The sequence below is a fragment of the Ascidiella aspersa genome, chromosome 6 (assembly GCF_963924565.1).
Source record: "Ascidiella aspersa chromosome 6, kaAscAspe10.2, whole genome shotgun sequence".
Lineage (NCBI taxonomy): Eukaryota > Metazoa > Chordata > Ascidiacea > Phlebobranchia > Ascidiidae > Ascidiella > Ascidiella aspersa.
In genome coordinates this window covers 26,837,484-26,909,572 of record NC_139452.1, presented here as the reverse complement: position 1 = coordinate 26,909,572, position 72,089 = coordinate 26,837,484, and the positions used below count along the sequence as shown (strand labels likewise).

Genomic DNA, 72,089 nt, shown 5'->3' with positions numbered 1-72,089 from the left:
ACTATGTTAATCGCCTGCATTAGTTTAAAACGTTTCATGAAAACAAACTATAAAAAAGGATTGAACAAATTTGGTTTAGGCAAAGCGTTTAAATGCTGTAGTGAATAGTTTGGCGTGTATCACATTGCTTCATTTTTATTTATTTAGTCAACTATTTATTACAGTGGCTATGGCGTATACTTTTGATAATTGTTGTCGCGGTAACTTAAAGCCTGCTAACAGGCGACCGTCATATGATTGGCGCGACGAGTATTGTAGTTACTTGTTTTACCCGCCATCCTTGTTGATTTACAAGCAGCCCGTTTCCGAAAGTACGCTCTGGTAAAGCTAGAAAAACTTTCGAGAATATGGCTGAGTGACTAATTGCCACCGAGACACATAGGCGTAGCCAGGGGGGGCTGACTGAGGGGCCATGCTCCACCCCCCCCCCCCCAAATTTATTCCTAATAATTTGTTTTTTTTTAGCATTTATGAGCAGTACCATAACATTCGATCACAGACATACAACACCTTTAATTGCCATGCATTGCAACGTCGCAAACGTTATAGTTAATATTACGTTTGCTATACATTAATGTAGTTTTACTACTTTTAGACAGTTTTTGCTCTTTTAATAGTTTTGGGTATTGCGTTTAACACTCATTCAGTTGCTGCTCGAAAAGGTTTGCTAGCATTGTTTTTGTGTTCGTTACAGGAGTTACTACAATGACAAAAGCTAAACATATAAGTCCAAACTTTTTGCCCCCCCCCCCCCCAATTTTCGGCTGGCTACGCCACTGCCGAGACACCAGGAAACCAGTCATGGCCCAAGAGCCGCATTTTTTACTTAACTAACCGCAATGAACAACACGTTGCAAAAATGTGTTATTTCCTCACTCACACACATAACTTTGCTCATCTAAAAAAGTTCGATAACTGCTCGTTGCTTAGGAGTGTTTTAGGATAGTTTAAATATATTCGACAAACCACTGAAGGCAAAACGTCAAATACGCAGTGAACAGAAATTTATGTGTTTTGCTTAAGTGTTGGTATTATCCAATCTACTTGCTTTCAGAAGATTATTTGAGTTAAGTGCTGTTTAGTTGTTTTTTTTTAAACCAGCTTGTCATGTCGCTTGAAGTCACAGAGCAGCCGTTGGACTGGAGTCGTGACTTGTATTGCTGTAAGCAACGTATGGTCGCCGACATATGCCAGTGCAACCAACTATAGGGATTTCCGGTAGCATCACGTTTCAGCTGATGACCTATACTAGTGGTTCACAACCTTTTTTTTTTTGAAGGGCGGTTTATTGCACATAACAAAAAGCCACATTTCAATCATGTGCCACTTGGTAAAATTTTAATATTTCTATACTGAATGTTTAAAAATTGGCAAGAACCACACTTGCTCCAAAAGCATATACAAGTTACTAAAGTCACGGTTTAAAGTTTGTTTGCGTCATTAAAATTTTTCATTCTAAAAGCAGAAAAAGCAATGTCCACTTATGACGGAAAAACTTCCCGTATATTTCGATAAATATCACAAACAATAAGAAATGATACCGTACAGATTTTTTGGAGGTCGTACAGTTGTTCCACATGACCCTGATAGTCTTCGAACCGTCTCTATTCGGGTGTAAGATAAGACAATGCAAACGCAATCAAGAGCTTCGTGAATTTTCAACTTGTTTTGGCCGACGCGTTACTTGCATCTTTAAATTCAAAACCTTATTTGGGAATATTTTATATCCAACACTCAAAACAGCGATTAAGCTTATCAAATTCCGTATTTATTTGATAGTGGAATGAAATTGTTGTACCTAGAGTATAATCATTACAGCATTTACGCAATAGTTGAAACAAAGGTCACGCTATTCGCAAAAGAAAATCCCGAAAATTGCTTATAATGCTACCATTGTTTGGTTTGTTTGCCAAAGGTAATCGACATTTCTTGGCGTTTTGCTAAGTCTGTATATCAGTGGTCCTTAACCAGTAGTACACTTATATCTGCTCGGCAAAGGCTCTAGGTTATTCTAGAGAACAGCTTTCCGGAATTGTCAGCAGCTAAAGAATGAAATGACTTATTATAGCGTCTACCATCGGTTATATTCGCTCTTTGTCACTTTACAATGTTACCCACCCATAGCCACAATGCTTAATCATGTAGTACGTTTAGCTTGTGCTCATGTGTCAGAGTAGCCTAGAGGTAAGCAAAGCTTTCAAATCGTACGCATGTAGCTTTCAGCTTTATGAAGCAGAGTCTAAACTAAAACAAACGCAAGTGCCATATTTTTTTCTGTCGTAAATTATGTTCTCACGTTCCAGCACTAAATCAAATACAATTTAAAACCTGCGACCAGCACTTGGGGCGACGTTTTACAATTCATTATATAGCCCTGTATCCAAAAATTTAAGCATTTCATTGAAAGCATATGTTTTGCTGTGACAGCTTGCTGCAGAATGTACTGAGCGGCGATGACCTCTAGAACTGCTTGAGTGGCGTTTTCAGCAGGCGTATTTTTCTTTCGCCTTGGGGAAATGCTTCAGCGCGTCACTGCGTCTCATTGCCTCACCGTGATCTGCCAAGTTCTGTACTACCAGCAGTTCATTGTGACGCGCGTTCGCCATGACTTAGGCTCGGTTCGTTTACTGACGTGAGCTGCTAATGAAGTAAAAAGGTGTCTTATTGTTTTTGAACGAAATGCATTTGCCACACGCGAGGTACACCCTTTTTTTGTACATTAGCTTAACTGCCATCTTCTCGTTCGGAAGGACGCTGTAATAACTTACGTCACCGACTTGATTTATGTACACTTTAATCACTGTTTTTGGACGACTACTTGACTCAACCCTTTAAGACAAATGACTTGACTTGGCTTAAGTCATTATGACAAATTACTTGACATAAGTTTATTAGATATATGACTTGAGTTGAAATAAAGTGTTTTCGTTAAGTATTTGTTATAAGATTGAGTCATTTATCCTAATTTTTGCACATAAAACAATTTGCTTTGTATATGTTGCGATGTTCTTATTTTTTTTTAAGTTCAGTTCTACGAACTATGTTTAAACCACATTTCGTGTGCGCCTTTTTCCTCTCTGGAATTCGTGGCAAACGGCTGGAGAAGAAATCAAGCAGACAGGGTTATCGAGGAATGTTTGCTTTCCACAAAAGGTGCCAGAAAGTCGATAAACACGAATCCAGACAGGATAGCTTAGAACTTTGCCTTTTTCCCTTGCCCTTCCAGCCTGTTTGTTTGGTCACGGTGTGCGGGCGGCAAAAATGTGGCTCTAATTTGCGTTTTCTCTCTTTTGCCAGCAGCGCCCTGAACCTTTTAAGTAGGTCAAAAAGAAAAAGGCACCCAGTACAAAACGCACGAGTTCCTTATGTAGTGCTGATTCGACAGGCTAGCGTTTAGTCAGCGTGCTTTACCAGGTTTTTGTTTTGTGGTTGCAGTCTTATCGTTTAAACATTGCAGTGACTGACAAAGTTCTGGTATTACAATCAGTAAACTTGACAAGAAAGTAGTACTATTGGCAATGTGTTTTTGAGTTTGTTTACGGTGACAATATAGTTCAGGTGTGTATTTTGGCGAGTAAGTCTCTGTGGTTGTCTTTCACTCTGCAAGTTTTGTAATTTGTAGGCATGATAGATGGCTATAGAAGGCACATCAAAGGCTAGGGTCGTGAGTTAAAGAACAGTAACAAATAAAACTATCACTAGAAGTTTTTAATCCAGCAAGTGTAAACCTAAATGTTCCCTCTTGTCGGCCGACATTAAAACGGTTTTACATCAGTAAACGTTGCTTGTGGCGGGCTGTACAGCTTTAGGTCGAAAACTTGCGATAACTATCATGAGCCCCGGGCGACTGTATCAGCATAATTAGATGTCGGCCTTGTCAGTAAAGCCATAATTATTGCGGACTCTTGCCTATTCGATGTAAAACTCAATTAAAGTTAGGTTCGTTCCAAGCGCTAACTGTCACCACTACTTAACCAAGTGGTTCTCAGTCGGGGTGCCGCGGCGCCCTGGTGTGCCATTTTTAACGCACTAGGGTGCTAAAAGTTATTTGGGAGTCTGATTTTTGTTCAATTTCATAAGCTTTTTGAAATATTTGTGTACGATTAGAGACCATTATATCAAATGCCATTTCCTTGTACATGTTGTAAGTTGATTTTGTGATGTTCCTGTTTCATTTATAGTGACATTTCAGTGAAATACTTGAAATTCCAGTCGGGTCCTGAAAATCTCTTTATTAGTTTCGAGTGGTGTCGTTAGCCATAAAGGTAGATAATCACTGACTTAACCCCTCCCCTGATTTCCTGATTGGAGTATTCTAACAATCAAGTACAGTAAGGTAATCTATAGTGCTGGTTAGTCCATGGCAGACGCTTGATCGTGTGATGCTGTTAGGTGAACAATTAAATCTTAATAAGTTAAATAAATATTAAAAAACAATTTTCTAAAATGTACAAGCCCAGTTTCAATAATTATTACCTGCCAAGGCACCGGTAAGTCGTCTCTTTAAAAGGAAATACACGTTTTTTTTGTTATGTGGGAATTGTGCTAAAGTAGCACAGCCGAACAGTATTAATTGATGAACAATGTCCGGACAATTGAAATCACTTCCCACACGTCGCATCAATTAACAACAACTTCCTGTAAAACGAAAATAGTGCTCTGTGTTCTTCTGTCAGTTTGGTTGTGTTGTACACTAGTCAGTATTTTGTGTCGCAGTCAAGTCATTGGTTAAATAACCCAAGTCGAGTATTTTGTTGGAACAAATAACAAGTCAAGTCATCAGTTGTCCCAGTCATGAGTCAAGTCATTATTTTAAGCAAGTCATGTTCAAGTCAAATCACTAATATCAAAATATAGCAATAAATTGATAAAATTGTTAAATTCGTCCGTTTATTATGAGCAATAAATCAACTAACAACAAAACAAAAACACCAAAAAATAGCAATCTCATTTTTGCAAAACCTAAAATAAAGCTCAAATTTATAAAAAAATTGTTAAATAAATATATTTTTTAACCCAAGTGTTTTTACTCAATATACCTAAGTACGCTTAAGTCTAGTTGTTTAGGTTATTACAACACTGACGTTTGGGCCCAGGAAACTAGTTGTTTATGCCTTGCGCGTGCATTAGAAGTGAGTCACGATAACGGCGGAAGTGTTTTGTTTACGGGCGTGCACGCTTACGAATCGCCTGTAATCTTTACAGCATGGCTTATTTGACGAATATTTTGTTTGTGATTCAGACGCTTAGTACAACGATAATTTATTCGGAAAAGTTTAAAGTTAAGAAAAGTTGTTTGAAAGCAATTCTGAATGGAGGTGTATTTGCATAATATTTATTTCGTTTGCTTGTATTTCTTATTGTAACTCGATTCAGCGATTCAGTTTAATAGCTTCACCGCACCGAGTCGAAAATCAATTAGCAAGGTCAAAGACGTTTAAAGGATATACATTTCGCCATATAAATGAACGGCATCATCAATTTATGTATGCAAAAAAATAGTAAAACATATTTAAATAAGTCATTTCCCCTATTTTCTATTAACCGCAAGCTCATTTTCGAGTGACATTAGAGACTATATTTTATTTAGTTGGCAATGCTAGTTCATTACAGCTACTACTTTTTTACTGTATTTGTTGATCAAATATTTATCTGTCGTTGGCTGGATATTTTGGATTATGTAGAGTATGACATGCCATTGCCTATCGTTGTCATTACGTGACCCTGGTTGTTATCTTAAATGTCCCTTAATTCAACATAAGGCAGGCTACCCACCAATGCAACTGTTTTTGTTACAGGTCATAATTAAGCAAACATAACCCACTGTTACTCGACCAGTTACCTCATAAAAAGTGGTCGTAATGGACGTACACGCCGTACACCAGTTACAGCAGTCAGCGAACAACAGCAACAACAAAGTCGGCGTTCAGGCACATCACGGCGCACAAAGCAAACAGACCATCGTCTTTTCTCAGAACGTGGGTTTCTCAAGGAGCTCTGTTCGCTCGAATCAACATGCCGAAGCCCAATCACAAAACTCCAGCAAAAACCACAACGCCGGAGTTCGAATTTCTAAGAGCGCGCTCCAACATTACAAGCTGCAGGCTAATGCTGGTGCTTATCACTGTCAGATACAGAACAACCAAGGCCAGACCTTCGCCGAGCAAACCCAACTTAATCAGCAGGCAGGCTGCAACGTTAACCAGCAGGTAATCCAGTACAACATCAACGTGGGCAACTTGCCCGATACGCAAACCCACGTGAACCAGTTGGTAGCCTTACATCAGCAACAGCAACAACAAGTTGGACATCACACTACTACCCCGCTGCAGCTGCAGCAGTCTGGAGCCTGCAACCCAAAGATGTCGACCCAAAACGCACAACAGTACGTCGGTGGTGTGCGGCGAACGTTAGCCGATGTACAGCAGGGATCCCTCAGCACCCAGCAGTACTTTCGCAGCAACAGCGCGGACCAAAGCTTTCCAAAATCAAAACAGCAACAAATGAAACCCAACAGCAGCGCCAAAACCCAAGCCGACAAATACAGCAACTATCCTTCTAAAACACCTGCACCCTTTGTAAATGTCATCAAAGGAAAAGCTCCAGCTAAACAGAAAGTGCAGCGTCAACGCTCGTCGCCACCAAATCAACAGCCCTACACTTTCTACCATCCATCAGCTGTTGCAACACAATACCAACAAACTCCGCACCAACACGCAGCAATACCAACGCAGAATCGACCACTGCCACCTGCTTACTCAACGATAGCAACGTCGTTCGAACAGCAACCCCAAATGTACTCAACGATACCAGCTTCAGGCCAGCAACTTCCCTGCCATGTTCCATTGCAGTCTCCAGGGCAGCAGATGTTCATAGAACTGCAACATCAACAAACCAAACCGCGTTCATCTATACCGCAGCAATCACAACAAACTGAAAGAGTTTCTCCCCAACAAAACCAACAATGTTCCCCTCCAATTCAACAGGAATCCCCTCACATCCAGCAAGTAACTCCCCACGTTCCCAATCAACGTCCACAATCATTCCCTCAACTTCAACAGCCATCACTTGGAGAGCAGAGAACACGTGCAGTTTCATCTGGTAAGTTTTAGTAAACAGCAGTACGCTATGCTATGAAATCCGAACGATAACGTTTTATGTTTAGTATTTAGGTAAATTAATTTTTGTTTGTACATCTGAATAGAAAAAATGCAGATTTATTTGACCTAACATCTACAGTTGTGGAATTTCTCCACTTGATGTATTAATAGCCTCTCTTGATAAAGGCAACGCAAAATTACATTTAAACCATTTAACTTGGTTACAGTAATTGAAAAAAACGATTCTTTTTCAAAAGGTATACTCCTAAATTTAGATTAGACTTATATTAACCCCCCAAAATTAGTAAACGTACCGAGGGGTCCACGGACCTGGTTTAGAGCTCGCGGCTCGGAACTGTTTTCTAACTTTTCTGGGTTCGTTTTTCAGACAGCAAAGTTCGCAGCGCAACAACAGGTCGTGACTTTCCTTGCGACTTGACACTGGACAACCTAATAAAGGAAGTGGAGAGCCTAAACAAGGCCAGGATGAACCTGGAGGAAAGGTCTCAGCATCAGAAGACAACCTCCAAACGATTGTCACCTTTCAACCAAAGAAAGTCGCCGAACAACGAGATCTGCGACGACATCCAGATCGTCAACTGCTTCTCGCTGCAAGGCAAGGTCGATTCGAACAGGGGCACCAGATTAACGTCGCACGAAGCCATTACAATGAAGGCGAGGAACATCGAGCAGGGCCAGTTACAAGCGCCGGCTTTGGAGACAGGAGATTCCGCCGACGCGAAATTCCTGCGTACATGCTCGACAACTAGTGACGACCGCTTGTTGCCGCGAATCGTCGCCCGGTTCCTAGGCAAGGACGTCAGTGACGTGAGGTCACGCGATTTCGTCATGTACGCGCTGTCAGACGACCCGCGCGTCGCCGAGGCCGCCATAGCTGCGCATCTCCAAGAACGCACCAAGATGTTCGTGTGCGTCGAATTCCCGCCCATGAGTCCTTGGAGCGGAATGAGAGAGGCCAAGAAGAGCTACTTCCTTGTAAAGAGCGCTCGCGATGTCTTGTGCATCGTCAACTTCTACCCATGCACCAGCGTACGTATGGTGCTGGTCGTTTGTAGGATGAGTCAACATGCCGAACGAAGAGTACAACAGACTAGATCATTCCCTGAAGTGAATTTGACTACAAATGCAAGCAATGACCGCCATTCTCCAATTCTATCAGGGCTTCTACAGCACAGCCCAATCTCAAATCCACCAGCTGAGCAAGTTGAAAACGTATCAGCCGTTTCAGGGGCGAATACGCCCCCTACACGCCCCTTCTCCACCAACCAGCAAACCAAGAGTCCAGCCCGGGAAAACACAGCAGAACAAGCAAGCCAAGGTTCAAAGCTCATGGATCTTGGCGCAAAAACGCCCCCTACACGCCCAGGTCCTGTCAATCAACAGCAAAGCAGTCCAACTCCTCACGAAATAAAAGGACAAGGTTCAAATGTGAATGTTTCAAGCGCAGAACATCCCCCTACACGCCTCTCGCCAACAAAACAGCAGCTAACTAGCTCTGTGCAAGAAAGAACAACCGAGGAAAGAGAAGACCAAGCTCCCTTTTCCTCACCTGTCAAGCAAACTCGGTCGCAATCTTGTTCTATCGAGAGCGAAGAAGAGAAGATGACGCGGATCCGCAAAGAGGTCGAGGCGCTGCTCAACGCCGGCAAACCGGATTTGCGGAAAGCGGCGGCGAAGCGATCGCGTGGCGACCCTGAGCTGCCCACCCTGGACCGCATCCGGCGGAAGCGGAAGTCGCGCGGAATCGACGTCGACTCGAGAAGCACCGTAAGTGACATCACAATGCGGGACGAAACTAAGTCAACCGCAAAACTACAAGAATGTGTTAAGAAACGTGTCCTTTCCGCTTCCGCAAATCCAAAAGGCCAGTCGAGTTCCCCAAAAATAAATGATGACGTCACATCCAAACGAGATGACGTCACAATTAAAAATGTCGTAATCAAGGTGGAACCCGATAATCTCGACTACAACCTTCAACGCGACACCAATGTCAATCAAGTTGACGTCAAATCTGGTCGTGGTGACGTCAAAAGCGATCACGATGACGTCGAAGCCGATCACGATGACGTCAGACACGATCACGATGATCTTACGGCACGACGCGATGATGAAACTGTCGCTTCAACGAAGCGGTTGAATCCCGAAAAGACCTCGCTCAATTGCGAAAAAGCGGCGAAACGGAGCGAAGATGCGGAAAACGGGAACTTGCGGAAACGGAAAAGGGCGTCAATGAGGGCCGGTTCTTGCCGCGCGCCACGCCTCGACCTCGTCTACAGGAGCTACCTTGACTCGTTGCAGCCGTCGCCCATTGTTCCTCGACAATGCGTGCCTCGTGACGTAACAATCACTCCATGCTCAATTCGCATTTTCGATGTTTTTTCGTTGAACAATGTCGCTTAATTCTGTGAATCGCTAACAATTTTTAGGCGCCCTGATTTTTTGCCAAATGTTGTTCCTTCGACTTCTTTTCATTTCTTAATAAAAACGTTTTCTCACAAAATTTCTTTTTGGCTGACTGTTGTTCAGTCCCTGGATGGACTAAATGGAGTTGCGTGAAAACCCACCAGTGCACTACTTAAAACCGATCTAATTCACTTCTAATTTATAATTCCATAGAAACGCAGAGTCGAAAAGACTTTAGTGTAAAACCTTTCATTTGGATTTACAGTATTTGGTTGAGATACGTAGGGTGAGGAGTGCAATGTAATTGTACCCACCATACGAGCGAGACCATTGAAAAGTAGGGTAAGGCATGAGATTTATTCCCAAGGCGAAATAAGATTGACAAAAAGATGTCAAAAAGTAAATTCCCTGTTAGAGGTATTCGAACTACAAGTTATCAAGTCAGTAAAAAGTCTATTCCATTTTTAAACCGAAAATTTCAATTGTTGTCGAATAATTACGAACCGATCGGTAATGCCATAACCACAAATATGACTAATTGAGCTGCAGTCCGATTAACAGTCGCCTAACTTAGATATAGCGCCAAATGGAAGATAAGACATAGCCACGACGCCACAGAGCTAATAAATTTCCATTAATATTAGCTAAGACATAGGCTAGAAGATCGTGCGAGGCGCAAAAATTGTTTACATTTTTGTAGTAAAAACAGGGGCAAATAAAGTTTAGATAAACAATTTGAACCAAATAAGTTTTTAAGGCTTTTGGCCGATTTGAATTAGAAGTTGTTTTTAATATAACACGTCACACACTGACGACAATAATTGACCCTTTTCAAGCTTCTTTCGAAGTTTTGATTTACTCGAGAGCGCGTTTTAAAATATTGGTGTCGCGTTAATGGATTAATTTGGTTGTACCCAACCATTTACAGTATCTAACAAAATAAATCCATCGCCGCACCCTTAAATATCATCTTAATATCCTGTTCTAGCACAACAAAGAAGTATAAACAGCAACACGCAGACAACAAAATGCATGGTTTAATTTTTTTGCTTGTATGTTAGTCGAAGTCTGGACACAACAATTGTAATACTTGGTGCCAAGCCACACCGACCTCATGTAACAATGGTTAGTCACTGTGGCGTAACAAAGAAATGATTTTGCCGCAACAATAACGAATTTCAAGTAATCAATAACAGCACACATTCAAGCAATAACAGCAACAATAACAGCACACATTTTTAATTAATTGTTGCTGCCAGGCATTGATTCAGAACAATTTTACAATTGGCACACATTATTTAGTACTATACTGGCTGTTTTTCGAAAAGTCTCACCGCAATCAGTGGGCCTGATCAGGATTTGCCCAGAGAAAAAACATAATGATGATGAGCAAAATAACGAAATAGCTGTCAGATTTTAAATCTAATAAAAACGAAATTCCTAGGATTCCAACTACTGAATCTATGTTTGACCATTTTAAATGGCACCCCGAGGTTGTGTGTTTTGTCAGCTACGTCGCGAGTTTCAATGGATTAACTTCGGGAGCATTCACAATCTAACGCTTTTGTGACTTTGTGTCAAACGTATTATGTGGCCACAGCGGGTCAGTTTTATTTTTATTTTTCTGTTTAACCAAGATTAAACGATTCTAAAAGTTCTAAAATATTATGTCGAGAAAACGAAGCATCACGATTGGCCTTCAAGTAGTATAACTAATTGATAAGTACAAATGTCGCAAAAAGACAAAAAATGTAAAGTGAAAAGGCATTACGATTTAGAAAAGAAAAACTCGCTTGTTGCTACAACGCACGGAGTAAGCTCAAAAGTCATGCCTTCTGCCAGACAGTTGTCAGAAATCGTTTTTAACCGTCTGCTTTAAGCCGCAACGTCAAGTGCCAAGTATACAGCTCGTTTTGTCTGGTTCTTACCCGGAGTCATTATGTGCTTTGACAATTCGTTAAATTTAATAAACATTTTGAGAGACGAATCTGCTTGCTAAATGTAAGAGTTTACACCATTGGTGGAAGTAAGCTGTAAATTTCCAGAACTGGGTCCTGGTAAAAATAATTTTGCAGTTATATCGTTTCGGTAAAATAAATGCTCCGTTTTACCAGGCCGTCTCCTGTAATGTAATTTCCTTCAATTTTGTTATCAGAAATAAAAATGTGATGAAAATATTTCGCTAGGTTTTGTGTTTTTTATATTTTAACGGTCGCAGATCCGCATTTGTTGCCTTTAAAAAATCTAAATTCTTCATCACGTGTTGCTTAGGTCTAATGATAAATCAAGTTTAGGAACCGTCGATAAATATAGGTAAGACGAAGCAAACTGTGGTAAAAATACCTTGATTGAAAAAGTATTGGTAAGCTTAAGCCTAGGTTGGGCAACTTTTTTCAAGTTGTGTCCCGAAGTAATCCTTTCTAACATTTATAGGTTAGGCAAGGTTGAGACATAATATTTAATAAACTTTGGCATAGATAGGCTACACCTAAACCAGTTTGAATATCAGCGCAAAGTCCATGTTTACAGAGAAACCCCGTTTTAACACAACCAATGTTTGTTGTGTGCTTTTTATACCTTGTAGCAAATATTTGCACATCAAATAGAGACGCTTTGCTCCCAACATTCTGCATCGAATCTACTTGCGCGTGACGCTGCCGTGGTTAATAAATAGTTGTGCAGAAATTATAGGCTTGAATTGACATACATAATTTTCCCAAGCTCTTTAGATACCCGATAGCTCAGTAGGTACAATAGTGGTCACGTTATCCCCGGGTCGTGCGTTCGATTTCCTACATAGCTAACAAAACATATATATGGTGTTTCGAGCCCTGAAAGGAATTATATTAGTTGGGAATTTTTTTTTTAAAAAGTGGAAAATATATTTGAGGATCAATTAAGTTATTATCCGCTTCAATATCGGTGATAATTTTCTAAGTACAACCGACTATGCGTTTAGTTGGGAAAAAAAGTGTTAGAAGGCTTGAAGCTGTGCGTCATTCTCACATTTCATGTAGTAAACCTTTCTCGCGTGAGCATACGAAGGCTGCGCGATACAACCGATCTTTTTAAAACGATTGTTGTAGTAATTCTAAGCTAACTAAGAGGTCCAGCACAAAATATTCCGGCCGACTTGAGTAGAGATTTATCAGTTGCCTGGTTTACCACACGTTGTAGTCGACGATCTTTAGCAAATAAAGTGACAAGATAAGCACGCCTGGCGCCCAAAGGGGGAAACATTATGCATCTCGCCTCGCGGGGCCTTAACGAGGGGCCTACTTTTTATCTGTATGTCACGCCTGTTGCTTTACTCCTTAGAGGTAATCTTTGTTAGGACGTTAAATCAAACCGATATTCTGTCATTAAGTCGTTTTGTCAAAGACTTTTGTAACTAATTCAGTCACTACTACAAACTGGTGTAAATATAAAAAGTATTTTCGCAGACTTCCCAAGACTGTTGTATGGACCCAGTTTGTCAACAGACCCCAGTTTGAAAGGTTACTGCTAATAAACTATTTGACGTTTTGTTTTTTTATTGTGGATATTTCCGATCAAACCTATGTAGGTACGGATCTGCATGTAGCCTAATAGGCTAATGAAGGCCAAAAGCCAAGTAAATCGACATCACATTTGGTCAAGAGCTTTTGTAACTAATACAGAGACAAATAATGTGGGATTCACACACACGTGTATTTTTGTGATATACTTACCAACGATAATAATAGCACCTGTTGTTGTATTACCATAGTTATAATGCTATACGTGGCATCGCGGCGAATCACATTTTCACCTGTTTTGTATAGGAAAGGGAACCGAAAAAGTCAATGTGTATGAATTAAATTTCCTTGGCTTGAACGGGAGTTATGCAACGAGCGTTAGTGGTCAAGCAAGCCTAAACCTTGACTTAAAAGTGTAAGTTTCTTCATTTGTCATCGTCGATGCTTGTCATGAAATTGTATGTATAAACATTTTTTCAGACAAAAAAGGAGCGGGCGGTCGTAAAGCATAGGACCACAAAGCGCTCGGCAAAGATTAAATAGCATACGTATGTGCATCCGTCTTTTAAATTCCTACCATGCACCATCACAAACAGACTATGGCGTCGCATTAGCGCCGAGCTTGAACCGAATTTGTTACAAGCGGCGCAATCGAATATTTTGAGCCCAGAATAAATTTTACGTGCATAAAACACGTGTTGGATATATTACATAAAAATAATCTCAAGTAAAAGATTACACGGTTGTGCTAATTCACTCCGTTTAGACTTGTACGCCATTTTTTATACGGTCTTGGCAACTAGTTAAGGACTTATTTCTTTCGCAGACAACTTATTAGTTTGAAATCATGGTCGAGCTATATTTCAGATTTTTTTAAGCCGAAAGAGATTGTTACAATTGATAAAACATAATTGTTTTGAATATATTTTATCCACATGGCGGCTTGTCACCGGAAAAATGCGCTGGATGAGATTGTAAATCTTGTTTTGACTCCATCACGCCAGATAATGGCAAAACAATTAAAACGCGATTTAAGGTTCCAATAAGTGTTCAATTTTTACACTCGCATTAACCGATTAATTACGAAGTTATACGGAGTCGCCGTATAGTGTACACCGCCAACTGCTGTACACAGTGCACATTATGCAGGAAGCCATTTGTCAGTGTGTGATTGAATTGTATTTAGAAGAGTAATTTGTAACGGCAAAACGAGGCCGCAGTTCTTAAATTCCACCCCACTTATATCCTGTAAGTGTCGCGTTTAGCTGCACACTAAATTACTCAACTCGACTTCTTTTTACCCTGTGCGTTGTTCGGTTGTAAACTAAACTACGGACAATTATCAATAAAAGTTGGTCTATGTTGGTAACAAGCGCTTGATATATCCATGGGTCTTTGAAGCAAAAAATATATTTTTGCCGCTCAAAGGCGACATCCACACTATGGCATTTTGCGCCGTGTGAACTCATGAGCTGTACAAAGTGTAAATTCTGCCAAATTAATTATATAATTGCTTTCATTTGAAAAAACATGTAAATCCTCATGTGTCCAATGATCACGTCTCATTTAAAACCAAAAGTATACGCAATTTAAAAAATATTTGCGGATAAGCTCGTTCGAAAACATTGGGTGTTTTTAGAATTAGATGTTTATGATGTACGTTATGACGTCATTTATGAAAAAAGGTTATTCGCAAACGTAAATGCTTTACCCGCCCTGTACACAGTTACCTTTAAAAAATACGTTTCTCATGCCAAAATACAGCTGGCCTAAATAAAGTAAACGCCTTGCAAGAACACTTTGTATTTAATAAGCAAGTCATAACTGCTAAATTGTCTGACATTTAACCTAAAACAAAAGGATTAAAGAATTAAAGCCCAAAAAACCTAAACCGGCATAGTGTCGTACTAGTATTACTCATACCAACGCGATTTATATGCACACGGCCTATATGCCAAATAAGAGGTTGGGTATAAGACAGGAAATGCGTGTGTGTTTGTTTTGCTTTATTTTTAACATTTAGTATGATATTTAATAGCTGATAAAAACCGTACAACGAAAAACGACACACTTTGTCAGTGTTTCTCAACCTTTTGTGAAGTATAATAACGTAGCTTTGGCGACCCATTTTTTTGAAATTAACTTTTTGTAAGTCAACGTTGAAACACCATTATCATAAATAAAATCGAATTTAATTGATATGGGGCATCTCTTTTACCCAGTTGTCGCAATTTTGGATATATTTTGCCCAGTATAAATTACAAAAAATCTAATTCGTGCAGTGGGTGACCCAACCAAATCAAACGTTTACCCAAATTTGGGTCGCACCTCATGAGCACTGCTTAAGTCAGTGCTTCTCAACCTATGGGTCGCGACCCAAAATTGGGTCGCTGTTTGATTTGGTTGGGTCGCCGACCGCAGTAGCTCACATGTTTATACTAATTGAGATTGGTTCTGAGCAAAATTTATCAATTAAGAAAACTAAGGAAGCAATACAATAATGTCTTATAATAATTAATAAAATACGAAATTCTTTATGCTAATGCCTATTTTTTGTTCGCCTATAAGAAGCTAGCTTTTGTAGTTCGCTTACAAGAAAAAACAATTGGGTCGCCAAATCTCAGTCGTCTTACTTACCCTTAATATTTGGGTCGCCGCGAAAAAAGGTTGAGAAGCACTGGCTTAAGATGTTAAAAATGAATAAAGAGTTATTTGAAACGTTCAAAATAAAAGTATATTTATATATATTGTGATATCACAGTTAACCACTTGGCAAAAATGCTAGTAACGCTGCCGTTAGCCATACAACATTAGGAACCATTGTGCTATACAAATGCATACAGTAAGTAACTCAAGGCCTGCTAACAGTCTACGGCCATATTGCGTGATTTCCGTAGAAATCCTCAATTCATCTGATTGGCGAATAGTTGTGTAGCTGATTGTTTTGTCCGCCGTCCACTCCGAATTACAGACAGCCTGTTTCCGCAGAAACGATCTTTTCGAAGCGAGAAGAAATTGGCGCGTATGGCCTACTAGTGAATAATCTCCGCCGAAAAGTTTGTCCGCATTTTCTGTAGGCCAGGAATGTCAGCAGAAACCAAGAGCCACATTTATTTTATTATGTTACCGAAAAGTGATATCATTTACACCTATAGGCCTAGGCATAAGGGTATATAACGGGCCCTTTCTTTATCGTTTACACCAGTGGCTCTCAACCGGGGTGCCGCTTCCAATGTTAAAAGGTGCCGCGAGATAGTTGAGAAGTTTTAAGAGTCTGATTTTTTTTTCAATTGGTAAGCTTCATGATACAACTATTTGTATACGATTAGAGAGTATTACATCAAATTACATTTTCCTACATGTTTAAAGTTGATTGTGATGTTTCAGTTCCATTTATTGTGACATTTCAGTAAAATACTCAAATACTCCGAAAATCTATTTTTCGTGCCAGTGACTGTTATGTACACATTTCAAGTCAGTGTTTTAACGCGTTACAAAAATGGAATTTTGAACATTATTTTGATATCTTCTTTTTCAAATATTCGGTTTGCATTTGAACATTATCTATGAGATGTTGAAATGCTTACGCCAGAGTATGAACATGGAATTTACACAAAAATACCTTAAAACTCTTTAAGAGTGCTCAGTGACAAAGCGCACCCTGGACACGGTATCATAATTTTTCTATTAGGAAAAACTGTGCACGCTGTCATGACCAGTAAACGATTCATTTGTGTGGGATGCGGTTTACCAAGGTATGGTAGGCTAAATCATGTGATTAATCAGTAGTGGAATCTTGAATAATTGTGTACCGCCAGTCTTGTCTTTGTGGCTATTGAAACCATGTTGCGTAAAAATCCCTGTTTTTGACGTGATACTTCATTACGTCTTTTTCTATCTTGAGTTGTGTTGAAAATTATCTATAGTGGCCAAATCCTGTTGAAATTTTTGTTGACATACTGTAACAACTCAAGTCCAATAATAAAGTCAATAAAGTTCAAAGGCTTTGACATAGTGATAGCATAGATTTAAAAAAATCCCACAGTGAAAACAAAAAACAATTAAAGGAGTTTACTCGGAAAGTTATTGAGATACATTTACAATAAATATAGTTGAGCAAATGTATTGGTGTAAGTTGTGGCGCTTTCTGATTAACCAAGTTAAGAAACCAGCTCTTGGTCTCTCACATTTTCAACCAGTTATATTACCAGCGGCCTGTAGCAGCACCTGTAATACGTCTAAGCCTGTAATGTTCCTCATTTTTAATATAACGGGATACTGGCTGCAGAGGCGTAGCTAGGGGGGTGCGGTGGGGTACATATGTTCCCGGGCGCCAAGGTACAGGGGCGCCAAAATGAGGCTGCTTCTTCTTTAAATACAATGTTCTATTAAGATTTGAATCGTTTTTTCGCATAAAGTAAGGTTTATTATGCAAATGTAATAGAAAGTGTGATTAAACATGGAGGAGGGGGCGCTAATTTTATAGTTTGCCCCAGGGCGCAAAATACCCTGGCTACGCCTCTTCATGGCTGTAATTATTGCGCGAAATTAAATTCTGCCGAACGCATATTTAAAGATTAACCCGGTGACAATTCAAATCTACGCTAACCACTTGCGGCACGACTACGAGGTTTGGACTTTTCAGACGATTAACCAGCCAAGTCAATACCGAAGTTGACCTTTGACCGCGGTAGACAACAATAGAAAAATCTAAACCGCGAACTAAAACCAGCTAACCATGCAGTCATGAGCAAGCCTTAAATGCCGTTTTTTGGCATTCCATTGAATGAAATCTCGAATCACATAAATTAACTGTCTTTGGCGGAAACCAATATCACTTGACTACGCCGAGCATGAAGATAAAGGTAAAAATTGGGGCCGTTTTTGTTATTGTTGTGATTATCTACTATTTATGTCCGGAATTTTGCTGGTCAATGTTCCAGATAGGCGCAATAATTATTAAGCGAATAGGGCAACACTGCAGTTTTCTACCACGTGACTGTTTTCATTAAAATGAAATTAGAATTATGGCGATGTAGGTTCCCGCGTGATATTGCGCAGGGCGTTAAAGAACCCTGCCTTCTCTGGTTCCATTTAAAGCTTGAAAACACATTTAATATCCTTTGCGGTATTAACAACACAGTAAATATGAACAGTGCTATACGATAGAATGTGGCATATTGCAAACAGAAAATAAGTCAGCACTGTTCATATTTACTGTGTAAGACAAGGCAAACAAATTTGAAAGAAGGTTTGTCACATTTTCAGCCACATTTTGGGAGAAAGTAGACAAAGCAGTTCTTTAAGGCGTGGGTATTTGGCGCTGGTCTAGAATCCTTACAAATTTTAGTCCTGGGGTTTATTGCCCGGCGCAGATGTTGCGCTAATCGAATAACACCCGTGAAAACGTTCTTCGTTTAGTATAGCAGGTGGAGAGAAACGTACTTGCAATTTAGCGTAGCCTACTCCCGTACATGGATCTCAATCACACATATTTCACGGTCTTGGTTTAGTTCCTCCCCTAAAGTTAACGATTGCACACCAAGCGGTTTTGCAGCTGGCGCCTGGCAGGATTGTTGACGACGCACGTGTTTGCTTTGGGTCTAAAGTTTCGCTTTTGCTGGACGTTAATAGACGGTTTCTGATTATTTTTTTTTTATTTATTTATGTCGTCATGACAATCACTATTTTATGACGTAATACCCGTCACTATTTTATGACGTCAATAACGTCAGGCGGAAAAACGGGGAATTCCTTAAATTAAAAATTCGTGACTCCCCCTTTTTGGATTTCTGGATACCCTCCCGGGGTCAAGTATTAGATTTATTTGCCCATATTTATTTCTTCCTTGCAATTTTAATTGTGACAACTCGTTTCGTTACTGCGAAAAAAAAAAAGTTTAATCGCTAAGGTAAGATTCTAGACCAGCGCCGGAAATTTATATGGGATCAGGTTTGACAAACATGCCTTATTTGTTTTTAACCAACAAGAAGTCGATTATACGCGTTTATCTTACAAGTTGTACAGCAAACCATTGGAAATAATATCATCAGATTTTCGCGATCGCAGTTAAAGCAAACAAGCCGCAATTCGCCCAATACCTAATCGAAACTGTCGATCACCTAAGCTTAAATTGTTTGTCAAAGGTCGTTAACTTTTTCGGTCTTGTGTAGCCTACTGCTATGTTTAAGTCTGTAGAGCCAGTGGTTCTCAACCAGTAGTACACGTATTACTGCCCGACCAAGGCTGTTAGACTATACTAGAGATGTCATATCATTGTCACTAGTTATATTCTGTCTCTGCCACAATAAAACATTCTGTAATTAAGGGTGGTTGGCGCTATTGGGGAGAGTTTTTTCAATACTTTTTTAGCCTTGTTTAACATAACGAATTATATGCAACATAGTTTAAACCTGCTATTGTCACACAACTACAGTAGAAGACCACTGGTTAAAAGTTTCCTGGATAGGTTAAGAACTACTGCTGTAAAAGGGATTAGCTGCGGAGACCGTCTGACCGGCCCGTGAGGGTTTGTAGGCAGGCCTGTTTTTTTCTTTCGTCTTCGGAAAATGCCTTGGCGCGTCACTGTATTGTTTATTGCTTCGCGGTCGTAGAAACCCAGCCATTATTTGTGTCGTTTGTTGCCAGCAGTTCATTTTTTAAGTTCGCAGTGCTGTATTAAAGTCTTTTTTAAATGATGTAAGTCCAAGTCAAGTCATTTTTAAATGATATAAGTCCAAGTCAAGTCATTTTTAAATGATTTAAGTCCAAGTCAAGTCATTTGTAAAATAACTTAAGTCAAAGTCAAGTATTTTTGAATAAATAACAAGTTAAGTCCCAGCCAAGTCAAGTCAAGTCATAATTTGGTGTTCTCGTCATAAAAACAAAAACAAAAAGCTCAATTTTACAAAAAAAAATCTTTAAGTAAAACCAGTTATTTCAATCCAAGTCATTTTCCAAAAGACTCAAGTCAAGGCAAGTCATTCCTACCCAAAATACTTAGGCCAAAAAAAAAAACAGTGACTTAAGTCAAGTCACACTCATTGACTTGAGTGATAACAACACTAGACGTTCGCGCCATGACTTAGTCTGGTTTATTTTCTGGCGTGCGCTGCTAATAAAGACGTGCTACCGTTCGATATGATCTTTGTCACATGCGTTGTACACATGTTAAGCATTTACACGGAGCCTACATCTTGTGTACAGTAGTTTAAACGATATCTTAGCAACTGCAGAGCGCTCAGCAAAGTGTAGCTTCACGATTAATCGTTTCCGACCCCTAACGCCTGGCAAATTTCCGTTGTGATATTTTTTCCTCTTTAGAATTCGTGGCGCACGGCTGGACAAGTAATCAATATGATAATATTTACTGGGGATAGTTTGCTACCCATTACAGCGCTAGAAAGGTCTAGCTTTTAAGTAGGTCAAACAGAAAAAGGCGCCCAGTACAAAGGCAACCGTGACTTTTAGGTCGGTCTGATTCGATAGTTAAGTTTATGCAACCTGCTTCAGTCCAGCAGTGCAGTCAGGTTCAGCGAAAAAGGCTTTAGCAAAAGCTGTTGCTGTTAAGTTGTACTCCTCTGCAAACTTTGCAGTTCTGCTAATGCGATTCGTAGAAAGTTTCTTGTTTCTTCGTCACTATTCAGCAACAAAGCTATATTGTTAAATCTTGGCCAGTAAATATAAACGAGTAAGTGTTAGTATTTAGCAAAAACTTTAGTTAGTATTTTGCAAAACTTTAAAGAAATATAGTTATTTATTTGGAATGATAATCCTATCTTGAATGACTAGTTTAGATGCGATTGCATAAAACGTAGCAGTAAACTTCTAATGCCACCGATTTTGTTCCATTAATTACTGGTGTTTTGCTGTATTAGACTGAAGGTTAGATATGACACACGACAAACTAAGTGTAATGTCTTATTGTTATCAATGGATAAGGCGTATTCAAGTCTGAAATGTCTGCGTGTGTGCCTATTTTATTCAAATAACTTATTTAATCCTAAATTACACTAAGTTTCACAGCACACTTAACAAAATCTCTCGAAGCACTTTAGTGTACCGCGGCATACAGTTTGTGTTTCACTACTTTGGACAGAAGAACATGTTTATTCCGCGGGACTGTGTAGCGATATAGAAGGGGATTTGTAAGGCAGGGTACTGCAGCAAAAAGTCGTGCGATGCAAGGTATTTCCGGACTACACGAAACACTAGAAACAGTTTCCTGTATAGCATACTGCACAACATCACTGGTCTATTATATTTCGCTGCTATACGCTCTGTTATGAGAAACAACTTGTTTATGTTTTGCCCTGGTACTACATATGCGAGATATAGATGAAATTTAAGCTTATATGGTCGTTTCAATTATTTGTTTTTCTTTGTTACTGGATTTTTTTTACTGGTACTAGCTACCTGTGTTTTATATTTTGATTTTTTAACAATTTTTGCTGTGAATTGTTTTCAGATAATATCAGGGAAGGAAATATTTAGTTGACATTAGCTTAGACAGTGTTTTTGGTATTGGTTTTATTGTGTTTTATCGCGAATGGCTATTTTTGTGAGTCTTCAGTTTTGTTTACTTAAAGAAGCCTCATATGTAATCAACTTGTTTTATTAGTAAAATTACCTGTTTAGTTACGTTAACTATAAATAATTCTTTGTTTATTCAACATTCCCAATTTTGTTATTGTAACTGAAGGTCATCGTAAGGCAAACAAAATACACTGTAAATCAACTAGCAATTTTTGCTCATAAAGATTCGTCCAAATGGACGTAAACGCGACTAATCATTGGCAACATTTGGCCAACAACAGCCACAGCAACGGTAAAGGTCAGGTGAATCACGGCGTACAAAGCAACCAGACCATCGTCTTTTCTCAGAACGTGGCCTTTCCAAGGAGCTCTGTTCGCTCGTATCAACATCCTGAACACAACAGCTCTTCTTACAACACAAAAAGAGAAGATTACAAGAAGCAGCCGGCGACCGCTGGGGCTTATCAATGTCAGATGCAGAACAACCAAGGTCAGACTTTCGCCGAGCAAACCCAACTTAATCAGCAGGCAGGCTGCAACGTTAACCAGCAGGTGATCCAGTACAACATCAACGTGGGCAACTTGCCCGAACCGCAAACCCACGTGAACCAGTTGGTAGCCTTACAAAAACAGCCATCCCATGAACATCCCAATTTAACTCCTATGCAGTTGCAACAGAGTGGAATGCTGAAAGGACAGCATCCGTCTAGCGCCTACAACCCAAAGCTGATGCCTCAAAACACTCAGCAGTACGTCGTGAGGCGAACATTGGTCGATGTTCAGCTAGGATCCCTCAGTACCAAGCAGTACTTTCGCAGCAACAGCGCTGAATTGTCGCTTGAAAACCACCTGAACCAGAACCAGCATATGAATCCCGTCGCTTACAAAAGCAATGCTCAGGTCCATGCCGAGACCGATAAATACCTCAACTTGCCATCCACGACGCCTGAGCCGTTTGTGAATGTCGCCAAAGGACAAACTACAGCCAATCATAAAGAGCAGCGTCAACGCTCGTCGCCACCAAATCAACAATACGGCCATTTTTCATCAGCTATTTCAACACAATACCAACAAACTCCCAACCAACATGCCGCAATACCAACGCAGAGTCAACAAATTCCCTTCGAGGTTCAACTGCAGTCTTTAAATCAGCGGCGGACTAGAGAGCTTGCAAACCTAGAAAACCAGATGCAATGCACTCAGCAGTCACAACAAACTGAAAGAGTCTCCCCCCAACAAACCCAACAATTGTCTCCCCAAAATCAACGAAAATCCCCTCAGATTCAGCAATTATCTCATCAAGCTCCCAATCCACCTCAATCTTCCCCTCAACTACAACAACCATCACTTGGAGAGAAGCTGATACGTGTTGTGACTTCAGGTAAGTTAACTTGGTTGTTTAAAACCCTTCATTGGCCGATATTTGACATTTATTCTAATTTACATTTTTTATAAAATTTGAATTTTCCTATAAGAATTACGAACTTGTAAAGTAACAACACTCTACAAATGCTTATTTCATATATACACTTTAATGACTTGACGAAATACTTATTACTTTAGTTAACTAAATCCAACAGGAAAAAGTTATTTTTAAAAAGCATGCATTAAAAATTACTTAATTTTAAAAGCATGCATTTTAAAATTCCATTAAAATTAATTGGCATTGGAATAAAAAATAACGATTTTTGTGTCGCAAGATTTAAGTTAAATTTAACTACTAGATTGATTGACTACTTCTTAACAGGGACGCGATTTTTTAAATATAACCTCCAACTTGATAAAATTTTAGCGCATCTAAGTGACGCCCAAGTTCTAGAAATTTCAGGATGAACTCGTGTTGTGAAAGTCTATAGGTACCGTATCCTAACTTTGTTGGGTCGTTTTTCAGAGGGTGATGTGCCCAGCACAGCACCAAGCAACGAGTTGACTCTTGACGACCTCCTTTTGGAAGTGAAGAGTCTTAGCAAAACCAGAAGAAAGATGGAAGACAAGTCTCAGCATCAGCAGACAACCACCAACCGGTTGTCCCCTTTCAACCAAAAGAAGACGCCGAACAACGAGAACTGCGACGACATTCAAATCGTCAACTGCTTCTCACTGCAGGGCAAGGTCGATTCGATCAGAGGCAACCATTCAACGCCACAGGAATCAATTACAATGAAGGCAAGGAACATTAAGCGGGGCCAGTTACAAGCACCGGTTTCGAAGACCGGAGATTCCGTCGCAAAGACGGTAAGGAACAATAAGCAGTGGCCGCCGCATTCGCGGGTCGTAGAGCCTCAAGACGCTGACGACGCGACTTTTCTGCTCTCGTGTTCGAAAACTGCGCAAAGAAAGCCGATACACCACGACTGGGTTCTGCCGCAAATTGTCGGTCGGTTCCTAGGCAAGGACGTCAGTGACGTGAGGTCACGCGATTACGTCATGTACGCACTGTCAGACGACCCGCGCGTCGCCGAGGCCGCCATAGCTGCGCATCTCCACGAAAGCACCAAGATGTTCGTGTGCGTCGAATTCCCGCCCAGGAGTCCTTGGAGCGGCGGCGCTCGTGAAGCCAAGAAGAGCTACTTCCTTGTAAAGAACGCGGGTGACGTTTCACGCATTGTGGCCTATTTCCCATGCACCAGTGTACGGATGGTGCTGGTTATATCCAGGCTAAGCCAACACGTCGAAAGAAGAGTACAACAGACTAGACAAGTCCCTATAGTTGATTTAGCTACATCCGCTACGAAGGAACGCAAATCGCCAATTCTGGCACAGCTTCTACAAAACAGCTCTGTCTCACAACCAGCAAAACAAACTATTAACTCCTCAGTCGTTTCAAGCACGGAAATGCACTTAACACGCCGATCCAATTTCAATCAAAAGCAAAAGAGTCCAACGCTTGAAGAAGTAGGAGATCAAGGCTTAAAGGTGAAGGTTTCCATCAGTGAAACACCTCCTGTACGCCCATCACATGTCGAACACCAGCTGAACAACTCTATACAAGAGAAAACATCAGATCAGCCTTCCCAGCCCTCACCTGTTAATCAAACGACACAAGAGAAAGCAGCGGAGCAAAGTGAAGACCAAGCTCACTTGTCCTCACCTGTCAATCAATCTGCGCCGCCATCTTGTTCTATCGAGAGCGAAGAAGAGAAGATGACGCGGATCCGCAAAGAGGTCGAGGCGCTGCTCAACGCCGGCAAACCGGATTTGCGGAAAGTGATGACGAAGCGATCGCGTGGCGACTCCGAGCTGCCCACCCTGAACCGCTTCTGGCGAAAGCGGAAGTCGCGCGGAATCGACGTCGACTCGAGAAGCGCCTTAAGTGACGTCATAATTATTGACGAATCGTCGTTAAACGCGAAACTTCAAGATTGTGTTGATAAACATTTCCCTCTCTTCTCCGAAACTGGCAAAAGCAAGACGAGTTCCGCAACCAATAATGATGACGTCATATCTGAACGCGATGACGCCACAACCGACAACGTTTTCGTCAAACTAGAACGCGTTGACCTCGATTACGACCAGCACCTCGTTACTAAAACCAACTGGCCTGATGTCATACCCGATCAGGATGACGTCAGAGCTGATCTAGTTGACGTCAGATTTGAACACGATGACGTCATATCCGAGAACGATGACGTCATATCTGAGCACGATGACGTCAAGGCCGTGCTTGACGACGAAACTGTCACTTCGGCGATACCTACTTGTCCCGACCTAGTTGGACTTAATTACGGAAAAGCGGCGAAACGGAACGATGATTCGGAATTACGGAAACGGAAAAGGGCGTCGATGAGGGCCGGTTCTTGCCGCGCGCCACGCCTCGACCTCGTCTACAGGAGCTACCTCGACTCGTTGCAGCCGTCGCCCATTGTTCCTCGACAATGCGCCCCTCGTGACGTAACAATCAATTCATGCTCCGTTCGCATTTCCGACATATTCTCGTTGAACAATGTCGCTTGATTTTCTGAATGGCGAGTCATTTTTAGGCTCCTTTATTTCTTGCCAATCGAGTTCCTTCGTTTTCTGTTTTTCTTCAAATTGTGTTAAATAAAAGTGTTCGCTTTGGCTTTCAGACTAAAAAAAATGATAATTGTATCAAATAGAGAATGCATGAATGCAGTAATTGGAACAACAATAATATTTGCTAAAACAGAGAGACCAAATACCCTTTCTTTCAATATGAGTTAGGGAGGCCTCTTAACAGACTTTCATCCGATGCACTGCCTAGCGGCATAATAAATTAAAGTTAGTTGAGATAACTCAAGTATCAAGAGCTATTTCAGTGCGGTGTAGTTCTACCCATGAATATTTAACCAGATATAGATTATATCAATTTAAAGGCGGTACTGGTCAATAGCGTAAGACGTAAAACGAAAAACAATCCGCAGGGCCGGATGCTGGATTTTTAATTTGGCGTTGTCACGAAAATTTCCTACAATCACGCCACCAAGTATAACGATAACATTCTGTCTGGAGTGTGCAACCGAAAGAGTAGGCCCATAATAACTTCACTATGATCAAAGGATTAGGCAGCAAGGTAAGGTATTTTGAAGTGTTAGTTGTTTACTATTAAGCTAAAGTCTATATTTATCCAGTAGGTACAAACGCATGTTAATAAATAGATTGTATTTCTGCTAAGAATCAAGAAGAAGAATGTTAGGCTTGATGACTGTGATTGATATTGTTTTTTGACCTCTATATGGAAGGTCTGTGATGCCCAGATATCTGTAGCGGCCTAGTTAGTTGCTTTTATTTTGCTTAATATAATATTTAAAACTGTAGTGCAAATGGGTCATATCAACTCAATAAAGTTTTATTAACCAAACAAATCTTGATTTGGCCAAGTAAACCTCCAAAATATATTTCCCTTCAAGCCTTTTAGTAAAAAAAAAACAATATAATATGAGGTTATCGTTTGTCAAGCAAGAAAACACACCCCTTTATAAAAAATTGCATTTTGGCGGGAGTCAAAATTTATACCAAATGGATGAGTCAAGCGTAACTTGTGTAGTTTTTTTTAATTTAGGTTGTTCAGTTCTGTCTTATGTATTTGGAAAGCTTCGTTTTGTACCCCCAAAAAATGTAATAAGGTTTAAGCTAAGCTAATATTACTGTGATTTCTAATCGGAAATTCTCGCCTGTGCTATATAGTTTTTGCATTTTATTAATTCTTACCTAAAGTGCTCAATGCGCATGTTTAATGTTTTCAGTTAATTCTTTATCGTAGCTTCTCGAAATTTACCCAAAACACAAGTAGTACAATTCGACTCAAGTCATTAACGGTTACAAGCGAAAAAGAGCAATCAGTCAAAAACCCATCGTGCACTTCTTGAGGCTATTTACTCGGAGGATAACATAATTAATTAAACATGATTTTTGATAATGCAAGTTATGCAAAACTCGGTAACTTAAATATAATACTACCACCATCCCAGTCTGGAAAGTATGGCAGATCTTGTCGAGAGCACGGCCGAAAAAGTCCAAGTTATCAAGTGCAAAAAAGGTTCAGATTTTTTTCGGGGTGTACGTTTCAAAGGTTGAAAACAACTCGCGGGTGCACTTGCTATACTTTCCACATTGGCCACCACCTAAAGCAAACTGAGATACTTGAATCACGGTACCACCCAAACCTTACCCGCACCATACCCCAAATAATGTGCACTGAAAGCCACTGATATAATTTTTTTTAACGCTGTGCTGGGGATAAGGTCAAACTCTTGTGGGCATAAAATAATCTTTTGTCCGGAGAGTTTGTGAGAATGGCTAACATTATTTGGGTTATCCCAACTGGTGGGCCAAGTATTATTATTATATCTATTTCTCGGTGCTGTTCTACTTATGTACGTGAAAATCAATAAAAAAAAAGCTTTCTTCAAATGCCGCGTACCACAACGCATATTGTTTGGGTTAGGGTGCGGGTTAGCGTTTGGTTGAGGGTAAGTCAAGTTATTATTAATAATAAACATAATATTACTTGACCCACCCTCACCCAAATGCTAACCCGCACCCTAACCCAAACAATATGCGTTGTGGTATGCGGTATTATTTTGTTTTGTTTTTTGCATAACTTTTCACGTACATAAGTAAAAGAGCACCTATTTCTCTCTCATTCGACTAGCTTAATATTTTGAACTGTGGTAAAGCTACTTCAATCATCCAGCTGTAATAACATTACATGTATGCAGTGGATAAATTTTGTTATTTTATAGTAGCGTGGTGCACTTTTGACCCCAGTTTCATCCAGTCACCCCATTTTTTTCCGCCGTGCACCCGCAAGATCTTTGTCAATTAATAAGGCCCCAAACTTTAAATTGTAAAAGTGGAATAGCAAATTACCATGTTATGTGGAATTATATAACACCCCTATAAGCGGATTGATGAATATCAATTTATGCTGGGTTCTGTCTCTGGTTATTTTTAACTGAGTGTGCAGTGTTAAACAACATGCACTTTTGAATGTTGGTGCACCCTTTCACCCAGATTTTTTCTGTTGTGCATATGCAAACTCTTGACGAGATCTTCCATACATTCCAGACGGGCTAACATCAGCCCTATAATTGATCTTATTGCTATAGCTATACCAGGCAAAGTTTACTCTAATAAACCTGTATCCACTTGTTGCAGTTGTAATATACATTTAAACAATAAAAGTTTTAATTTATACCCTACTATTATTTGGTTAGTGTTTATTCAACGAATTCAAAGTCCATTAGGAAGAGATGGCAATAGATTTGCCAAATGTTGATACGACTTACCCAGCTTCGCCTTGTGCAAATGTAACAGATGCTGCTGCCATTGTTAAAAAGAACTTACAGGCGGACCGCGATTCAATTGATTTGTCCAATCAGCTCAATGTTACATCGATGTGTAAGTTATGAGCAATTTAATATAAAATTACGTTGATATTTATTTGCTTAACATATTAGCTTGCTTTATACTGGTATATCAGAATGCTAGTGGCGACTTTGCCAGAAATCCATAGAAATTAAGGCATATGACAAACCTTTGTTACCTGAATTTTTGCACTGCTTAATACGTATGACACTAATCAGTTTCTTTGACTTTACTGTTAATGTTCAGTCCTGAATGTATTACAAACTTTATGGATTAGTATAAAATTTTTAATATAAACAAAGTAGATTTCTAATACACATATAGCTATTTGTTGCAATGTGTATATATATTCAATATGTTTACAATTTGTGTACCTATATTGCACAATTTTCTAGTTTTCCAAAGTTTATGTATTTTGAATCTATTTTTACACCATAATCAATGGTGTGTTTTTGTGCTTGCATCTTGGTAGGAAATGGATCCATTAACTACAATATGGCTTATACAGTATTAGTTTTAACCTTGGCCAATTATTGAATTTAGACTCAAGTGCGTGCAGCGGAATAAGCAAGGATGATTACCCAAGCAATGTTTCCGGAAGTATTCCATCTATCACCAACATTCGGAGAACGCCTTTGCCACACGAGCTAGTTGAACAGTTCAGTCGTATCCTTTTCACTATTTTTATTGTGTGAAAAATATAGGCGCAAAACTTGGGTGTGCAGAGCGGTTTTGGACGCCCTGAATTTCAGATAGGGCATTGAAACGCCCTGGAATTTGACCAAGTTATCAATAAAAGAGCATAATTAATTCCTGCAATACAGTTTTAGTTCACCAGAAGTGTTTAAAAGTTTTCTGAAAAAGTAAATTTTTGTTTTCAATTTAATGTTACGTTTTGCCAATTTTTTAGAAAACCTTTTTAGCCTAATGGCGCTGTAAGAAACTTTTAAAATAGGAAATAGCTGTTTCAGTGATAACATGCGACAGCGCAAAGGCTGTTATCTAGCAGTTTAGCACTGATTAGAAAATAACACCCTGGAATTTTGAAAGTTCGGCGCCAATGATGAAAAATATTATATAAAATGTAAAAAAAGGCAAGTTCAAAAATATTTATCAATGGTATGTGGTTCTGTACATTTTCTATAAAAAAATCTGTAAAGTTTTTTAGATACAAAACATTCTGTAATTTTTGTTTCGACTGACCTTCAGATTTTTTCCTTAACCTTTGTTTTTCAAAAAGACATGCAATGCAATTGCGTGATAGGGGTTTTCCCTCAAATAGGAAGGGCCTGGCTAACAGTGGATTCTGACATCTTCGTGTGGAGATACGCAGACGGAGAGGATTTGGCTTACTTTGATGGGCTTGCCGAAACCATTTTGAGTGTATCTCTTGTTCAGCCTAAACCAGGTAGGACTGTTAACATATTTTTGTTTAATATGTTTACTTGGAAAATGTTGCGAATGTGTGCAGTGGATACATGGTACACTAACTGCTGTTATGGTTTTATTTATAGATATATATATATATATACTAATTTTATGTACCACTTTTCTAATTTTGTTGTATTAGCTGTAAAACTTATATATCGATAAGGATAAAAGATAAAAAACAGGTTTACAATATATACGTAGGTATTTCGATTCTCGACAAGCTTTTGCACAACCGTGTTTTATCAAGTCAAAGTAGAAATAAAAACAATTAAAATGCACAAAGTAGAAGCACAAGCGCATGTAAAAGGCGACGAGAATATCAAATTACAGGCACATAATCGCAAACACATGTATGACTGACGTAACAGACAAATACGGCCATTTACAAATGTGAATTTTTTATTATTATTATGTTTAATGTCCGGTATAGCACTTACAATTTTTGTTACCTTTACCGTACTTTCAAAATTATAAAAGCTTTGTGTATGTCCTAATTCTTAGTTTTTCTATTGTTGTGTGTTTAACACTGTTATAAACATGATTTTTTAAGGAATATTTCGCGAGCACATCAAGTATCTGCTGGTGTTGACAACCGCCCTGGATATTGTTTTGCTTGGTGTTAGCTTCACCGATGACGGTAAGGACATGTGTTTTGTAACACAAGTAAGTTTTTTATGAAATGGTACGATTGTGGAAAAATCTAATTTTTAAGTTTGTTGAAAGAGCAAAAAAAAATTAAATCTGCATTTTTTATTTGTTTAGCTGTTTTATAACAAATTCTATTATTAAAATTGTTTGCTATATTAACAGTTCAAATCTTTTTAGTACTCTCAAATGAATATTTTGTGTAACATTATACTAATTTAGTTATTTTTAAATTTGTCTCAACCTTAAATCCATTTTAATCAAGTACTAAGTTTTGAGTTGAAAAACAAATTGTTTCAGATGTTAACAATGAGATGCATTTGTTGCCCGATCCACTGTTCACGTTATCTTCGGATGGATCTTACCTGCTACACTCGGTCGGTACTAGCACTGGAAGGATTTTCTGCGGCGGAAAGGATGGCTGTCTCTATGAAATTGTGTATTATGTAAGCTGGCTTAAATTTCCTAATTTGTTATTGTGCAAGGTGGAAAGTTTTAATTTAAACCAGTGGTTTCCAACCAGGGGCCCTCTGCCCACCCCAGATCGGAAACTTTGGATTTTGCGTGGGGGAGACGATTTTGCAGCTTGAAATTGCGCGGCTCTAATAACATTTCCGCCCGAATTTGCACAGCTGAAAATGCAGTACTATACTAAAAACTGTTAGTGCGTCGTAAGTTTTGTACGTTTGAATGGATTTTTCAAGGCTGTCTGCATTTTACGTTACTTTTACATGAAATGAGCGGCTATGATGGGGCCCGAGCAGGCCTTACTTTCCAACCTGGTGCCCACCAGGGAATCTGTAAAAAGTTATGTTGGCTCTGGGTTTAACTAAAAACGCATTTAATAACACTATTTTAAATGTTAGGCAACAGCTCCTACGAATTAGTCACATTTTGCATTAATTCATTGAATTAGAAAACTTGAATTATTTGATTTTCCAGTCGGGGTCCATTTGAACATATTGGGATGCCTCCTTTGGGACCGTATGGGTTTAATTCCCTTTACACATAAAACGTCTGTCCTAACCAGGCTTGTTTGAATTTGTTTGAAAGCGATAATTCACTTATCAAAAGGCTTTCTGGTATATAATATAAATTGAGTCAGCTACATTTGCTTATGTTTTGAAAGCGATTCAATAGAAAATAGGTGCCTAATTTTAAAGGTAAATCTTTACCACCTAATATTTGGATTTAAACCGACTTACATTTAATGCAAAATTTTTGTTCATTAATTTACAGGCAAGCAGTGGTTGGTTTAGTCGCAAATGTTCCAAAATCAACCATTCAAGGAGCAAACTGTCGTTTCTTCTTCCATCAGTTGTGAATGTGTGGCTTTCTGAAGAAGGTAGGCAGCACAGGCATATTTAGTTATTGTCAAAACTAACTGTATTGTACTTTTAAAGTGTAATGGCTGCAGGTTGTAGTTAGACGTAGAATAAATATTACTGAGGTAGAAAGCATTTTGCAAACATTATATTTTTGATGTTGAAAATAAATAGATAAACATTTATCTAAAATATTCACAAAATGCTTCCTATTTCTGTATTGGCTTCAATTCATTCTATGCATTCTACTTAATTATTCAATAGGTATTCAAAGGTAGTTTAATTTTTGTTTGTTTTTACAACATAAACTGCCAGTATAATACTTCATAGTACCCTTCAGTTCATAGTAGCCTTTTATTTTAATAGTTTTTTAGTTTTGTTCATAATTGAACATGTGTTTGACTGGAGGACAAGTTGTTTGCAGCAATCAATGTAATTAACAGCGTATTTGTTATTGTTGTTCAGATAGCATTGCTCAGTTGGTAGTGGATGATACCAGGAACATTCTCTACACAAAATCTGAGAAAGGGGCCATTGCTGTAAGTTTGCTTGCTACACTTCACACCACAGATTAATAGTTTTTTAAGAATTTTTTTTATAATGAATATGTTATAAAGGTTTGTAAAACATATTTTTTTAACTATTTTTTAAATTAAACTTGTAGCAACATAGGCCACTTTTTTGTTTAAAAGATGTTTTGGGAGAGCAAAGTTTGTCTTTGTGAGATTTTTTTTTTCTTTCAAAGCTACCTTTTTCGTATTGTATTTGCTATATTTGGCTACACTTTACACGGATATGTAAGGTGGCTTGAAAAGTAATGTCAAAGCCAAAATATCAAGTAAATCAATATCATTTAAAAAAAGACATTTCGATAAAAACTTATATTATATATCGTCAGTGAATCTGACTAAAATCTATTCAACTTTACATATAAAAGATGATACACAACTCTTATCATTCAGAGTTTGTAAACAATTTAAAAGTCTTTTTCAGGATGATGTCTACTTACTCTACCTGTTTTCCATATGTTTTTTTTCACGTTTTTATTGTTATACAGTACATAGTTGTCTTGTTCACCCATTCATATACTATATGTTAAAAGGTCTACGATCTCGGAAAAGATGGTCTTGGCCTGTCTTACGTTACGCACGTTCGTTTGGACGCAATACAACGAAGAGCCAAAGAAATAGTGAGCACAATTGCCCCTTCTAACCTCAATGAGATCATCTACATCGCCCCGATCACTCGTCGCGAATCGAGGCATTTGCAGTTGGTGGCTGTCACACAAGCTGGTAATACAAAAATTACTCTTTTGCAATTTAAGATATATAAAAATATTTAATACGAACACTACCAATAGTGTTGACTTTTTTTATTTTTTATTTATTTATTTTTTTTAACATTTAATTTTTTTTAACCGGACATCATCTTATCATTTAAACGATTTTTGCAGTTATTTTACAATTTTGAGAACCAATATTTAAAAATGTTGAAACACAGGTGGAGCGTTTTTACTTTTTAAATTGTGTATTACCTATATGTAGACATGGTAACTAGCATATCATTCACAAATAATCCAATTAGTCAGTAAAATATTTTTTGGTTACTTAAACTTAAGCAAAAACACATGGTATAAATTTTCTGTCTTTATTCTTGTATTAGTTTTTCTTCGCAATAAGCGCTGAATTAACCTTAAATCTTTATATTTTTCCAGGCGTCCGTTTGTACTTCATGACCCACAACAGCTATGCGACCCCAGGTTTCGGAGGTGGTATATCCCCCTCCCCAAACCCGCAGCCCCGGCCCACGGGACTCCACCTGGTCCATGTTCGGTTACCCCCTTTTTTCACCAGCTCCTCAATTCAACGAACCACTTCTGTGCATTCGGCACACCATAACAATGGTAAGCCATAAAGCAACAACAAAAAGCAAGTAGCAGAAAAGATTTAAAAAAAAATTAAATAATATTTGCAAATATAAAAAGGCTGGTATCACTTTTTACACTGACACTGAAACACAATTTTTTTAATTTTTGTCAACTGATACCGTTATTTTTTTCATACCTGGCATGTGGTAACAATTAAAATAAATTGAAAATAATATCCAACTACATTTAGTTAATTAACCTATTAGTATTTATTTGTAGAAATCTTATTTTGCGTATTAACTCTGTACGACGGTAAACATCGCAGTTTAAGTTCCATCCATACAAACCGAGGATAAATCTAATAGTTTCAAATTAGGAAATTTGTTGTTTTTTACGGAATGCTATATAATATTTTATTGATAAAATCTCGGAAAATATATCGGCCTAAATTTACCATATTACCCATATATCGTGGTGTCAGTCCATACCATTAATAAACCAGTATACAGGTCTTTATTTACATGATTTTCTATTTTTAACTGAATGATAATAAATGCAGTTATATATTATTATTTGTTATAACCCGAGTGGCCGAATTGATTCTACTTTTTAGTATTGAGTGGATGTAAAAAGTTTAATTCATAATTAGAGTCTACTGAAGTGTAGAAATTAAAATTAGTTATTTGTGGTTGCTGTAATGTAACTTAAAAGCCTTGTGCTTAGAATCTCACACTAGTTTAAATCAATGCAATGCAGTATTCCTCTTTAATCTTTTCACAAACAGGAACCTTACTTCTTGCATCACGAAACGGAGACGACGGCATTCTGTGGTGCACCAACAGGGACACTTTTGCTTTTGAGAAAACCCTTAAGGAAACCCAGGTTAGAATCCACTCTTAGAAGGTCAGTGTTTGTCAACCCAAGGGTCGGGACCCAAATTGAGTTGCCATTTCATTTGCTTGGTTCGACTACTGTACTTTTTCTGGTTATATAATTATAATTTATCAAGATTCGTTTTAAGCAAGAATTCTCCATAACTTTAGGGGTGGGGTTTCGGTTAGGTAGATTGTTGTTCAAGTCTGATTGTGGCCATTTAGGTCGTATTCTGACGGATTCAGGAATGATTTATACGTTATTCAAATACTTAGGTAGTAGTTGAATTATGGTTTTATTCCGACAGATTAAAGGACTTTTTCCGATTTAGACGGTACTACGACAATTAGGTATTAGTGCTATTTTGGTATTATTCCGACTGTGTTTTACTACGTAGTTGATGTTGTTTTTATTTAGGTCTTATGGCAGGAATCCAAACGTCCACACTAAATATGCCTTTAATCCAGTGGTTCCAAAACTTTTTTGGCTCGCGGCACACTACAAAAATCTTAACTATTTCGCGGCACAATTTTAACAGAAAAACAATGAGTAATTTTACAGTCGCCCTTAACACACGACAAACTATATGTAGCTGTCTCAAAATTATTAATTCGTAATAAATAGTGCGTATTCAAGTCTAAAATTCTTGCCTATTGGTAATACAAATAGTCTATTTTCCGAAATTACAAAAAGTTTCGCCGCACACTTGGCAATCTCTCGAGGCACACAGTCTGGGAATCACTGCTTTAAACCTTCCAGGTGAGTTTTGCGTTGGACGGTCAGTCGTGGGCCATATCGGAGGTCCCCTCCCCCCTTTCCCCCCTGGCCCTGGCCGCCCTTCCAACGGGGACGGACCCCGCCCTGCCCCCCGACCCCCCGGTTCACATAACCCAGCACATCCAGAAACCCCCCGAGTATGTCGTCATCACGTCACAGGTCAGTGGGTTTCGATAGAACGCTTAAACGTAATCACATAGGGTTTTATGAACTTAACTGAAAGACATACAAAGACTGGGTTTTGATTGAACGCTTAAACGGAATAATGCACAGAGTGGTTTAGTTTTAATGTTGCAACTTTAAAGACTCTTTGATTATTATTATTATTTATGTTTTTTTCAAGTTATATTTAAACCTACATTAATCTGCTTTTTTATTCATATTGTCATGGTTAGTTTGATTATTTCTTGGAAAATGTAAATCTTTTAATATAAAAAAAAAATATTTGAATTAACATTTAAAATCTAACATTGGTGGGGTGTCCAATAATTAATAATAATCTTATAAAAGTTGCATAAAAAACTTAACAAAGCCCTTGCAGAAGTAGGTAGCAATTTTAACATGAAAATGAATAAAGAGAAAATGCTACCTACTTCCATATGGGCCTTGCTATTCTTAGTAAGTCTTTAATTTTGTTTTGTAATTTTAATTTCCATCAAGGGAAAAATGCGCCCTTTATTTTTTGCAGGGTTGCCACATGTTTAACAAGCTGCGTCCGGTCGATCAACTGCGATCTATTCTCGAGCGAACCACGGAACCCGACTCCGATCTGATGCAGGCATTCTTCAAAATATACAAGGTGAAGAGTAATAACTGCAAACGAGCATTGCACCCTATTTTTCGATTTACAAACTTTTTTACAAATTTTAGCCGCCAATCCTGTGCAAATACTTTTTTTTTATGAATTGTCCATTTTTAACAGCAGTTAAATTTGTTTTGATTTTCTACTAAAGACCATTAAGACCTCGTGCTGCGCTAGCTTTATAATATATATATTTTAGGTTTTCAGGTTATTTTAAATTATTTCAGACTTTTCGAAAATGATAAAACTTATAATAACAAATTATAAAAAGTATAAAATTTACCCAAAAGTTCGAACTCTATCTTATTTAAAAGTTTTTCGTATAAAAATACAAGTTGTTAACATTGGTGCGCCAAGATTTGTACAGTTCGCCTACAATCCTATAGTATTATACAACATACATGGTTAAAAACTCTTTACGACGAATAGACTGAAAAACGCTCATAGAGAATTAAAATTAGCTTTAAAACTATAGTGATCTCCAATTCAAGCAGTTTTCAAATAACCTAAAATTTATCGGCATTTTGCTTTTTATTTTTGAACTAGACGACTCACAAATATTAGGTAGTCCACATTTATCACTGTATCCCTAATTACGATTATTACATTATTATCCACCATTGTTGACATTTTTGAAGAAATCCCACAAAACGCTTTATATTTAATATTTAAGTAAAATTATTTAATATTTGAGTAGAAATATTCCTAAATTAGGAAGAATTTTATATTTTAATTGACCATTGTTGTCGTTATTCCTTATTCACCAGTGTTGTCGTTATTCCAGAACGGCGAGGCAATCTGCTGTTGCGTCATAATCGCCATGACGTCACTGGCCACCGACCAGCACATAGCCGAGCGAGCAGTGGCCGTCTTCTTACATTACGGGGGCCTCGCCAACTCCAGGCCCCCGGCTAACAACCCCGCGCCGTCCCCACCTGGCTTCATGGCCCCTATGTCACCCATATCCACAGGAACCCAGCAGCAGCAACCCCAGATGAGCATGTTACGCACCCCTGGTGGACGTAAGTGGAGTAGATAATGTTTTTTGCCCTTCAGCTAATTTTTTCGACGTTTTTTTAATGTTTGAAATGTGTGGGATGTAAACATGTCATTTTGAAATGACTTAAATCCAACTGCCTTTTGAAAAATAACCCAGACAAGTCATTATAATAGCAAGTCAACTTCAAATCCAGTCCCATGTAAAGTCATAATTGCAGTAATTCGTCCATAGGTTAAATCACTAACGTAAAAATAAAACATTAGATCGCCACAAACTGAATAAAAATGACTCCAGCTCTTGCTCCCCAGTCCTGTTTGGAAGAGCACAATATTTTAATGCAGCTTAATTTAGTCTCCTGATGATTACAGTTTTAAACACGAAATGAGCGTTTAAAACTGTAACCAATGTCAATAGAATATAGTTTGATTGAATTTCATTTTTAGTGTTAACTTTCAAACAAATCGTAGTTCGTCCAATTCTCTTGTTTAAAAATGAGCAAGAATTAATTCCTATTTGAATACTTTCGGACTGTAAACTTAAGTTTGCACTGTTCAAATTAAATCTTTGTTGTGTTTTTGGGGACTTCAGGTAAACCTTTTTCAGTGTGCTGTGTTTTTTGCGTGCAATTTGTGCATCTTTTTGATGATTTTCGTTATACCTAACTATATAAAAATGTTAACACCCAAACTTTGTTTTTCAGTGCCAGTAATCAGCACACCGATGCCGGGAACTCAGGGGGGCATGCCCCCGATCCAGACCCCCCATTACCCCTCAAGTATGCAACCCATGTCAACCACTTCAACGGGCCAACAACCAACTACCACAGGTAACCCTAGTTTTATTTGTACTTGGTTGTTACATATTATTTTGTAAATATATGTTATTTTGAACCTGTAATTGTTGTTGTTCGCTACAAGAAAGTTGTTTCATAATTTTGCTAAGTAATGTTTAGCGGTTATTTTGTAAAGAAAAATATATTTCTACCAGCAATTTATTACTTTTTAAGGCATTCTAAACCGTAAAAATCAGTTTTGCATAAATAACAATATTTTATCCCTTAAAGCAGACAAAAGAGATTTTGATCTTACCGGTGTAAAAAAATATTAAAAAAAAAAAAATTTTCAGTAAAAAAAAAAATTGTTGTTCAGGTTAGAAAATTATTCTTCCGATTTAATTACTAACCTGCTCAAACAAAGGTGCTGTAGGAGTGACCGAGCTAAGCTACTACTCGGAACGACAGCACGGCGTCTACAAGATGTTCTCGCGTATAATGCGTCCCTTATGGGAAGGAAAGCTGGTTGAGGACTTTACTCTCACTGAGGGAGGCAAGCAGAGAAAATTTGTAAGTCGAAAACGTAACTTGTGTGTGCAACGTAATGATTAAAGGTTTTAGTAGACGTAGAAAGAATGTCAAGTCCATATAGACGTAGGTAGCAATTTGAACGTTTTGTATATAGTCTTTATTCATTTTCAACATGGGGCCATGGCTTTGATGTTTCGTAACTTGTGTTCTTTTATTTTTAGTTGTTTTTGTTTTCAAAATGGTTGAGCTTTTTTGCTTTTTTGTTTTTTTGTTTTAATTTTTTTAGAGCATAAATAGTTCAATGGAATGTTTTAAGACTAAGACCAGGATTTTAGATCTCTATAGATAAGGTTAACTGCTACCTGCAGCTTATTTTCTGTAAAACGTTTTGAGAAAAAATAAACCTTTACGTTCTTTCCTTAATTTTAATATGTTTTATTGATTTATTTTACTTGTAAGGTATCTTCACATGTTCTTACTCCAACAGCGTGCCAAAACAATGCTATTTACATATTTTTTTTATGAAGAACAGTATGAATTATGCGTATTTCAAATAACCTTTTAACCCTGCCCTTTCAAGACATTTTCTGTTCTTTAATCTTCATGCGCCCCTGTCTAACATAAGTTTCCACGCCTTGTATATAGAACATTTGTTTTTACTTACAAATTTGCAAAGGTATAAGACATGTATATTTACTATTGAGTTGAAGGTTGATGGTGAATTGCAAAGCCAAAAAAGTCTTGTAGATTGACATCATCTTGATTTAGACGGTTCGATACGAGCTTGTATCTCGTAAACACATTAACTGAAGATGATACAAGCTCGTATATAAACGTCTTAATCAAGATGATGTCAATCTACTTTTTTGGCTTTGCAATTCACCATCAACCTTTAATTTTTTTGGTTAACGCACCCAACTGGTATACAATAAAAACAAAACAATACAGGCATTAAGCTACATCACAGATTCGTGAGTAGCGTACCCAAGTTAAAGGTTGTTTAAAAAAAGATAGATTCGCTTTGTTTGAATCTAAGAAGCTTGTCCACATGGCATAGTTTTATTGGTAAGAAGATCAAAGCCCATACAGAAGTAGATTTTCTGAACGTTTTCGAATTTATTAACTTTCAAAATTCTACCCCTACCTACTTCTGTATGGGCTTTGATATGCTGACTAAGCTTACCACAACCTCCAAACATTACGCTTCACAAGTATACAATCATAGATCAACGGAAAAAAAGCGAATTTAAAGGAGCCAAGCCTACCCAGTTCGCAAAAGTATTTTTATGTGTTTTCTCGTCAAAGGTGGTGAGCAGGTTGGACGAGGAGATGATCGGGATAGTTCTGGAAAATCTCACTTCGTTCCGCAACTTCGTCGTCAAATACTGCCTTTCTCAAGTCCCCGTCAGGTGAATAAAACTAAAGGCTCACTATTGTTCCGACTAAGGATGTCCGATACTTGACATTTTTTCCGATACCCGTTATTATTGACAAAAGTATTGCGGTCAGCGAAATTAATTTAAAGGCTCGCTGTTGTTTCGACTAGGGATGTCCGGTGCTTGGCATTTTAATCCTACACCGATAGCGATATTTTTGAGAAAAAGCATCGCTATCTATTCCGACAGATATGCATATGTATGTGTATCTTTTGTTAACTGTATCGACTTATTTTTTACGCCAGAGACAGCCACCACTCTATGCACGACCGAGGCTCGCGTTTCGCCCCAATGTACGGAAGAAGTGATCACGGCATGAGCGTGCATCACGAGATGCACAGGAGAAACCTTGGTGAGCCGCTTTTCAAGACTCATGCGTTCGATTTTGGAGTGTATGTGTTTAACTTTTGGGATACAATACTAGGTTGTGCCTCGCTTTTTAGGGTATGCGCCTTAATAACGAATAAAAATAACTAAACGTTCGTATTAATAACCTCAACTACTCAAAACTAATAGTTTATTTGTTAGGAAAGTATTTTGCTGAATTGCGTCATGGAAAATAGTGCTAAATAGCTGCCAGAGTCTCAAAGCGCGAAATTCACAGTATTTACAGTAAGATTTGTCATTGTTTAAGGTGGGCTGAGCACTCCAAATTTCTGCTAAGTTGGCTCACCCTAGTTACCCCAAACTCCGCGTTTATATGTGACCGATGGCCCTGGTTAATGACCTTGTAAAACCTTGCCTACAGTGGTGACATTAATTTGAAATGTGCACTTGCCAATCGGGCGACCGTCTACCAATCAGGGTTGCCAGTTAGGATTTTTTAAAGCCAAATTTGAAAATTTAGGCTTGTTTTGAACCTCTTTGGATTTTATTTTTTCAAAAAAAGAAAAAAAAAAAAAAAATGCCACAAAAAGAGAAATTCAATGTACCAGCATGACCATTTATTGCATTTTTTATTTATTTAGGGAAAAACATAGACTTGTTAGAGTTTGTAGTAGATTTGGCTTTTTTTGGCCTTTTTTTAGAGTAATTTTGGCTTTTTTTATTTTTTCTATCTGGCAACCCTGCTACCAATCAGCACTCGCCCGGACGAAATATCATAACAAAACAACGACACGCTGTCTGTTTTTCTTTCTAACTCTATGTTTGTTTCCAACAATTAAACCCTTCAATTTAGGTGCGTACCATACATAGTTGTCATTTAGTAAGATTTTAGACCTGACTATTACTTGTAGGACCTATTTTTGTAGTTCCGAAATCGTGTATCGTTAGCGATTTACGCATTATTTGGCTTCATGCTTTGGCGTTTACCCAATAATTTGTCGCAGATCAACGAGTTAAATCCAGTAGTAGGTCAACAACAATTAATTTTTGCTTTCGGTGTCAATTGGTACTCGCTCGGAGCAAATGAAACTCGTATTGGCGAGAGGGGGAGTGAAAAACTGTGTGTAACAATGTTGCAACGACTTAACACCTGAGTCACTGTTTTTAAATGACCTAATTTTTTTTATAAAATTGGATTATTTATCTTCGGTTTTTACACATAAAAATTGCGTTTACGTTACTCGAGTTATCGCTCATAATCGCGCGAATTTAGCATTTTTTATTGTTACACGTTCTATTCTATTTTAACGCCAAGGATCTGTCTTTGAATCGACATGCTCTAATCGAATTTACCAAAATCTTCGAACCTTACTAATGCCCTCTACCTCCCCAAGCGGACGCAGTGGCTGCCGAACTTGTGTCGATGCAGTTTCTATCCGAGCTGGTTCAGCGAAGTGTCCAGGTGCTAGGGTTGTGGAGACTTCTGCTTCATCATCAAATCCACGTGCTCTACGACTCACTAGACAAGGTAAGCTATTTTTCGTTGGCTTACAGGGGATAGCGAAAAAAGACAAATCAATGAGAAAAGATATAGGGTTGCCACAAAGTCTGTGCAAAATTTAAATTGATTTACATTTTGAAAAGTCTTTTAATTTGAATGTTTTTTTTAATGTTTTTTCGGACAAATGCTTTTTGACTTTTTAAGGAAATCAAGTATTCGTGTAAATTCAAAGTCTCGTATACTTCGGTTTAATTTAAATTGCTTAGATTTAGGTGCAATTTTACGTGTTTCTTATTACTATGTAGTCGTCAATTTCCGGAAGACAGACTAGAAACGTCAAAGAACAAAACTTTCTAATGATTTGTTTTTTTTAAGTACTAAAAATCCTTTTTATTTCTAAATACTGAGATCATTAATATATTGTTGCTGTGTTTTTAGCCACACCAAGTTTCCCTAAAGTCCATCGTCTTCCAAGATCTGGTTTTGGGAGGCGAAAACGTAAGTCAAAAATCTGTCTTAACACGTAAAATGAACCTACGTTTATACAAATAGTTCGAAATATCCGAAATCCGATATATCGGTTCATGTTTTTTATGAAATTTATTTGATTTTACTGTGTTTTTTTACTAATAAACAAGGTAGTAAATATTTCCATATTAATCTGTTTAAGCAGGGGTTCTTAAACTTTTTTTAACACGGCCTCCTAAAATATATTTTTGGATTGCGTGGTCCAAGGAATGACGTCATAAAACAAACAGACTTAAGATCTTGTTGTCGGTAACTCTTACGCCAATATGTAACTAATGTGTAGTCTAAAATTGGCTTTTGGGGGTTGCGGGGGAGACTTTGAGGCGGATTGGTCGAGAGATGTTTCTGTGATTGTCAAGTAGATAATTTTTTGTTCTTTAAAAACTCAGGTCTGTGGCGCCCTTATTTCGACGCTGGTGACGAAGTACATCGATGATCACTCAACCGTGGACGCCCTGAGCGCACAGCTGAGGGAGGTTTGCCCCTCACTTTACTCGCTAGATGACGCTGTCTGTTCAAAGGTTACTTTTTGTTGCAATTGTTTTGACCTCGTTATTAGGACTGTACACCAGCGGTTCCCAAACTGGGGTCCGTACAACAGTTTCAAAGGGTCCGCAGTGAGAATGAGTATTTAAGTTTTATAACATTAGGCTTTAGCGAATGTTTTTAAATATTACTCTATGTTCTAAACATTATCTGATATTGCTATTGTCTTTAGTTACTTTATTATTATTCGATCATATAGCGTGTTGTCTCTTGTGACATCATAAAGCATCTATTGTGCCGTACTATCTGCTATCAGCGAATCGTTCGCATTAGTTAGGAAGTTGTTACATTAGAAATAATTGTGACTCCACTAGTGTACTACAAGAAACATGGATCAACGGATCCTTGCAAAATTTTTAGAAAAGCTTTGCAACCGCTGGTGTACACTACAGAGTAGATTATTATCGGACCTGAGCCAGCCGATACCGATGCCAAGTGGTAGTATCGTTACTCGTCTGATACTAGGGTGGTATCGGTGCTCATCCGATACCAAATCATTATATAAGATATTTAGCCATGCCTACTTGCCTAGCGATTAAATGCAGTGGATTTCACTCTAGAAAAAGGTATTTCCAATTCCAAGAAAATTTTACTTTAAGAATTCAAGATAAATCAAGTTTACTACGTTGACGCAATTTTTGGCTTTATTTGTTCTGATCTGCTTATTTGACAATTTATTGACATTATTTAAGTATAGAATCGTACCCAGTAATATTTCCTAAAATATATAGTATGAATATCGAACTGAAATATTAGCCGTGCTTTGTTATTGTTTTTTGGGGTTATTTAACAAAATTTGCTTTTCTGTTAGAAAGCTTTTTATCTTTATCGTTATTGCAATGTTTTTCTAAACTTTGCTGAAAATTTATGTTGGATCGCAAAACAAAGCTGTAATGCAGTGTTTCTTAACCTTTTAAGCGCTCGTACCCTTTGAGCTTTCATGAAATTTTCTCACCCCCTGTCTACAATGGCCGACGGAAGTAAATAAAATTGTAGTAATAGGAATTAAACACAGTTTACTTATAATTTACGTTTTACGTGTTGAATGCATGGATTAAAAACAGTCTTGCAAGTTCAACAATATTTACAACAAACAAACAATCAGTCAATTTACTAAATGACTTCTTAGTTGTTGCTTTTCGTTAGTACGCATTCTTCACAAATATGCCTAAATAACGCATAATTTCACACTGCTTGTCGTACCCCCTGATTTGGTGCTTCGTACCACCAAGGGGTACATATACCCCTGGTTAAGAAACGCTTCTGTAATGCATAAACTGTAATTTGAATGTCGGACGACTACTGCTGCCAAAGCTACAACTTTCACCGACTCCCGCATTTCTAGTTTTTCGTCTCGAGTTATTTTAACCGACTCCGCAGCCCTTGCTCTAATATCACTTAATGCAGTCGGACTTAATCAAGTTGAGCTTAAAAATCGGATTGTTGAAGGTTATGAAGCAGAATTTAGATTTTTGTCACGACATCAATTTACCTTTCTTTTTAGTTCAATTGTTTATGCTGTTTTCTAATAAAATTAGAAATTAGAAAATTCTATAGACAAACTTTCATTGAAAAATTAATTTCAGTATCCGACCAGTAACGATGCTATCACATCCACATTTGGTATTATCGAATATCCCTAGTCAAATGTTAAAAACCGAGTTGTTGTTTAGACAAGCTGGTAACAGTGGGAATATAGGTGAGGATGCCTTACAAGTTCGATTTATTTAAAACAATGTTAAAAAAAGGAAAAAAATATTTTTTGGAAAATGAGCCACAAGCCAGATTAATCTGCCGAACTGAATGTTTTACCCTAATATTTTCAGGCGAGTGAATTGCTCGGAGCGGCACGCACCAGTACCGCCACCCAGCGACAAGAACTGCTCCAGGAAGCTTCGCATCTTTTCAAGCAAATCGCCCACTCGGTCAATTTACCATTGGTGGTGCAGCAGTTCCAAGCAGGTACACACGCTAAACACATTTTCTGATTACTCATTAGAGAACGCACAATACCACCCGATCTAAAGTAAACCACTAAAAGCGTTTAGCGCAACTCTACATATCAAATAGAAAGAAAAAAAGGCCTCTCTGAGCCTGCATAGCTAGTTGGTAGAGCGACGGTCCTGGCTTGACCGGAGATCGTGAGTTCGAATCTCACAACAGGCCAGTTGTTTTTCTAGTCTGCCCTGCTTGCATCATTGATCGACAGATTCGGTGAATAGTCTGCAATGGCTTTCGGTGTACTAATGATATGTAAGCCGTAATCGTTGGTCAAAAAGCATCTTCAGAAGGGCTAGATTTCAGTTGTAAACACACATGTGTGTGTTCAGGTTTCATATCACTTGATTAATTCGATTTTTTTGAAAGTTACTTTTCCTTTATTTTATTTATTTTTTGTATATTACCCCACCCTTTTGTTTAGTGCGATCTTACACCGGAGCAGTGGACCTGTGTCTCTCTGCTGCCCTCAAGCGTGACGAGGAAGGGCTTGCTCTTAAGCTTTACCATTCACCACATGGAGCCAGTGACCCTGAGGTGGACCCCGACTTTAGGAAGGCCTACTTAGCCAGGTAAGTTCAACTGGGCGAAGCAGTATGTGGAAAACGCATAAAACAATATTTTTTTCAATTAATTACGGTTACCAATTCGATAGAAAGTTACAACCAATTTGATTCGAAGGCCAGATTATCCGCTTAATACCGACAATATTATTGTATGATGTTACTTACCGATAAGACTAATCGCAATACGGCGAGAACGGTATTGTTCATATACTGTTTTAGTATTTAACCTGTTATAATCAAACTCTCAAAGATCGAAATCAGACCAAAATCAATTTTGAAAAAAAATCAAAAATTGGACTAATACCCAACAGTTGTAAAACGGTATATATCGGAATAAAACCTAAATGGTCAAAACCGTACTTTGTGTGTGTTGTATTAACAAGTGCTTTTTTATGGCTTATGAAAAATACTATTTTTATTTGTCGATCGTAAAAAAAACATTCAACCTCAATTTCGCCTAATCTTCTCTTTTCTTTATGACTCAACAGACAGGAGTGTTACAAGTGCATCATTGAAATGCTTGAGGAACTAATGGCGGCCGGACAGAGCCACCCTGCGGCGCCAAGTGTTCCCACGCAGCCAGGACCCCCCAAAAGCACCCCCAGTCAGGACGGCCTGGGGGTGTTTTCAGCGCCCCTTCAACCAGAAGAAGCCCAACAATTCGTGAGTGTTTTAACATGAGTTGTAAAATCAAGAATATAATGCACCAGGAAAGAATATAATGCATCATGTGAACACACTGTACGTTCCACTCGTAAAACGCCAGTCGTTTTTTAAAGCGATTTTTGTGCCTATGCCAGGGCAGCCATATACACGATATAAATTTCTTACTTTAAATTATGCCCTGAAGAAGATTGCCTGAATAGGTGGTCGAAACGTTGGTACGTATAAAATTTTGCGGTGACAGTATATTCTAACTGTGCCACATTGGCAATCGTAAATACCAATTATAGCCAGCTTATGTTTGGTTGCGATCGAATGAAATATTTTTTAGAGACCTACTGGTTCAGTAAAAAAATCACAAGAGCACTTATTATACATTTGGAGCATTAATTGCATTCCAAGCCAGCGATCGAGATTGATTTGTTCAAAAAACGCTTTATTAGGCTTGTCCAGACATCAATTGGTCATGTGTGCGACATCTATTGTATTGACCTAACACATATTCGACACGTTCACATATTCCACCTGGCTATACCAGATGTACCCAAACTACATGTGTCTGTTGAAAATCTTTAACTAAGTAATTTCTTTAAAAAACGGTCGTAGTGATGCTATACCTGTCTGATAACTATATCTTGGATATCACCTGGTGTTAGGCCACTTCAAAAGTACCTATTTTTATTAGGTTACACTATGCACTAATCTGTAATGTAGCTTAACAATGAATTTCAAAGTCAAAAAGGTTGAGTAAATCGACATCATCTTGATTATTAAGACGTTTCATTACGAACTTGCATCAGCAGCATCAGCAGTTAAAGTGACTGAAATCTATTCAAACCTCACTTACAAAAGCTGAGACACAATTGTTTTATCAGTTAACACGTTAACTGATAGGGATACAAGCAGGTATAGAAATGTATTACAAAGATGTTGTCGATTTTTCAGGCTGAAAGTTGTCTCCAGCGAGCGTTGGCCTCATCCGACGAGCTGCTACACGTGACCATATACGAATGGATGATAGGAAAGGGACTGACCGGTCAATTGCTCAGGGTAAGAATCTTTTTGTTTTTCTGAGCTCTCTATGCCTTATTAAACCTGTAAAATTAGAAATATCTCGGCCGATATTTCTCCCGTTACCCAGTCTGGAAATATTGTTCCAGGTTTGCTATATAGTCTTCATCTTTTTGAGTCTTTGCATATCTTTTGATCTGCACATTAAAAACCTTATAAATTTAAAAACTCTGATGTTTTTTTGTTTTTGTTTTTTTCATTATATTTAAAACATGACGAGTGATTTATTCCAGTCTTTAAAAAACTGTAAATTTTCTTAGAAATATTTTCTTGTGTCTTTGAATTTATTCTCCAAAATTGCGTGACAACCCTGTTTTGTTTGTAGTAAAAAGGATGCTCGTTGTTTTTTTGAAATTGAACGAATTTATCTCCAGGACCTCTAATGCTTATTTATTTAGCCCAGGATTAAAATCAACTAAAAAAATTGCCACCCGCTTAAAGTCCGCCCTAGTTATATTTAAACGACTCTGTTTCATTTGCTTTGCAGGTCTCATCGCCTTTCGTCGAATCATTTCTTCGCCAAGTCGCCGCCAGCCAAGACGAAAACCCAAGCGCTATCGGCGCTACCGGTAGCGACCTCTTGTGGCAGTATTACGAGCGTTGCGGTCAACACTCGGAGGCGGCAAAAATCCTCGCCAACCTGGCCGAAAAACCCGGGTAGGGTTCTACTGATGCTAAAGCAACTGTTTCCTTACTTGAATTATCACACCGCTTTTCACCTTACAAGTTAACTTTGAGTAACCCTAAAACTGCATTTATGTGTATGTTTTTTTATAACACCCCTGTATACAAGTTTAACTGACCACATTTCTAAACCAGTGGTTTCCAACCTTTTTGTTCTCGCGACCCCCCAATGATAGTGTATGATACATAAACGAAAGTCAATAAAAAAACATTTTGAAATTGGTAAAATTTAAGTTGTGAATAAATCTGGACGGATTGTATCAAAATTTGGCTTAAATGTCCGGATTCAAGTAGAGGCACAACAAGGTAAAGTTACGGTTTGAACATCTATTTACTTTATTAGACATTGTTTGACTGAAACTAGGATTGATTCATTAGTTGAAGGTTCACTGCAGCAAAAGCCACATAACACAAATCTAAGCTGAGTGTCGACTGCTTTTACTCCTTTTATAATGCTAAACTTTTAGTTTATATTGCTTATTTCTTCAGACAACCCTTTGAGATAACGACTCCCAGGTTGGGCAACACTCATCTAAGACAATAACTTAAAAAATAAAAATAATTCCAATCTAAAAACCTGAAAAAAGATGTCTTTGTGGACTCAATGAAAATTTGGCAACCCAAAGCATTTTTTCTTATGGTAAAAGGGTCATTAAAAAAACAAATTTATTCGAAATGACGAAAACCTTACCTAAAAATGCCAAAACAATTATTTGAAACTTCACTTATATGTACTACACTGCTACAAACAGCCATTTTAATATTTACCCTTTTTCCAATTTGTTTTATTTCAGACACGATCGCGACCTATCCAAACGTATCGAGCACTTGTCACGTGCCAAGATCAACGCCCGAAGTGTGACGTCAGTAACCGCCGATCAGGGGTCAACTGGAGGTCAACTGCTGCACGAGCTCGAAGAAAAACTGGAGGTGAGTGAAGTCATCGATTCTTGCAAAAGTGACGTAGTTTTGTAAAAAAATGTCGCTAAGTGATTGCACAATTTAATATCGCTAGTGAAAGTTGTGTTTATTAAAAAAAAACAGCCCATGTTGAAAATCACAAAAGTTCAACGTATATTTTTAAACTATCTTCTATTTCGGCAAAGAACCAAATAAATATAAGTAAATTGTCGTTTGAAACTTAGTTAAGTTAATTGGTTTACAGTTTACACGGTAAAAATAGTTGGGAAATTGGCTTCACTTTCTTTATCATCGTATTGGCAGGTTGCCGAGATCCAACTACAAACATTACAGCAACTTCAGTACCTGCATCATGACGAGGCTGCTGCGAGACTAAACTCCCAGCTTGTCGACGTCACAACTGTGAGTTTTTGAATAATGCTGACGAGAAAACGTTAGGGATCCATCGATCTTGTGTTGGTATTAGTTATTGCTACATATGCAATTATGCAGTGCATGTTTATCTTGGTTATAATTAATTAAAGCTTTGGAGCAATAGAATTCAAACTGATACCACCCTAATTTAAACGAATAGCGGTACTATAAGATGTCAAATCCGATATCATCAGATATCGCTTATTATTAGTGGGATTTTTCTTATTATCATTTAAAGCTTTTCTGAATCTTAGTAAATAATAATCTATGTGAATGTGCAAACGTTTTAAATGGTGAAATTACTTCAAATTATTGTTTATTGATTTTGATTCTAAAAGGATTGTTAAATTTAGCTTGATATACAAACAAATTACTGCGCATTGAAACAAAATAAATGTATATAAATATATTTTGTATGTTGAATTTTACCATAAAAATTGCATCTTGGAATGTAGCAGAAACCACTTTGTTTTTAATCGTTTCTTTGGCTTTTCGTTCTGTTAATCTGACCTCACAGAATAATCCAATTAAATGAGTTCGCTAAATATATTAGAAAGCCCAGTTCAATAAAAAATACAACAGCAAGAAAACAAGAAATGATCAGTTGTCCTTGATCATGAGCAAATATAAATATAAAGCAAAATACCAGTGTTGTAATAACTTAAGTTGACAAAAATGCACTTGAGTCACTTTTTACAAATGAATTTACTTGACTTAAATCTTTTTGGAAAAATTGCTTGAGTTGACATCAGGTGTTTTTAATAGAGTTGGATTTATTTAACTTACCTTTGTAAGTCAAACTAGTTGCTTTCTACATGTTGCGTTCCTGTTGATTTTAGTTTAGTTATTGCTCATAATAACTTAGATAAAGGTTTTATGTCATTTCAAATTACTTGAAGTTGATTTACTCTGGGACTTGACTTGTATTTTTTTGCTTATTATTTGGCAAATGACTGAGGACTTTAAAAAAGTCTTGTTTACAACAATGCAAAATACAGCATGTTTGTAGGGTATTTTACGGGTTTTGGGAATCCGAAATTGTTTCCTAAATTTCTTCAGAGGTCTGTTACCAAAAATATTTACCAGAAGGGCTAGGTCACAGTTGTAAATGTAGCCTAATTCTGTAACTGCAGAAGAGAATAAGCAGTACATGAGAAAACACTGACCGTATGTTTTCCACAGCTGTATCGTGAATTCGCCGAACCCTACCAGTTGGCCGAGTGCAAGCTTGCCATCGTCCATTGCGCCGGATTGCACGATCCTTCACTGGTCGAAGCTCTGTGGCAGAACATTATCGAACACGGTAACTGCTTACCCTTGTTATAATGTTTAAGCTTGTTTAGAACAGCACTATTATGGTTACTTCTTTTGATCAATGTCTTAGAGTTAAATTTTAGTCATTGGAAAGGCGACACTGCTTTTGTAATTTCATGCGGTGCAACATTGTGCTTTTTCGGTTAACATTGCGCATTTCATTTAATTGTGTAAGCATTGTATGTCCCGCGGTCAATTGGTCAAGGTCACTGAGCAGTAAGCACATGACGCCTTGACATTGTAATTGTCCGTACGGCAGTTGGTGGTACTACCTTGTCGCGGTAGGAGCTTGCCTTGTTAGTTACATGTTGGTGTTTGGCAATGATGTTCAACTTACTGATGCTGTTTCTGTTTTAATAAAACTGTTTTGTATTCATTCTAATTAACATATGAATCCACTTGTGTAAGCATTTGTGTTGTTAATAAATTCCTGCACACTGATATAGACTTTAGCTTTCAACACATTAAGAACTTCAAATTATCACTCAAGTGTAATCACAATCGACTAACTTCCGTGTTTTTCAATACAGAGTTGTCCAAGCCGGGAAGCAACAACTCGAACCAGTCCAGCATAGTTGGGCACAAGATCGTAGAACTTGGAAGGAGATACGTATCAACCAGGAGATATTTCCCACTCGGTACGTTTCATCTATGTTTATTTCTCCCAAGTCAGACAAAGCGTACCTCATGTTTCTCAACATGTGGATCGGTTAGATTTATTAGAATTGGTTCTGAGAAATGTTTTCCCAAAATTTGAGAATCTTGCGTAAGCAATTCGAAGAAATAGCTCATATTAATTAATTTTACACTGAATAAGGCTAAATTGTTTTGTTTAATTTGCTTTTAAAAATATATAAACTGTTGCTACCAGGCATTGTAATATAAATCAAAAACAGCTCCTCTGGTAATTGTAATTGTTAACCAACGTTTCGGCAACCTATACAACCCGCCTTCGTCAGGGTGATTGACACTGAACGCTCGTACAATAAATGGAAAGGAAAAAAAGAAAAAAACAGAAATAAACGCGAGCAACAAAACGATAAGAAAGTAATTAGCGACTGCCTCTAGTCCTTCAACAGGTGCTTGTAGCATGCAGAAAGCATCACGTCAGTTTTGACGTTCATGGTGTTACCCTTCCTATGAATATTCCACGATTCCAAAAATAATATTTTCCTGTAGTCTGATTCTCGTGCTATTATTGAAGCGCCACCAAAATCAATTTTCGTCGTTATTTGCCACGTCCCTTTGGTATTCTTTACGGCGAGTCTTGAAAGACCTTCCAGTCTCGCCGATATAGACCAAATTACAATCCGCACAAATATTGCTTTTAAAAAGTTCAGTAAAGAGAATTGGGCCGCCAAATGGTCGCTGTTGTACTAACGCTTTAGTTTTTGGCTCGTCGCGAAAAAAAGTTCAAAAACGCTGCAGTAAATCGTTCTAAAAAGGTGTTTTGTTGCGAGTCGAGGTTTCCATTGTAGGCAAACGCGTCCACAGTAAACCTAACTTAAATCTAACTAAGGTTAGTTAAAAAAATTGTTTATGACAAGCCCAACCAAAACCCGCCCCAAAACATTTGTTTTAAACAAACTACTTTGGGTTGACACAAAGTCTTTGGATTGATTTACGTATTGGAAAGTCTTTGAAAAACCCTGTGTTTTTCCGAAATTTTAATGCTTTTTAAAGGACCGTGAACAATTTTTTACAAAAAATGATACTGTGCTGACCATGAAATTTATACTATTCTAGGTTTTGTAGATTTTAGATTTTTTAAATCCTATATATTTTATTTCAAAAATCTTTTATGTGTTTTGAAAGTGCAGTTTCAAAAAACAATTGCAAAAAATGTAATTGTGTTGCATGACATTTATACTGTTTGTTTTCGAATTGTATTTAAAAAACGTCGAGTGATCGAATTTTAGGTATTTTGAAAACCTACAAATCAAATCTCCTTGGAAATGTCAAAAAAAATTGTGTGCCAACCCTGTAGTAGTCTGTGTGAATAAACCACAGAGCACCAGCCTTACATACAAACTTTATATTGCCACGCGGGCGCGTTGGCGAATTGGTTAGCGCCACTGTCCAGCAATCCTTAGATCCGGGGCTCAACTCCCGGCTAAGCACTGTACGCGCGGTGCTTGTGGGCTGAGCACCTGAAAACCGTAGCCCGAAGATCAAGCAGAGAGCGCAAGTCGCGATCAAATTAATAATCTCTGCAACAGCGCGTCTGCGAGCTGAGCTGGCGGCCGTGGAAGGAGAAGAACATCTCTCACTACTTTACAGACTTGTATACATGGTAGTGCAATTTATGGTAACGCGTGCTTTTTATTGCGATGTATATGTAACGCGCACTCGAATATGTATGTATTGCCATACAATAGGATGTATCTTTATAGAATCCAAAACCATCGGCGGCAGGTTTTAGATTCATTCGAATTAAGGAACTGACGATGCCACTTGGCGAATTTATTTTCCTTTTAAACAAAACGTCTGATCCTGTTTTTACTCATGTTTTTAACTATGAGTTTTTTTACTTGTTATATTCTAATATTCCCGCCGTACATTCTGCTTTCGTCTTTGCCAGATTTCCTGGTTACGTTTCTGGAGAAGATCTCGTGTGGACGCGGATGGGATTTGAACTGGACTTTCAGCGCAATGCTCGAAATCGGAGTCCCAATCTCCGAACTTCTCGCTCAGTACGGCGCCATTCACGCCCAAAAGGTAAACTTTAACTGTTTCTTGTTAATTTGGTAAACTCTGGCTGGTATTGGCACCGTTGTTTGTTTATTATGTGGTTTTTTTTTTCAGACAGTTGGTCTTATTTTTTATGACAATCAAATCAAATAGTTCAGCTAACGAAAAACATATAGTTAATGAGATACATTTTAGTTCGTCTGTTGTATACATATTATATTCCTGTAACTACATTTGCTTTTTAAGTTAGCTTGGGAAACATATTTAATTGATTAACAGCTGTTTTCAATTTTACAAATGTTACAAGTATCCAAGTTTTGCAATAGTTGTAGCGTAATTGACTGAACTGCGTTTTTTTAAACTCTTTAAATTGTTTTTATGTGAAGCCTTAAGTTATGTGTTAAATGAGTGCGGATAAAAATATACTTTTTATGCCGTTGGCGATTTCATGTACAGCTATAGCCTCCACTGACATGGAAAAATTTGCTGGTTGTTTTTTGACAAATTATTTTCCACAAAAGCTGAAAATCGTTTTCGTACATTGTGAAATGCTGAATAATGCTCAATTCGAAGAACGCGTTCAGTAAAAAAGATTTTCCGGAAGAACAATTTTACAAATTATTAAAACTGCTTAATACACTTATTCCACATTGTGTCGGCTTTTGACGCTAATGACCTGCTTCAAAACCTCTTTATGACGCCACAGTTGCCGTGCTGGGGAAGTTTTGGGAATCCCCATCACCTGATCTACGTCATCAACGAAATGCTGTCCGTGTTTCTTGACGACCCGCTTAAGTATGTTCAATCTGGACATCAAAGGTGCGTAAAATTAAGAAATACTATGCACGGATCTGTAATGTAGCTTGATTCTGAGTTTCAAAGCCAAAAAGATCGAGTAGATCGACATCATCTTCATTTAATGTGACTAAGAAGTAAATCGAAGCATCACTTATTAAAAGGTGGGAATCAAATTTCAACGCCAAAAAAAGGTCGAGCTATTCAGACCTCCGCTATAAGAGGTGGAACGCAAAACAAAAACAAAAAATAAAATAAACTTAACTAAAACTAGCTTGATAATGAATTGCAAAGCCAAAAAGGTCGAGTATATCGACATCATCTTGATTGAGACGTTTCGATACGAACTTGCGTCATCTTCAGTTAATGTGACTGACAATTTAAAAATAGTGTTACTATCGAGTTATTCAGCGGCTGTTCTTAATTTGGAAAGTGTAGCTGACAACTAAATCACCCTAAAACAACTACTGTACTTTGTAGCATATCTCAGCAAAAAATATAGTTTTTCGAGGAGTTTTAGGTACATTAATAAAGTTTGTTTAGGCTAAAAATCAAAGCAAAAATGTTAGTGGCTTTAAAAATGGTCCCGAGACTGTAACATTCCACCGCTAAAAAAACTCCAAAAACATATATATCTGTTTAGTATTTTAAATCAAAATTCCTTTATCGCCTAACACACCATAACAGAGTTTCTTAACCTTTTAAGCGCTCGTACCCTTTGAGCTTTCATGAAATTTTCTCACCCCCTGTCTACAATGGCCGACGGAAGTAAATAAAATTGTAGTAATAGGAATTAAACACAGTGTACTTATAATTTACGTGTTGAATGCATGCATTAAATACAGTCTTGTAAGTTCAACAATATTTACAACACACAAACAATCACTCAATTTACTAATGGCTTTTTTGTTGTTGCTTTTCGTAAATCACGCATTCTTATATGCCTAAATACACAATTATGCCTAAATCGCGCATATTTTCACACTGTATGTCGTACCCGTGCTTAGGTGCTTCGTACCACCAAGGGGTACACGTACACCTGGTTAAGAACCCCTGCACTATAGGATTCGTATTTTATCAAGTGTGTTACCTCAAGTAATAAACCCCCTTACTCAAACCAACAAATAGACGAACTTTGCTCAACCGTTCCCTCGACTCTCTGGCGCTCCATCTGGTCGAGCTCAGGTCTGTGACGTCACCGAACGAGCAACTACGTCACTTGATCGCCCAGCTGAGAAGGTCACAGGCCAGCTTGGAAGCAATGCAAGAACGCGGACCAGGATGAAGCCTCGTCATCATTGTGACGTCACTCCGACGAACCCGAACGTTTGTTACGTCACGGCTGCGGAAGTTTGTGAGGTCATCCTTTCTTGAGTGCTGACGTGAGTTTTTTCACGCTATTCTGATGACAACTTTGTTGCATCTGACGTGAGTTCAGTGTTTGATGACGTCATATACTCAATGTTTGATGACGTCATATACTCAATGTTTGATGACGTCATTTATTCAATGTTTGATGACGTCATAATTATGATGGCTCCTTATGACATCGTGTTAACACTGCCTTATTTCCATGATGGAGTTTTTGTGCTGTAAGTGATGAAAAACACTGCTTTCTGGGTGTTTTTTCTTTAAATTTTTGTATATGTGCTAATTGGGATTTTGCTTTGCCAATAGAAAATACGTTTAAATTTATAAAATTCGTACTTTTTCCTTGAGGTGGCTGATATTTTAGACTAGAGTGAAGCGCAAAACGCGAAGGTACTTAAAATTTTCACAAAGCAAAATTACTTGTCGAATTATCGGTGAATAGATGTTGGAGAGCAGTTTACGCACAATAATAGATAGGAGTGTTGCACAATGACTTGACTTAAGTCACTACTTTTAAATAACTTGACCTAACTTAAGTATCTTAAACCAAATTACAAGTCATTTGGCCAACGACTTGACTTGGTGTTAAGTCATTTAGGCAAATGACTACATTAATCTTAAGTAGTTAAAAAAAATCTTGAAAAGTGTGTTATTCACACATTGATATTCAGGCGTAAATCATTTTCTTTGTTGCTTGTATAGTTTTAACCTTCGCTTTTTAACGGCAATGACTTGTTGACTTGCATTAGGCTTGTTGTAGCATCGACTTGGACTGAGACTTTACTAGGTATGTATGGAAAATTACTTGTTTAAGTTGTTTTTTGTATGAACATGACTTGAACTTGAGACAGGCCGTACGCCTGTTTGACAAGACCAGTTAAAAGTAAGGAATAAAAAAAAACGACAAACAGCGTTAGTAGTTTAGTCGTATGAGCCAAATGTAACGAATCTTCGTGTTTGATGCAGTTTACGTCATGAAAAAGATTTCTGTGCAGGGGGAGGATATACAGTACGCCTGCCAGCAGTGTTTTAATGACTTCAGTTAATGAAAACCTTCGAGAGCCCAGGAACTTTGCCTGGTAGAAATCTCGAGATTTGATTTGTAATCGAATTTAAGATCTTTCTTAATTCGTCTGGAATCATACGATTAAAATCACTTTTTAGGCTGTTCACATGTCTGCTTCGATGGTGACTTTATGGGCAGCCTGACCATCTTTGCATATGTAAAAGTCACCTTCCCTTCTCCACAAAAAAATATACATGTAGGTAAAACATATACAAATTTATTATATCGCAAAACAACTTGCAACTATGTGAACAGAAACCCCAAACACATGTATTTGCAAAGATTAAGTTTATGTCACCTAAAATGGCAAGTTTATTATGAACCATTCAGTTCTCAAGTGTTGACTCCAGTTTGAGCTTTTGTGGATTTCAATTTTCCGCTTATGTTTCTTTTCTTTCGGAATTCCGCATACACTGCAAAAAAGAAAGCTTAAAGTTAACGTTGTTTATTATGTCAAAGCAACTATTATTATAAAGGTTATTTTTACTTAGTTATTAAGTTATTATTTATGGTAACATTATATAGATGTGATAAGCCTAACATTGTGCATAAATCAAGCGTACCGGTATGTGCATTTTAAGGCCAAATTCCACTGGGTCATTTTACTTACGGTAGCAAGCAGTTGCAAATAGTAGAAGCGCGATTTGAATGTAGATCTTCTCCCGTACACAAATGCTGGTGCTCCAAGCAAACTGGATTGCATATCCGAGGAAATACCATAGCGACCATAACGAGTAAGCTGTATCTTGGTCGTTTGAAAAGAAGGCGGCGTATAAATCTTCATGTAAAGAAACACGTAGACCGATTTAAAAATGATAAAAAACACTAAGATGAATTTAAACTACAATGACTCAAATATGATCAAACACTAAGATGGATTCAAACTACAATGACTCAATTATGATCAAACACTAAGATGGATTTTGAAATCGACGCAATGTTGTCCACCCCATTATTCCAAACCTGTTGTTGCGACGTTTCTTATAGAATCGGCCACACCAAATAAAGCAAAAAAGCAATAAACCATCCAGGTGTTGCCAGCAGTCGGCGTCCAGGTCAATAGTAAAGTGTAGATGATGAGGCATAAAGCAACGGAGAATATCTGGGGTTTGATTCGTCCGAACCTCGATATGAGTTTGCCCGTTATAAGACAGCCAAGAGCAACAACCATGTTGTATAAGCCTGCAGAAAGTCCAACCTAACAACAGTATATTTGAGAGACAAGACAGGCATTACAAATATTATGAATATTTTTCAAATTGTGTTATAGACAGACTTGGAACAAGCTAATTTTGGTTTTGTAGTTCAACATATTAGAGCAAAGTGTGTCTAGTTATAATTCCAATGTAATTTCAGAATTGCTTCTGTCGTCTATTTCAATTCGGATTTTACCAAAAATGCTACTTTGTTCTACGGCATTTTATTTTCTCAGTCAAAACAAAGAATTTACATTAGTGGAAATGACTTGCGAGTGTCTTTTTACAGTCTGAAAAGCATAGCCTTTCATTTTACTATATAAAAATTGCATGAGGAATATTCGACATTTTCATTCCTTTGAGATAAAATTGCGATTTAAACTAAAATAATTGTGAACAATTAAATTTAAAAAAAGTTAAACTTTACCCCGTCTCAATTAAACACACCAAATTAGCCGACTAAAATTACCTTGTCTACTCCAAGTAAGCAGGATGCAAAAGCTCTTGTAAGTTCGGAAAAGACAAAACCTGGAAGTAATCCGCTTAAGATGGCCAAAGGTGTGATGAGCAACTGACGAGGTTGGATTAAGAGACGCAGAGTAGACTTGAACGTTTTGAAAATCAATCGAAGGAATTTTAACACTTTCGTCATAAAACTTTCAGTCTACAAAGGTATATTCAAAAACGTGAGTTAATGCATTTGCAGATTCAGCTGAAAAGTTTGGACACAAGTCTGAATCAATTATTTAATTTCCGGCACTTATGATATCTGAAATGTTGTAAACTAGATGATTACACGTCTTAATTTATTGGATTTCGAAACGTACATTTAAAAACCTAAGTAAATTTGTTTATTGTATTTCGATTACTAATATCTTCCCTTTTTACATCTGTTTGAAATTAAACGTACTGTATTTGTTTCAGATATTTCGGCAGTTGCTTGATTGTCTTCACATGAAATGGGATCAGACTTAAGCAACATGTTGTCCCGAAAAGAATCCGCGCTCAATGATCGACTTTCTAGTGAGTTGGAGAAAATGTTGCAAAAGCTCAAACTATACAACGTTTGCTCATATTTTTAAATCTGCCAAATTAACACTGGTGATCCAAGAAAAACATGTACCATATCACAAATCATAATTCCAATATTAGACTACGGCAATAATCGACAACTTACTTTTTTTCAAGCATGGTTTTGTTTCCAGACTTCGATCAAGTTGTTTTAAAACCAAGCCGTGATCAATAGCGCCGCCTAGCGTCAAAGCCACGATGACGCCGATAACGATGTAAGTGGTGCGCGGGTCAGGTGCGTACTGATCGATGTTCAGGGCGGTAAAGTTCGAATCCTGGCAGTCGTTGATACCGCAGACGCGCAGTAAACGCTGCGACCGAGTGTCGTTGAACCCAACGCTCGCATCAGGGACTTTCCCCGCGAACAAGATTCCATAGTTGATAAGGTTACATATAACCTGGCAATGTAATGTTAGTTTATAGTGTATCACTTAATTTTGCAAGTTCGAAAAATTGTTAAGAGTATGTTTTACCACGGCCATTTTGTATACAAACCACATCCAGCCCAAGAACTTTGCCTGGTAGTAATCTCGGTGCTTGTTTTGCAATCGGGAGTAGCATCTTGCGAAATGAACGCTAAAGTCACACATCAAGGGCAACATCACCGCTTCACCCGCACCAGCCAAAAAAGCTGCTGGAATCAACGTGTAAAACCCTGCAACAAAACAAATGGGAAAATTAGGTGGTGTATGCTTTACAGATAAACGTAAGCCTTCGTAAGGAATTATAAATACGAACCTGGATAGAAGTTAGCGATGGCGTTAGCAAGATATCCAAAGTGACAAGCCACGATCGCAGTTTTCGCTCCAACCTCTTTTATCACAACTGGAGTTCCAATCAATGTGAATAAACTGCTCACCACGTATATTGTTGCAGATGCTGCGGTTCCTTAAATACAGTTTATTTATAAGTATCTTCCAATTTGATTACAATATATCACATTAAAGGCTACTTGTACACTCCCTTATTGCCTCACCAGTAATTAATTATAATAATAATAATGTGTCTTTGAAGGACAAAAACATTAAAGTATATTATAAACGTCGTAAATTAACTTGTGAAAGAGTTCACACATATTGGTAAGAATGAAATCTGTTATTGTAAGTTAACATATACATTCCAATGCTGTTACTTGCGTTTGGCTTTCTATGATAATGTCTAGGTTATTACATTTGTTTAAATCAGGGTCGGGCAACATACGGCCCGCCGGCCAGAACGGGTGACTGTTAAATATTCTTTACTTCTTTATTTTCTTTGTGATTTTTTAATTTGGGCTAAACGTTTAAATTAGATTTAGAATTTACTATAAATATTTTCCTAAGGATTTTGCCTAAAAACGTAAAGTTGACAAGGAGTGTCACGAATTTAACAAGGATTGAATGCCCAAGTACGTTTTCACTCAAGTAGGCAAGAAAGCAGTAGGTCTGCTGTGCAATGAAAGAAGAGTACAACAATAGCTGCCAATATGCGACAAAGGATGTAGACTCTGGCAGTACAACTAAAATATCGATCAGGAATCCAGCCCGCAAAGTTTTTCATTTTTCCATATCGAGAAGTTGCCCGCTCCTGGTTTAAATTGACTCGGCTTTGACTTATTTATAAATGACGCAATAACAACATAAAAAACCCAAGTCCGACAAACATATGAAATAAACATTTTAAAGTTATGTAATTTTTGTATATTTAAAAGGGATGGACGATCACAGTAGTAGGCCCTAACCCAGCGGTTCTCACCCGGGGTGCCGCGGCACCCTAGTGTGCCATTTCTAATCATCAAAGGTGCCGCGACATATTTGGCTATCTTCAAGAATATGATTTTTGCTCAACTCTTACAAATTATTGTGTAAGATTAGAGTGGAAAAAATCAAATTATAACTTTATACGTGGTTTTGAGTTGATGTGTGTTGTTCCATAGTTCCGTTTATTGTGTCATTCTAGTGTATTACGTGTTACGACTTTACTAGTAATTCTAGAAATTTACCTAGGCCTCCTGTTAAGTCGCTGTGAGTTCTTATTTTCGGGCAATAAATAACCTACCAAAGAGAACTTATATTAAAGACCACAGCAAGAAAACCCAATGTACAGATGTATTGGTTGCAAGAGTAGAATATTACCACACCACAAACAATAATGACACTTAGACACACACAATTACTTACAAAAGCGACAGACAGAGCATAATGAAGCTTAAGGTTTTACTCGCTAATTTCACAAGGCTACACCCAGACGTCTATCTTCGCTGTAGGCGGTGAGCCGCTCGTAATATACGCTAAAACAAAACTCCTTTTCACGGGAACCGACGCGCTCCCGGAAACCCCAGGCCCGCCTTACAGGGCGGCCGTTTCGTGGAAAGATAACATTGGGCGGACCTTTTAGTGAGAAGTTAAACGGCGCCGGAAAACAAGCGATAAATGATTGTGAGATTTGCAGAAATGTTTGGAGACAGGAAAAAACATGTCTAAAGTCCAATTAACGGCGAACACCACAGCGCACAAGAATATTACATTAAAATACGATTATACATGTCTCGAAATGCGAAAACCTAATTCCTAGCCCTACATTTAAAAACCAAGGCGCTAAATTAATAATGAATGTTAGAATTTACAGTCGGCGTAATTAGCAACCGGTGATAATTTTGTAGTGCTAATTAAGCACGTAACATTACCTACGGAAATATCTTATAGGGTTGCCGCAATCGATTTAATATTTCTGAGGGCTGCCGATAGCCATAAAAGATTGAGAAACACTGCCCTATCCTATAATTAATAAGTAAATTAACTACAAACTAAAGTTCACTTAAATTTATCAATTTTACATTGAGATTATTTAGGCTATGGAAACAGTTGCTGGGACATTAATATAGCTTCTTAGTACTTACCAACACCGCTTTTTATATGGATGCTTGACATGAAAAATATCAAGCTGGAATACGATCCGTAAGTAAGTGCTGCACCCAAAATAAAGGCAAAGTACTGAATTAAAAGACTTCGCTTTTCTGACTCTGCGTATTCATCCATTGTAGTGTTTTTTCTTGAGAAAAGCAACTTTGTTTCACATATAAACTTTATACCTTTTTTGCTTTTCATTATATAAATAAATGAAAAAACATTTTTAGACAGGCTTAATGTTTTTAAGGTTAAATTGACAAAAATTTCTTAATCGATATAAGGTTGGTTACCTCTAGTTGTTCACCTAATATTATTTTATAAATTTGTGTTTTAAGATAAATTCGCTGGTTGGATCGCAAATCCAGGATAAACTTTCTATGCTAATTTGGTATCGGAACGGCACCGATAACACCCAATAGTATCGGACGACTACCGATACTACAACTTGGCATCGGGTATGCTGCCGATCCGATATCATCGGAAATCAATAATATTGAGTATTTCATTTCGATTGGATACGAATATCCAGTGTTGTAAACAAGTCGTTTTAAATTGACTTAAATCCCAGTTGAGTAATTTGTAAAACAACTTAAGACCAAGTCAAGTGTTTTTGAATAAATAACAAGTCAAGTCCCAGTCCAAGTCATTGACTTAAGTCATTACAACACTGCGAATATCCAAAACCTGAAGTCATAACTGCATGCAATCTGTTTAATATCATCTTAAAATGTTTTTTTAAGGTAAATATTTCATTCGGCGGAGCTTTATATGTATATCTGACGCGTATGTAGTAAAACTGGGCAACGTACGGCCCGCGGTATGCCAGCATAAATCATCTCACCGGAAACGCATGTTTTACAAACTGGGCAGGTTGGTGGCTTACGCAAATTCAAACATGTTGCGGTTAGCGTGAATCTTACTTAGTCATCAGTTTTATTTCAGCCAAGATCTACCGTTCATACCATGGTACTGTCGATTAACAAAAGTTGCGCCTACTGAGTACAAACTATAATTGAATTTTATTGCACTCTGTTTGAACCCATTGCGTCTTTTAAATTCCAACCTAATAATCGACTTATTCCGTAGTAGTTCTTTAAAAAATATTTGAACAACGAAATTGTCAGTTGAAATATGCTACGGCCCACCGAGACCTTTTTAAATTTGGTTTTGGCCCGCGACAAGAAAATGGTTGCCGACCCCTGTAACAAACAAAAACACAATTGCCTTACTCTTACTAGATAAGTACCTATCATAATATCAACTGTCATAAAACTCTAAAACCTATTGAACTACTTTTGCTTCTTAACATATTTCGAAAACGTGTGCGGTTTTTGCTTCCCTTGCATATTGCGTGATAAACAGCTGTAATACACTTGGGTTGTATGACATCAAAACGCAAATATAGGCTACTAAATAGATGTAAACATATTATAGCCGTTTCTCTATTTGCTGAAGTGTCTAACAAGTTTTTATGACATTTTCAAAAATAAAAAATATTTCAGCCTTCCTCGCCACAACGGTAAAGAGCGCAGATCTATAGTTCAAAAGACAGCATCAAAACGTAAACAAACGGGTTGTACAAAGATCATTCGCGCGAAGCGGCGGGCCGATTGAATTACATTGGCGGGTGTAGGTTGCCGAGTCCTGGTCGCTTTTGTAAACCTTGTAGTGTTACTCAGTAATGACTACTCGAACTACCTCTGGCTGGTTGCCCTTGTCCGACGTAATTGACCGTGAAATGTAAGTCCAAAAAGGCAAGTCATGCGCCAACGATAAGCCACAAAACTACTAAGGCGAGGTAATAGCACAGGGGTACTAAATAAGTGTCATCGATTGGAGTAAATTTACATGGCGAATCATTACGTTGCATCGCAGGAATGACAGCCTCTGCCACTGCTAATGTGTTGAGCGGTTTATTCACAGTGAATGGAACTCCAGTTGTGATCCAAGAGGTTGGAGCGAAAACTGCGGTCGTGGCTTGTCACTTTGGTTTTATGGCTTACGCCGCCGCTAACTGCTATCCAAGTTCGTAAATATGGCCCCCAAACATATTCTATATTTATTTTATTCTTTAATAAGTCACCAGCAGCGTTGTAAATCATTTTAAAATCCTACAAGGCAAGTCCACATTTTAGCAAGTCAATTCAGTCAAGTTCTTGTCATAAAAATTAAACGTCATGTTTTCTCCTGATTTTTTAACTGCAAAGATTTGCCCACATATTTAAAAGTAGTTTTACATAACACATCGGCTTGTATATAACATAAAAATACATAATACCAACCTTGAATTTTTTGTGGTGCCCCTTCCCCTTTGAAGCACGTGCTTATTTTGCCTAATTGTTGATCCAGCCCTGCCTAAATGTATAACACACTTCTAGTAGCAGGATTTTAAAATACTGTATATCCTAGCTGCTTGTCCAGGGCTTTTTGTTCTACAGCACGCAATTTCTTTTGCAGGATTTTACACCATGATTCCAGCAGCTCTGTTGATTGGTGTATGCGATGCAATGATGTGGCCTATCATGTTTGTTTTTGCCGTTCACTTCGCAAGATGCTACTCCCGATTTCAAAACAAACATCGAGATTTCTACCAAGCAAAGTTCTTGGGTGCTCTATGGTTCGCCTTCAAATGTGTCGTGGTACAACATAGTTCGGTTATTTGTAGTACTTACTATACAAAACAGCGATAGTATACAAAATGCAATTCTGAGTATAGATTTTAAGTTTTTGACCTACCTTTATTGCTAAACTTACAAATATTTTCAATTTGGAAGCAACCTATTACAAACAATATTTTCATAAGGCCAAATAAATCTTTCAGTTTTTCGCAATAATACCCTTGTTTTCCATTAAATGTAGATCACTTTAAAAACTAGTCATACCTTTTCAGGTTGTCTGTAACCTTATCAACTATGGAATCCTGTTCGCCGGGAAAGTCCCTGATGCGAGCGTTGGGTTCAACGACACTTGGTCGCAGCGTTTACTGCGCGTCTGTGGTATCAACGACTGCCAGGATTCGAACCTTACCGCCCTGAACATCGAGCAGTACGCACCTGACCCGCGCACCACTTACATCGTTATCGGCGTCATCGTGGCTCTCACGCTAGGCGGCGCTATTGATCACGGCTTGGTTTTAAAACAACTTGATCGAAGTCTGGAAGCAGAAACATGTTCTAAAAAAAGTAGGTTGTCTATTATTATTGATTTGCTTGGATCAGCAGTGATAATTTGGCGGATTTCAAAATTAAAACATTTACCAATCAAGCAAACATACTGCGTAGTGTGAACTTTTGCAACATTTTCTTTAACTCACTAGAAAGTCGATCATTGAGCGTGATTTCTTTTCGGGACAACATTCAAATTCAGTCTGATACCGTTTCATGTGACGACAATCAAGAAACTGCCGAAGTATCTAAAACAATTACAGTGAGTCTTTTTTCAACCGGTAGTTTTTATATACAACAGTACGAAAGGTATTAGTATTGGAAATGTACTTAACTATTTGACCTAAGCTTTACTTAAATGTTCGTATGATTAAAACAAAAAAAACATGTAGTTATCTTGTAAAAATTATTGTAATTATTATAGGTGCTTAACGTACTCAAATAGTTGGTTGTGATATGTGCAGTATTGTAAACAAGTCATGAAATGACGTAAGTCCTACAGTCAAATCATTTGTAAAAAAATGGTCCAAGGCAAGTCATTTTAAACAAATAACTAGTCAAGTCCCAGTTCGAGTCATCTATTGCCCAAGTCAAGTCCCAGATAAGACATAATTAGATCAAATAAATTTCAAGTCAAGTCCTTGCCATAAAAATTACAAATTAAATGTTAAACTATTAAAATGGGTAAACTAGTCTTATTATGAGCAGTAACACAACTAAAAAATAAAACAATACGCGACACATAGCGAGAAAATTGTTTTATGTTTAAATCTTAAAATAAATTAACCAATTTTATATTGAAAAATGCCTAATGGAAGCAAGTCATTGTCCCGAAAAACTTAAGTCAAGTCAAGTCATTTTGTCCAAAAAACTTAAGTCAATTCAAGTCGTTTCAAGACACTAAGATGCAGTTAAGTCAAGTTATTGGCTTAAGTGATTACAATATTTGATATTTGCCAACATTTTTAGGCTAAATTTGCGAATGCATTACCTCATGTTTTGTAATATATATTATATACCTTTGTAGACTGAAAGTTTTATGCTAGAAGTGTTAAAATTCCTTCGATTGATTTTCAAAACCTTCAAGTCTACTCTGCGTCTCCTTATCAAACCTCGTCAGTTGCTCATCACACCTTTGGCCATCTTAAGCGGATTGCTTCCAGGTTTTGTGTTTTCCGAACTTACAAGAGCTTTTACATCATGTTTACTTGGGGTGGATAAGGTAATTCTTGTTGGCCAATTTGGCGCGTTTAATTAGGACAAGCTACAGATAAACTATTTTTTTTGATATATTTGATTGCGCCTAATTTGGTACCTATAACTAGATTAAGACTATCAACTAGCATTTTTGGTAAAATCCGAATTAGATGAATTAAAATTGGGACAGAGAAGCAAATCTTAAATTAGTTTAGAATTAGCCGCATTTTGTTTCAAAATAAAATATAACACAGTTAGGAAAATATGTCTGTCTTGTCTCTCAACCGTACATTTGTTAGGTTCGAATTTCTGCAGGCTTATACAACATGGTTGTTGCTCTTGGCTGTCTTATAACGGGAAAACTCATATCAAGTTTTGGACGAGTCAAACCCCAGATATTCTCCGTTGCTTTATGCCTCATCAACTACACTTTACTATTGATATGGACGCCGACTGCTGGCAACACCTGGATGGTTTATTGCCTCTTTGCTTTATTCGGCGTGGCTGATTCTATAAGAAACGTCGCAACAACAGGTTTGCACATCGTAGTTTAAGTTCATCTTTGCGATAGGTCATTTGATAAATCGATCTATATTTTTGTCTGTTTCTTTACTTAAAGATTTATACGCCGCCTATTTTCCCAATGACCAAGAAACCGCTTACTCGTTGTGGTCGCTGTGGTTCTTTTGCGGTTATGCAATCCAGTTCGCTTGGAGCACCAGCATTTGTGTGCGGGAGAAGATCTACATTCAAATCGCGCTTCTACTATTTGCAACTGCTTGCTACCGTAAGCGTAAAATCAGCTTTTATACTCATATTGACTTCAACCAACACAAAAAGTACCACACTATCCTGTGTCATTGCTCGCATGGGTTCCAACCCTTTTCTTAACAGTAACAATAAATATTTTTACCAATCATCTAATATGACAAAGTGATATAACCGCTAATCAAGCATTTTGGAAAGGTCTATCAAAGCATTTCGATATCAACAATGAGGAAAAACAACATTGGTGTTTCGAAATTTCCGCAGTCGATAAGTTAATATCCTGATTTAAGTTCCTGTTTTAAAATGCTCTGACTTGAATTATTTAGGTCATTTAGGTAAAATGATTTGCCTTCTGTTTTTTCGGACAAATGACTCGAGTGGCAATTAAGTGATTTCATATTGATTCGTTTACAACCCTAACAACAAAAATTTGTAACAAATTTGTTTGTTGACTAAACTATTTAGCTATGAAATAAGCTGATGAAAAACGTGCTTTATAAAGGTAATCCTATGCCAATTTATTCTTATGAAAGAATTTGTTGGACAAAGAGGCTATTCTTGTTTGGTTCCCCTTAGCATTGCGGTTAAAAGTATCCAAAAACTAAATTGTAGCAGACGTTTCACATTGAATAGCTACTTTTTATTTGAATAGAAACTTTTAGGCAAAGTTATATGAGAACGATGATCATATATATATATCTATGATCGGACACTGAAGTCTTTATCAGTGTGGATTCACATATTATTTAAGAAGAATACAAAACACTGTTATTGAAACAGAAATAGCACCAGTGTAAACCGCGACAAGGTAGTAACACCATCTGCGTAAGGACAACTGCAGGCACCATGTGAGCGGTGACCTATGACCGTTTGACCGCATTAATAGAATGCTTACACAATTAAATAGGTCATAAAGCACTTACATTGAAATGCGCTTTAGCAAACTCACTGTTTACCTTAACAGCTTTACTAATCTAAGCCAATTAGCCCGGTTAAAAATGACCTTAAAACCCATATACGCTTGCTTTACACACAATGATACCATGGAGTAACTAATAAAACTGTGCTTATTGTTGCAGTGTATGCGGAATTCCGGGAGAAAAGAAACAAGGCAACCAATTAACTTTCCCAGAACCAAAACCTAAAAAAGACATTCGTCAATGAATTTGGAAAAGTTCCTTCAATAAAATATGTAAATTCCTGATATAATCGTAACAAGCCCTAAAAGTCAAACAATATTTAGTATATATGGCAACTGGCCATCTGGTAATTATCCAGCACCGTTATGGTGTGTGTATTTGCCACTGTTATTAAAAACTTTATTAGGAAGAACTTTGTATCAGTGTTAAAGCAAATCTTGACGGAATGGCTTTCTGTGAAATATTTATTGCCGGTACACCGCACCAGTGAAAATACCTTATTTTTAAAGAGTCATATAAAGAATATAATTTCTTACGCAATATTTTAAAATGGCTTTCTGTTTGTTTTTCGCACAAATCTCATTTTGCTATTCAATATATTTTAGCCGCATTTTCAAAATCATATTTATATAGATAGACCAATAGCATCATGCGTGTGATTGCGCTTTCTAAAAATACACTTCCTCACTAGTTCTTATAAATTAGTTTTTTTTATTATACGGTTGCCACACAAATTGTAAAAAATTTGAATATACCATTATTGTTTAAAGGTAAAGAATATCAATTAATGTAAGAATATTTTTAAAGCGTCCGATCCGTTACTCCTCCTTCTCAAGTTATTTTTTTGCCCATTTTAAACCATTAAACAAATATTCGCTTCACGCAAAAACGAATTCAGCAGAAAAGTTCGAAATGATACGGTACTGTAGATTCCCTTTGTACAAGCAACTTTACATTGAAGGGGATCTTCAGTATCGTATTATTCAATAAACTACACACACATGTGTGTTTAGTACCAACTGTGATCTAGACCCCTGAAAGCTGCTCTTTGAACAACTATAACGTCTTTCGTATCATTATAGGTTCTTGTTGCTTGTACTAACAGAATGGCACAAGCATTGGCGTAAGGTTGTTCTCGACGAGTTCCCCTCTGAGCCTGTGTAGCTCAGTTAGTAGAGTGACGGCCCGGTATGATCGGAGGTCGTGGTTCGAATGGGTTTTCGGTGTACTACAGGGTGTGCCAAAAGTAGGCTTACACTTATTCCACAGCGTTGGCTTGACAGAAAATATAGCATTGAATGGCTGCACGCTCACCTGACCTCACACCAATGGGTTTATTTTTGGGGGGCGTTGTAAAGAACAAGGTGTATGAGAAGAACCCCAAAACAATAAATTTACTTTTAGACCCAAACCTTACTTTTTATAACTGTCAGCCTACTTTTTGGCCCACTCTGTATATTATTACTACTTTACAGTTGTTGTTTAAACAAATATTTGTGTGTGTCTTTCATTACAAAAGTTATATTGCAATGATGAACAGATATGGCAATAAATACGTTTTACTTTGATCGTTTTTTTTTAAACCATGATTAAAACTATTAATCCTATCGACATTTGTGACTTGAATAATCTTTTTGTAAATTCATAATTCCCAATTTCAGGTTGACCACACGAAACTTATTCTTTTTGAACTCGAATTTAGTTTAAAGGTTCTTTTTAACGTCCACATGATTTCTGCTGATTTCACCACAATAACAAGCTTGTACCAATCAAGGACCCTAAAGCTCACTAACGAAGAAAAACGTTTTTTTCGCATTAAATTTTAGAGGGATTCTTTGGTCTCTGTTTGAGGTTGTAATTCAATCAGCCAAAGTAAAAAGGCAAGTTGCACATGAACGAGTCTCGCAAACACAGAATGCCAGTGACGTGCGGGGAGGTTCCTAAATGGTGAGTCACAATTGTTTTCAAGTCACGTTTTTCTTTAACAACCACACCAACGGTATCGTAATATTAAAAATAAAAAGAAAGTTTGAACTCTTTTAGCTTTTGCCATTGTATGAACTGCGTATCGAACACAAATAAATATGCTGGCAAGCAGCAACTAACTGAGTTTTAGCGCAATACTCAAAAATTATTTAGAGAGCAAAAACAAAATCACTAAAAAGTACAGTAGTAGAGACGTAACAGTGCATGACATTTGGTGGCGTGGCATGCCTGTGATGGACACTGCTGTGGTACTGCTCATGAAAGCTACAAAACAAATTATTATTAAGAGTACAATATTTAAAAAAAAATTGGGTGGCCATGGCCACCCTGGCAACGCCTGTGACAGCCACACATCCACTCCTTTTTTACCAATCTCTTTGAAAGTTGCGTGTTATTTTTTTGTCCAGTCGTCTGATACAAAACTTTTAAATTTGCAATAGGTCTTGCCTTTATTTATGACTTACACTACAAGAAGTCAATGTACACGCAGTATGCCGGCATTTAAGCTGGACGAAGAAAGGTTTCATAGCGTGGACGTCATAATTGAGGCATGCCTCAATTCATAGCTAAATCGTTCATCATGTTTTCCGAGAGAATTAGCGAAAGAAAAAGGCACGCATAATGCAGTGTATGGCACTACTGTGATCTAAAGAGAGGCACGACTTGGCGCTGCCTCTCTTCGCGTATTCAATGATTTTGACCGCGTGACTGCTTGGTGTAAATAACCCAACAAAATAGAAGAAAAAATAAAGCACGCTTTAGGTATAGAAACGTAATATTTGCCGTAGAGATAAACTGATATAACTTTTGCTTGATATATATTTTGCTTTGCCAAATGTTGGCAGGTGAGGAACTGCCTCCCCTGACTGCACGTCCCTGCAGAATGCAAGATTTAATAATATTATTGTCCTTCAAATTCCACGCACTAACCGTCCCGGTAAAAACTTGGTGTCAACGACCTTAGTTAATTCGGGAGGATAACGGTTTTTTAATTTATCAATTATTAAGTGTTAAACAATAGATTTATGTGCCTTTACAATTTGATAAATATTCACTATTTCAAACCTAATGATAATATAGGTTAATCAAAGTAGTAGGACAGTGGTTCTCAACCTTTGGTAACCTGTCGAACCCCTATGTTAATCTGCAAGCGTTCGTCGAACCCCAAATTTTTGCTTAGTATTCGTTTCTTCCTTCTAGCAGCTAAAACTGGACACAATCAAATTTGCATTTATATAGGTTAAATTGGCCAAACTTTTAATTTATAACGTTACATGGCACCTTGGCGCATAAAAAAGAGTTTCAAATTTAGCTTGAACTAACCGCAATTATGTTTCAGAGGATGTTCTCGCCGAACCCTTGAAACAGCTGCGTCGAACCCCAAAGGTTCGATCGAACCCTGGTTAAGAACTACTGTAGGAGATCAATAACATCAAACAAATTAAAATTACTCAGAGAATTTTATACCCAAAATAATTCAGTTTTTCAGCAAATCCACTATTTGTTGATAGGCCTACTCTAAAACTGTTTTTTTTTATCCAATTAGGGGAAAAGAAAAACTTGTCTGGACATAACTCGAAATAACTTAGTCTACTTGTGGTTTTCCTTGTGGATTTAAAGCTTTAAAAGCGCGATTCTTGGCTTCTCTTTAGAGTCTGGTGGAAACACTAGTGTATTGTAGCTGTATATTATACGATATCCAAGAAACGCGACAACCGTACGGCACACGTTTTCGGAAGCGAACAAATCATTAACAAACCCTTATATACGGCTTGATTGGAGTTTTATGAGCTTCAGGTGTATTATATTTATGCAAGTAAGGTAATAACTGTTACTAACAGTAAATATTGTAGCCAATCCGCATGGCCGATAAACACCGTGTTGTTTGATGTAGTAAAATTAGATTGAGGTCATACGAAACTTAGGTACGGCGAACTTGAGTAAGGTGCTGATTAACGCCTGCGCGATTTTGGATGATTTCATCGAAAAAACAAACTTGTTCCAAACAAAGACCCATAAATCCCTGAAGATAAAAAAAGTTTTTCGCTTGCAACTTAACTGGGTTTCCTGGGTCGCTAGTTGAGCTTGTAATCCAAGAAGCCAAAGCAAATCAGTAAGTTGGGCAAATTCAGAAGGCAGACTTGCTTACTGCGAAATACGCAATGGTAATCATTAGAGTTTTTTTACAAAATCGGTCTTGATCGATGTTAGTAAAACAGTTGAATTTAGCAACTATTAAGTGTTAAATACCTATTGTTTTGCCTTTACAGTTTTAAATATATACACTAGTTTACACTTAATGACAATATAGGTTACTCAAAGTAGCAAAAGAGATCAAAAACATGAAACAAATTATTGAAATTAGTGAGAGAATTTATACTTACGATAATAAATCTATCATCAACAAATCCACTATTTGTTTTAATTTGTTGTCCAATTAGGAAAAAAGAAACTTGTCTGGGAACAGTCACCTGTCATATAAGTTACCGATGTAAATGTAAAGTAGCAAGAAACAAACGACAAAGCGTTAAAAGAGGTCGTCATTCTTGCGAAACTTAAATTTTACGCCTGATACCTTGAAATAACTCTATCTTCTAGTA

At 37.6% G+C, this 72,089-nt stretch overlaps 3 protein-coding genes across 3 annotated transcripts; 2 read left to right on the top strand and 1 right to left on the bottom strand.

Moving 5' to 3' along the window:
- The first annotated feature begins 5,809 nt into the window (after window positions 1-5,809).
- On the top strand, window positions 5,810-9,609 carry LOC146141060 (uncharacterized). The gene is made up of 2 exons (XM_083392007.1): window positions 5,810-7,101; window positions 7,489-9,609. Exons 1-2 carry the CDS (start codon window positions 5,862-5,864, stop codon window positions 9,519-9,521), a joined length of 3,273 nt encoding a protein of 1,090 aa, XP_083248133.1. The 5' UTR covers window positions 5,810-5,861; the 3' UTR covers window positions 9,522-9,609.
- An 18,660-nt stretch (window positions 9,610-28,269) lies between these two features.
- LOC146141059 (nuclear pore complex protein Nup155-like) lies at window positions 28,270-55,246 on the top strand. Its single transcript, XM_083391809.1, has 32 exons — window positions 28,270-28,417; window positions 28,928-29,050; window positions 29,625-29,792; window positions 30,366-30,452; window positions 30,761-30,906; window positions 31,700-31,805; window positions 32,251-32,324; window positions 32,888-33,077; window positions 33,500-33,688; window positions 34,437-34,534; window positions 35,285-35,461; window positions 35,991-36,101; window positions 36,889-37,126; window positions 37,805-37,930; window positions 38,310-38,446; window positions 39,713-39,816; window positions 40,089-40,195; window positions 41,565-41,698; window positions 42,110-42,169; window positions 42,589-42,720; window positions 44,572-44,707; window positions 45,168-45,315; window positions 45,798-45,972; window positions 46,918-47,022; window positions 47,531-47,700; window positions 48,522-48,657; window positions 48,952-49,050; window positions 50,245-50,365; window positions 50,907-51,014; window positions 52,958-53,094; window positions 53,774-53,886; window positions 54,991-55,246. The coding sequence occupies exons 1-32, from the start codon at window positions 28,270-28,272 to the stop codon at window positions 55,145-55,147; spliced, it is 4,260 nt and encodes a 1,419-aa protein (XP_083247935.1). The 3' UTR covers window positions 55,148-55,246.
- A 1,323-nt stretch (window positions 55,247-56,569) lies between these two features.
- On the bottom strand, window positions 56,570-61,605 carry LOC146141058 (protein unc-93 homolog A-like). Its single transcript, XM_083392923.1, has 9 exons — window positions 61,445-61,605; window positions 59,305-59,454; window positions 59,040-59,221; window positions 58,673-58,964; window positions 58,406-58,515; window positions 57,965-58,159; window positions 57,263-57,497; window positions 56,910-57,077; window positions 56,570-56,712 (listed from the first exon to the last, which is right to left on the bottom strand). The coding sequence occupies exons 1-9, from the start codon at window positions 61,581-61,583 to the stop codon at window positions 56,633-56,635; spliced, it is 1,551 nt and encodes a 516-aa protein (XP_083249049.1). The 5' UTR covers window positions 61,584-61,605; the 3' UTR covers window positions 56,570-56,632.
- Window positions 61,606-72,089: the final 10,484 nt, after the last annotated feature.

What these genes read in the sequence shown, in the direction of transcription:
- LOC146141058 (XM_083392923.1), bottom strand. Translation starts at nt 61,583, where the DNA reads ATGGATGAATACGCAGAGTCAGAAAAGCGAAGTCTTTTAATTCAGTAC. An exon ending in CCATATAAAAAGCGGTGTTG is followed by an intron (nt 59,455 to 61,444) that starts GTAAGTACTAAG and finishes ACTGTATTTAAG; the next exon opens with GAACCGCAGCATCTGCAACA. An exon ending in ATTTGCAACTGCTTGCTACC is followed by an intron (nt 56,713 to 56,909) that starts GTAAGTAAAATG and finishes TCTTTTTTGCAG; the next exon opens with TGTATGCGGAATTCCGAAAG.
- LOC146141060 (XM_083392007.1), top strand. Translation starts at nt 5,862, where the DNA reads ATGGACGTACACGCCGTACACCAGTTACAGCAGTCAGCGAACAACAGC. An exon ending in AACACGTGCAGTTTCATCTG is followed by an intron (nt 7,102 to 7,488) that starts GTAAGTTTTAGT and finishes TTCGTTTTTCAG; the next exon opens with ACAGCAAAGTTCGCAGCGCA.
- LOC146141059 (XM_083391809.1), top strand. Translation starts at nt 28,270, where the DNA reads ATGGCAATAGATTTGCCAAATGTTGATACGACTTACCCAGCTTCGCCT. An exon ending in TTCGGCACACCATAACAATG is followed by an intron (nt 33,689 to 34,436) that starts GTAAGCCATAAA and finishes TTTCACAAACAG; the next exon opens with GAACCTTACTTCTTGCATCA. An exon ending in CTTTCTCAAGTCCCCGTCAG is followed by an intron (nt 39,817 to 40,088) that starts GTGAATAAAACT and finishes TTTTTACGCCAG; the next exon opens with AGACAGCCACCACTCTATGC.